The 72,089-nt window shown below is 42.3% G+C and overlaps 1 protein-coding gene across 1 annotated transcript; it reads left to right on the plus strand.

The window, feature by feature from the left end:
- Nucleotides 1-862: 862 nt before the first annotated feature.
- On the plus strand, nucleotides 863-48,703 carry tmem170b (transmembrane protein 170B). The gene is made up of 5 exons (XM_053491351.1): nucleotides 863-1,015; nucleotides 33,180-33,251; nucleotides 33,349-33,520; nucleotides 46,083-46,253; nucleotides 48,152-48,703. Exons 1-5 carry the CDS (start codon nucleotides 863-865, stop codon nucleotides 48,280-48,282), a joined length of 699 nt encoding a protein of 232 aa, XP_053347326.1. The 3' UTR covers nucleotides 48,283-48,703.
- Nucleotides 48,704-72,089: the final 23,386 nt, after the last annotated feature.

Here is a 72,089-nt window from a genome sequence, read left to right on the forward strand (position 1 = left end):
TCTGCTTCCTGATTGCAGATTAGTGTGTGTGTGTTTGCACATGTGTGTGTGTGTGTGTGTGTGTGTGTGTGTGTGTGTGTGTTTGGACTCAACACACTCTGGGCTTCTGTAAAAGACTCTTTCTAATCCACCAGCAGACAGATTTAAATCTCTCTCTCTCTCTCTCTCTCTCTCTCAGTCTCTCAGCCAGACGTCTGAGAGCCAGCACTAAAGAGTAAGCAGCTCTGCATATCTACAGGACCTTCTCTGCGTGTGATTGCACAAGTGTGTTACTAAATCACTGCCTTCTCAGGTGTGTGTTAAAACGTGGCCCTTAAACACCCGTCTCATGTGTTTGCTTCTTATTGAGGTTCCTGAATTCTTATATAAATTGGCAAACTTAACAAAATTTTCCATGTATTCACAAGGCGTATATTTTTTCCAAGGTGTATATTCATCTGCTCGACCTAACATATTGCCACATCTGGTTCACAGTGGGCATGTCTGGTGGTCTCCATATAATCACACGGCAATTAATGTGTAATTAAACTAATAATCTAATCACCAATTTAAAATGTGATCTTATATAACAGGGAAAAATGTAGAATGGTCGATATGTGACGTTTCCTCTAAGTAGATGTTTTTTTCATCATTTATGGAAAAAGTCTCCAGTGCCAGTGCTTTGCAGCAGTCTGTGCCTTATGATGTGGACAACTCGTTAGGACAGTTCCTCAGGGGAGTTTGTTGCAGGTCGGTTATCAAAATCATAAAATATTTAAAAAAAATTTTTTATTGTTTTTGCAGAGTTACGTGTGACTACATCTAGTGTGTGTATGTGTGTACATGCAAAACAAAACGAAAACCGATGGTGATGGTGGTGATAATGGTAATGGAAGAGGGTGATAATAAGGATGATGATGATGATGAGCTAACTGTGGCGCTGCCTGTGAGAGCAACAGAGAAGCCTAACATCCGTGTGTACTGTACGACTAGCGGTGCTAACGGAGGAGACGGATGGCTCCGCGAGTGTGTCGCAGTGCAGATGCACATATGTCTCGGTTATTAAGACGAAGACGTTATTAAACAGGACAAGCTCCCAGATTAACAGTAAAATAATTCTGTACGTTCGCTTAGTTAGCTAACGTTAGTGCGGCGACACACTGCACCGCGAGCCCAGACTCTAGCTATGAGAATACTTCACTAAGGTTTCTCATTCAGATGGAGATGTTACAGATTCAGTTCAGTGTTAATGAGCTAAAATGAACTACCTGACCACTTACTGCTCTGAAGGAAGTGATGTTTCAGACTAGTTACTATCAGCTAGCTGCTTCTGGAGCTCTCTAAAAGCGCTCCTTTAGAACAAAGAATACTGGAAAAAGATTAGCAGCTCAAAAACTCAAAGCAGGCCCAGGGGCACACCACCAACAAAGTCACTGAGGTGTGTGTCCTGTTCTGCTGTTAAACACACTAAACACTCTCCCGGTGCTCTGGAATCTGCAAGCAGGCTGGTGTGTACGACAGGGCAGGTGTGTGTGTACTAGATAGGGTCCATGTGACTGATATCACTGATGTGTTTACAGACATATAACAGAGCACATGGGGCGAAATAAAACATAAAAGGTGAAGATCTGGACCAGGAGAGGACCCAGACTCAGCAGGGGTTTTTATCCGACACCAGATACAGTTTATTATAAATCATTACTGTGGTGGGTGAGGGATCTGCGGAGTCGGTACTGATGTCTAATGAATAAGACACGAGCGAGTCAAACATTCTGCTGTCCAAGTGAGAAGATCCACAGCGGTCCTCAGGATGGCTGTGTGGTTTATCCTCAGCAGGAGTGAGTAATCTTCTGGTGAATGAGGCTTTGAGCAGAACCGGAGCATCAGGATAGATGAGGGAGATCTGCAGCGTAGGCAGTTCATCAGTGTGTGTACAATGAATCGTCCTTCTGCTCTGATGCTGTAAGTCTGTTTAACACTCACTAGGGCAAAAAAGATGGGCTTTGATTTGTTGCATTATTTTCTGCCCATATCTTATATGAGCTTTCCTGAAGAACACTATTATTTCCACATTAAACACCCATCCTAAAGAACAGTCAGAAACGTTAACACCAGCTGTCACACAATGTACAACAGGATCCTGGGTAGGTTTGCGTTAGATGAATGTTCGTTTATTCAGTGAAATCAGAAGAAGAAATCACAGAGCTAAGATGGCTTGTCCACTGATGATTATTATGTCCTAATGCTCCCCTTTTAAGAAATCACACTGGTTAAACTGGTATTATTCAGTTGTGTTAGTGGTATTTATTAGTATGTGTAAAAATAAATACTCTGCAATGGTTGACATTAACTGTGAGATGAAACGTTCAGTTCTACAGTGATCTGTAATTTATTTTCCTTTCCTCTGCTCTACAGATGTAAAAACCATTATGAGTGTTAAACATGCGCCTGCACGGGCCCGGGTTTTACACTGGAATGCATCTGTGCACGAGAGAAAAGCGTTCATGTTGCACAGGGCCCGGTGCCAGGAGCCACACGGATCTGTGGCATTTATACGGGTAGAGTGAAAGACTGAAGGGAGCAGGAGCACATCACGGCAACGCCACACGCTTCACTGTTCAACGTGGAGGTGCAGCTCTAAACAGGGCTGAGAGACGGAGTGTCCGGTCAGCGTGGCATCAGTGCCAGGGCCAGTAGTGTGCATCTGCAGGAGATACAAACAGGAAATGCAATTATAGATTAATCCATAAACAGGATCTAAGACACAGGAAAAAACTGGACACGAACGAGGAACCACAGGAGAATAACAAAACAAAACAACAGCTCTGCTACGACGTCCGTGATTCCTCTCCAGACCCCGCCCAGGCTCCGCCCACTAAACATTATTTTTAGCTGTTTCTGTGTTCCATTAAAATGCCACTGTAGAGTCAGTGTGTAAAGGAAATGTTTCTCCAGGTTCTCTGTTTCTGTGCTTCAGCTTTGGACAGAAGAGAAACAGAGAGAGAGAGAGAGAGAGAGAGAGAGAGAGAGAGACAGGGAGAGACAAAGAGAGAGAGAGAGAGACATAGTGAGACAAAGAGAGAGAGAGAGACAGAGAGAGAAAGACAAAGAGAGTGAGAGAGAGAGAGAGACAGAGAGAGACAAAGAAAGTGAGGAAGAGAGAAAGACAAAGAGAGAGAGAGAGACAAAGAGAGAGGGACAAAGAAAAAGAGAAACAAAGAGAGAGAGAGAGAAAGACAGAGAAAGAAAGACAAAGAGAGAGAGAGAGAAAGACGAAGAGAGAAAGAGACAAAGAGACTGAGGGAGAGAGAGAAAGACAAAGAGAGAGAACGAAGAGAGAGAGAGACAAAAGAGAGAGAGAGAGAGAGAGAGATTTTATAATTCCTGCTCTCGTAGATCGTGTGACTGAAATCGATGCTCCTGCTCTTCACACACTGTACCTGGAGCTGAGGCGTGTGGAGAGTAATAACATGACTGTGTACAGATTAAACTAATACCTTTATATCATAGTTTCAACAAGGTAAGTTTAAAGGTACAGTAGTTAAAGGTAGCAGTGACTTTTTGGCAGCGTCACAGAAGACACGTTTGTTAGAACAGGTATCGTGTTTACAGTTCGTCTATTAATAAATAAAACTAAACACCTGATGCGTTTCTGAAATTTATTTAATTTGTTTAATAGTCTGTACATCGATAAAAACTCACTCATTCCATATTTTTACTTTTCACACATTGGAGGAGCAGAAACCAGTCTCAGAAACATTCCTGTCTGTCTGTCTGTATGTCTGTCTGTCTGTCCAGCCAGATTTTGTCGCAGCATCACACAAAACTGTCTGGACAGAATTTACTGAATCTCCTGCAGTCCTCAGATCTCTGCCTGAAGTTTAATCTGCACCATCAGTGAAATCTAAATGTTAAGTAAAAGTGATGTTATGAACAGTTATGTGTGGGATTTAATAATCTACTTTAAAATAATCTACTAATGCGCTACTGTCTCAATGTAAACAAACACCTGCACCAATAGATATTAATTAGAAAAGATAAAGTAAATATTTTTACTGGGATTAGTTCATATTTTCACTTTGGCTGAAATAACAGCGCTGAAGTGGTATAAGTGAATTTTAACACGCTGGAGTCGTTTTAAGACAAAACTTCATCTTTATCCGATCTACTTTTTCCATTTCTCATCTGTGATTCACTCTCTGATTACCGAACAGGGAGTGTATTTGTCTGACCACAAAAGAAGGACAACTTAGTGTAAACAAGGCGTAAGATACTGAACCTTACAGAATGTGATTTCTGTGTAGTAATAAGTTAGACAGAGAGTTCTGCTGTACAGAAAGACAGACAGACATGTACATGGGCTTCAACCTCAAATAATAATAATAATAATAATAATAATAATATTATCGCTGATTACATTAAAGATTAGCAGATTATTATTATTAGATTAAACATTTTAACTGTTTCTACAAACTCTTTAACTGACAGTGACACATATTAACACTAGTGTGATATATTCTCAAGACAACCCATATTTATATGTTTGGTATGTTTAGTTGTTTTGAACATGGTGTTAGAACCCTAATTTTATTCTCATTAAGATGTTTATTCACGGCATGAGAACATCACATTGCAGTGCCACGACTTCTCAGAGTTCCTTCTCTTCGTGCTCCAGCACTGAATAAACACAGTAAACTTTAAAGAAGATAAAATCCATCAACTCTTCACAAATTTAAATTCAAATTTTATTTGTCACGTACACAGTCATACACAGTACGATATGCGGTGAAATGCTTAGACAACTGCCTGTGACCTTAAAAATGTAAAAACAATTAACAAGAAATAAATAATATAACAAAATATTTAAAATATTTAATTTTTTTAAATAAAAAATATTTAAAAAAACTTATCTATACAATGAGAAAAAATATAAAGAGGAATTTAAATGGAAATAAATGGAAATGTCCAGGAAGTGTGCAAATGTGCATGTGTGTGTAGGTGTCCATGGTCCATAAATGTCCATAATCTGCAATGTGCAAAAGTGCAAATGTGCATGAAAACTCCATATCAGGGCCCGATTTACTAAAATAAATGTATATTTGTCAGTGTGTTGTGCTGAACTTTTGGTTAGTTTGTTAATTTGTTGTGAGGTTTACAAAAAATAACTGCAAACACGTGAGATTAGTTCAGTAAATTTAAGTGTCCATGTTTATGTCCTCTTCCCTGACAAGTGTCTAACCATGTCTGATTATGGAATTAGGTTAAATAATGAATAGTCCCTTTAGAAAATAAATAAAACACTGGATGGAAGCACATGATGCTGTAGACTAATAAATCATACACTATTATTTGTTGTTACTTTTCGCTCTGCTGTGGATGCGTAGTGGCTTCAGGGCTAATGATTTTTCTTTTACACACATTGTGCTACATGCTCTCAAGCTGTAGTGTGTGTGGAAAGACCACATCACACACATCCAAACAACATCCTCGGCCTGGATCGATAGGGGAACACACACACACACACGCACACACACACACACCGCACCAAAATAGCCAAACAGCATCGCAAATCAATTCTGTCTGGACCTCGTCTGCAACAACAACAAAAATCAGACAGACTACCTGCAGGGGGGGAACAGATCATCTCAGAGCACAAACATGAGTCCTGTCTTCACTGCGTGTAGCAGCGAGCAATGATAATATACTGTGATGGGCGCCTCGAGGACGCAGTGCCGGCTGAGTGCAGGAGAAAGACGACGCAGCAGAGATGGAGATGATCCAGAGAAGTCTTACAGCTAGTCTGGTGATTCTGCTCTTCATGCTGGCTGATGGAGTTGAAGTTATACCATCTTCATGGTCCAGGACCATGAAGATGGTATAATTGGATAATTAGTTGAGAGCAGAAAAACTACCCTCGATGTGCAGAACAGGGGTACTATAGGACTGGAAAATTATATTTTAAAGAACAAAACTTTATTTACTTTTACTGATCCCACAGAAAACATGAGAGAAAGATTCTCATTATAAACTTTACGGCTAAGGAAGGATCTTTCTTCTGGAAAAATTCCTACATTATTTTTTGTGGCAGAAGTATGGCTGTGTAGTTAACCACAGATACAGTAGTTCCTATAAGCAAATCCACGCCAAAAGTCTGACCCCCACCGACCCCTGAATCTATAGAAAAAAACCCTGCTATTAGACGAGATTACTTATGGACGGATTTGGTTTTGAGTTATTGAGGTTTGGATTAAAACCGTTTACTTCTCTGTCCATAATAACTTAAGAGCTGAGCTATGATTTTTACATTTCCCCTCATTTTCCCTGCAGTAATGCACCAGAGCGGGGCAGGAGCGCATCTAAAGTGTGTCTTAGATATAGCTGAGATGTTTGTTGGAGTGTGAGCATGCAGGAGGAAGAATCTTTGTCCCTTTAGAGTCCATATAATGTTGGAAAAACATCTGGGCCACGCTGCCGAGCTCCTCTTCTGAAGCCACGGAGAAACAAGACAAGCTGCCGTGCGTAAGAAATCCGGGTCAAAGCCAGAGACCCCCAATCCCACATCCCACATTTCCTGGATGTCGTCCCTGATTTCTGGATTTATGAACGCTTTCGTGCTGCAGTATGGCTAATCAATTCAGCTCAGTAGGACGCTTTGTCTGCAAAACCCCAGTGTGGAAAGATGATCATATTTAACTCGATCCGTACAAGTAATCCCGCTAGCACTTAAACTTTTAAACCACACGTACCGCATCTTTTTACTTATGACCTGCATAAACTTCACAAAATCATATTGAATAAGGAGAATTTATTGTCTTGTTATATAAAACCAGGTAAATCGTTAATTTACACATATTTATGGCCTCTAAGGGTATTGTTTACTTAAAAAAAACATCTTAGAGCTGCCCTATTTTGCCAAAGATTAAACTAATACATTTCCCCTCATGCATTAAATCTCTAGCTGACTCAGGGGTAGGTTTCTCGCCAGCCACGCAGAACGCCCTTGTCTGATTCCGAACACCCAAACCCTAGCCCCCGGATGCAGCGTCAGTCCCAGGCCTGGGTAAGGAAGGGCATCTGGCATAAAACCTGTGTGTGGATCAGATGGTGTCGACCCCTCGACGGGAACAGTGGAAAGAGTAACAACATAAAGTCCTGAGCTGTAGCGTAGAGATGGACCACACCCCCAGGCAGCCGGTAAACACCCACTAAACACTGCCCCTGGATTAAGTGACCCTATGAGGTGCAGCTCTAACCCACGTCCCGTACTCACTCCTGGGTTTATAGTGCATGACTAAATGAATGAGTGTTGAGTATGTGTTCAGTCTCCTTTGTTCCCTTCACACAAACGCAGCAATCTGAGTTAACAAGCTCCTTTCCCACGCATCCCTCTCTCACAAAAAGCAGGTAGAAAGATCACGTGAAGCGTTCAGCCTGGCATGGCCCAGCGTTTGCTTCCCCGGTGATTCCCATAATGGAAGCCTTTATTCTCCTAACTGAATAAAAGTCCAGTGACAGATTGTACGCTGTAACATCACAGCAGCGCAACAGTCATTTCAGAGACACTCACATCAGCACGTATCTGGAGTCCTCTAGCGCTTAGCCTCATTATAAAAGCTGCTGAATCACCTCACACACACCCACACACACACACACACACACACACCAGTGCTGTGTGTTTATGGAAAAATGAACGATAAGCCTATAAAGATGAAAAAGACAAAGACAAACATACAGACAGCTGTTTTCGGGAGCACGAGGTTTGAGGAAGAAATATTGTGAGCGTGAGAGGAGTGTTAGTGAGGTGGCTCAAGATTACACACAAATAATTAGGCTAATCTGAAGCTCTGTGTTTATTATGCAAGAAACAGTATACAAGATGTGATCCAAAGACTTGTGTGTGAATAGAGTGAGGTTAAGTCTTGACAGTGTCCCGTCAATGTGTTCAGCTTTTTAATCTGGTTAGATGTTTGAAACACCTCATTCTCAGATAAAGCTGTTCTGAAAAAGTCTTATTATTAAATAGAGAATGAGAAGAGTTTGTGACGACGTAAGCAAGAAACCTTGAGAGGAACCAGATCTGAGCAGAACTCATCCTCCTCTGAGTGACAGCACATCGTGAGAGCATTAGATCTCTTCTGTATCTGTGAGCTCTGAGGTCAAAAGTGCAGACATGAAATCTGCTTTGTTAAGGTCACACACACACACACGCACACACGAACACACACACACACGCACACACACACACACACACACACACACACACACACACACACACACACACAATGTAGAAGGTAGTCTGACTTAAAGATTCACATGATTCCTATACCTAACGGATTATTAAACACACATTAATCAGATTTCCTGGAGAGCAGCCTCGCTTCACTCGGACTGAGACGTAGACGTGAACCTGGTCTCTTCACATCTCACTATCAATAGGATTTTAAATATGGCTGAGTACTTCAAATCGATCCCAAATTAGAACGAACCCTTTGAATTTCGGTTCTGCTTATTAGTTCCTTAATGCCATATCTGCACGGACGTGCGCGGCTGTCAGCAGGACCTGTTACAGATGACTACAGCATGCACCACTGACACGCCGGTCACCTGTTTAGACACACGCTAGCATGTGTAACCCAGGCGACAACAGTGTGAAAGATAGATCACAGTGAAAGGTTTCACTTCAGCAAAGAAAATGACAACATTTAATGGATGTAAATGGACGGTTGCTCTGGCTGAACGTCTGTCTGGGGCGATAAGGTCTTTCCCCCTGTGCAACGTCCTGCTGAAACTGTTGCTCTAAAAATAAACATACATGACATTCTACAGACAGACTATGGCTTTATAGGAAGTTTAAATAACTGTCATTTAACTCTCAGGACACCAGGTACGTCTACACCTGTCCAAGATAATAAACCAGGGGGATATATTTACAAAATAGTTTGCACCCTTTGGAAACAGATGGATTTCTGCATAATTTAATTATAAAATATGGTGACATCTAAAACAGTTATTCACAACGAACTCTTAATAATGACTCCTCCGCCCTCCTCCACGTAAGCCCTAAAATGCATTCGATCAGGACATGTGTCACAGCTCCATGTACACCTGACCATCACACTCACATGTGGATCAGTAAACCTCAGGTCTTACACACATGGCACACAGTCTCCAGTGCTGAATCATTAGCTTTGTGGCATCTGGTATACCTCACCTTCTGACCTCCTCTGTGCTGGTTATGGCCTTAAAGGTCAGGAATCTGCCCCATTCACATCCAGTGAGATCACTTCCTGACGCACATCCACCTGATTCCCATCAGTAACTTTCTATTTTTATTTAGTTTACTCACTTACACTACAAACTCACCTGAATAGATTACTCTGTCTAACCGTACTACCTTGCACTACTCATGCAGACACTGTAAGTAATGTAATGTAATCAGTTATTATGCCCTATTCATAATTACTGATTACAACTGATAATACTAATTAATATTACACATATTGTATATTGTATATAATAACCTCCCTCATTTCAATTTCAATAAAGTTGCACACATGTACACAATATAACCTTTTCTATCGCAGTATTATAATCCTTCATGGCAATCATCTATAATCATTGCACCCATTGTAGATACTGTAACCCTTCTCGGTGTATTATTTACATATGCATATTATGTTATCATGCTATATATCTTCCTTCATTGCACTCGTTGGCAGGATTCCACATGACAAGCAATTTTTTAAAATAAATTTAAACTTGAAAAACGAACAAGTCTTGGTTTACGAGTACCGAGTATCATGAATCATGCATACGCTTGTTTTGATGCACTTCTAGTTAGATGCTTACTGCATTTCTTAGAGTAAAGTTTGTCTACTGTCTGCCACCCCAGTCCTCATGTTTACCTCTAATTAAAGTGTCTACTGGCTTAACAGTAGTGTAATATCTTACACGCTTAATTATTTTGCACATTAATTGCATTCATTTATGAATCAAATGAGTGAGAGGTGTAGAATAAGAAACAACTGAAGCTGTGGACATTTATAGCCTGCTGTTAGTTAAGTCGATTCGTTATACACTGTATGTACACTATATGTACACTGTATGAATACTGTATGTACACTGTATGAATACTGTATGTACACTCGATATACACTCGATATACACTGTATGTATACTGTTTGTACACTGTATGTACACTCCATATACACCGTATGTACACTGTTTGTACACTGTATATAAACCCAGAACAGTTTTCTGTGGAGATACTAGTCGTTCTTTGCAGCTTCTAACACTAACCTGTCTTTTGTTTGCTTAGAGGAGACTCACAGAATATCATTATGGTGTTAAATTTACACTTTAGTGTAGAATGCTGTCACACACACACACACACACACACACACACACACACACACACACACACACACACACACACACACAGCATTGACATCACTTCCTTTATTCTGTAATCCTCCACTATGTGGTTATAAATGGTAAATGTTGCTAAGCTTCCTGAATCTGTGGCAGTGAAGCTCAGGGGTCACGGCTCTGGGTTCCAGATCAGAAGGTCAGGGGTTTGAGTTGCCACTGGCGGTGGGCTTTAACCTGCGTCATATCAATTCTAACAAGAACTCACACACACACGGACACACTCACATACACAGAGAAAATTCACACACACGGACAAACTCACACATACAGACAAACTCACACACACAGACAAACTCACACACACGGACACACTCACACACACGGACACACTCACACACACGGACACACTCACACACACGGACACACTCACACACACGCATACACACAGACACACGCATACACACAGACACACTGACAGACACGGACAAACTCACACACACGGACACACTGACACACACAGACAAACTCACACACACGGACACACTCACACACACGGACACACTTACACACACGGACACACTCACACACACGCATACACACAGACACACGCATACACACAGACACACTGACAGACACGGACAAACTCACACACACGGACACACTGACACACACAGACAAACTCACACACACGGACACACTCACACACACGGACAAACTCACACACACGGACACACTCACACACACGGACAAACTCACACACACGGACACACTGACACACACAGACAAACTCACACACACGGACACACTCACACACACGGACACACTTACACACACGGACACACTCACACACTCACACACGCATACACACAGACACACTCAAACACACGGACACATTCACACACACGGACACACTTACACACACGCATACACACAGACACACGCATACACACAGACACACTGACAGACACGGACAAACTCACACACACGAACACACGCATACACACAGATACACTCACACACACGGACACACTCACACACACGGACACACTTACACACACGCATACACACAGACACACTGACAGACACGGACAAACTCACACACACGGACACGCTCACACACACGGACACACGCATACACACAGACACACTCACACACATGGACACACACATACACACAGACACGCTCACGCACACAGACACACTCGCAGTGTAAATAGCCTCAAGTTAAAGCTTAAAGTCTGCGCTTTCATTAATCATATCCATTATTTATCTAAACTGTGATAAATAATAAACTATAATTTTCTTGTTAATAAAGCTGCTGATTTTCCCACAGCATTCTGTTAGAGTTTGTTTAATAAAACATACATTGATTCCAGCAGAAGGCCGAGATGATTCAGTCTGACTAAGCAGCAGACGGTTCGTCTACTCTACGCTCCCTATCAGTTGATGATCAGAGAGACAGACTGATTAAATGTCTCCTCTGTCAGACAGCCTGCTCTCGCTCTGTACCTGCGTCTACAACACCGTGTGTAGGCGTACTTCTGGAATCCTGTTTTCAGGCTTTATAGCCTCGGGACTAGGAATTTAATCTCAGGTTTACAATGGCATTGTGTCATGGGAATTCCCGGTGTGGTCTGACTCATAGGATTATGGGAAAGCCAGGATGACAGGGTGATGAAGGGGAAATGGAGGGTGTGGTCTCCTATCCCAGGGGTGTGTTTCTATTACACTTTGTTTTTAATTCTGTATGAAATTAAAATGTTTAGTCACAAGCTTTCACTTTCACTCTGCTTCACAGGAATCATAACACCAATGGCTTAAACTCCCAGAAGCCCTCAGTTAATCAGCGGGGAGCTGATCTCACTCAATGGTTAAAGGAAAACTAGACATATAGCTGTAGACATCAGTGCTATAAACAAAAAGACAGAGCTACACTTATTTGTCTTTAACCTAAAAGACAGGTGAAGCTCAGTGGTTAAGGTGTTGGTCCGCTGATCAGAAGGTCCCAGGTTAACACTCCAACACCAAAACTAAACAGCATTTTAGTATAAACACCTCATACCCACTGTTGAGCACGGCGGTGCAAGGGTGATGATTTGGGCTTGTTCCTGCAGCCAGAGGACCTGGGCACCTCGAATGTTCTAGAGGGAAATGTGAAGCCGTCTGTCCGACAGCTAAACCTTGGTTGAGATTGGGTCATGTAGTTATGTATTGTTATATACATTATATGTCATATATTCTTGTTCATCTGAGGTTGTATTTGCCTAATATTGAAAGCTGCTACAAGGCGTTTTTTTAATGTGATTAAATCTAATCAAACAAATATTTAAAGACAGAGGTGTCAAGTAACGAAATACAAATACTACGTTACCTTACTTAAGTAAAAATTTTGGGTATCCATGCTATACTGGAGTAATTATTTTTCAGCCGACTTTTTACTTCTACATTTTCACGCAATTATCTGTACTTTCTACTCCTTACATTTTAAAAATAGTCTTGTTACTCCTATTTTATTTCAGCTTGTCATTTAAAAAACAAACAAAAAAAACATCTGGATAAATCGCGCCATCCGGATGGAGCGAATTTGATTGTGGTTGAATGAGAAGTATAAACATACCATTCCGACACCCTATTGGTTGGTACGCGATCCATCGCACCTAGACATGACGTCACGTCACACACTTCAGCAAGGACGTTCGAATAAAATAGCATTTTTCGGTTGATAAGGGTGTGATAAGTAGATGAAGATGTCCGTGATAGAGACTCAAGATTCGAAAAAATTATATATATATATAATTATTATTATTTTTTAATCATTCATTCTGACAGCACTAATGTTTATTGTAGACAACCATACAAGGGTAATTGTTACTAAGCTTGCCCTGGGTACACTAATCTTCTTGTAAGTTTAAGTTTTTGCACCATTAAAATACTTATAGGCAACTAGTTTTTATATCTTCTTTTCCATGTTAATGCTCAGTAGTACACATATATGGTTCTTTAATGTATTTGCATTGTACTAAAATCCATTCTTTTTCAATTGCCATATACAGTATCCCAAATCACTACGCCCGTTAAAAAATACAACAAAACAACAACACATTTTTTATTTTTTTTTATGAGGTATTAGTGCAGTATATAGGCCCGTGGCACAGCCTAAGCTTTTATCCTTAATGCTTTTCCCCCCCCTCATGTTACTTTTACGTAAAAAGCTTGAGTTGAAACTAGGGTTTAAAAAGACTTCTTTAGAAGTTGAAGTATCTATACTTCAAGTAAAAAATGTGAATACTTTTGTCACCACTGTTAAAAGATGGGTTTTCAACCACTTTTTAAAAATGTTCACAGTGCCCACAGAACGTATTTCCAGGAGTCAAGCGTTCCACAGCCCTGGAGCTGCAGCTGTAAAAGCACAGTCTTGTGTGAGGGAGTACCAGCAGGTCGTGATCCGGAGATCTCAATGTCTTCCCTGAAGTGTAGGGTGTATACAAATATGTAAATGCGAGAGCCTGGTCACTCAGAGCTCTAAAACTCAACACCAGAATCTTAGACTAACTTCACTATCTTATGGAAAACCAGTGCAGTGCTCTCAAGATATGTATTTGCTGCAGATGTCCTTTTTTTGTGAAGCATTTTGGACCAACTGCAAACGACCCCTAGACTTTTTGCTTAAATAATGGATAATTAACTCATGGGAAATGTCTCCAGTTTAGCGAGTGATGGCACATTGACTTGGTATTTACATGACAGTCTATGAAGAAATCTTAATTACCCCTAGATTACGCAGAAACGGTTTAACAAATGCAAATCACCTTTGCAATACACAGACCACAGGGGCAGAAATAACTTTCTAACTTTTTCTTACTATTAAGCTGCAAGAAATTGTCTGACATTAAATTTATTATGGAAATTAAACAGATGGGTAGGACTGAAAATTAAGGCATCTCATCTCTTATGAGTAAAGGGAATAACTGAATATCATCTGTGTAGAAAGTGATAAGAGACATCTATAAAGTTACTGTCTAATAGGAAGTAAACACAATATAAAACGAACGGGACCCAGGACTGAACATTGAGGAACACCACAGGATATAATTTCAGATACTGATGAAAAATTATTCACAGCAAAACTTGTCATTGAAGAAAACTATTCTAGGGCAGACCCAAAGATGCAGACCCATTTACTAAGTCCCACAACCAGGATATGATGATCTACTGTATCAAATGCTGCATTAAAATCCAGTAGAACTAGCACATAAATGTATGCAGGACCAAGACATCAGTAAGTTGCTTTCCCACTACCTTTCTAAAATCTTAGCTACCAAAGGAAGGTTGGAAATTGGTCTGTAATTTTGAGTCAAAAATGGATTAAGATTGCAGTTTAACAAAAAGTCGTTGTACAACTGACTGTTTAAAAAAAACAGGAACATGGCCAGATGTCAACAAGGAGTTAATTACCGAGAACACACACTGATCCACAGAATCAAACACATAGGAGGTGAAGTACTACATCAAGAAAACAAGAAGAAATGTTTAATTTGCTGACCACCCTGGGGAGATCAGATAGTTCCCCCAGTGACATTCCAGAAGCATTTGCTGGTGTTTGGTGGTGTACAGTGGTGTTTTGTGGTGTTTGGTGGTGTTTGGTGGTGTTCTTTGGTGTTTGGTGGTGTACAGTTCAGTTCAGTAGCCAGCACAGTGGCTCAGTGGTTAGGAAGTGTCTAGTAGTATTCAGTGGTGTTTGGTGGTATTTGGTGGTGTTTGATGGAGTTTTTCTGGTGTTTGGTGGTGTTCAGTGATGTTCAGGGGTGTTCCGCAGGGTTTGATGGCATTTGGTGGTGTTTAGAAATGCTATTTTAATCACAGTAATAATGCAGAACAGTGAGGGTTACCCCCGAAAGAGTCGCAGATTTAAAGCACTCAGAGCTCAGAAACGTTCCCAGTTCACACACCTGGAGCTCAGAGCTGCGTCTCGGTCGATGTCGTCCTCCTGGTACAGAAACACTGAGGTTTAACCGAAAAGGTCTGCATCGATTTTTAGTTGTTTTTCTTTTCTGCAGCCTTGTTAAGTCTCAGGTATCACAATGAGGAGCCCTAAGAGATACGGCAGACAATAAGAGCACGCCCCGGGTCGCGCGCGCACGTGTGTGTGTGTGTGTGTGTGAGACTGGATGGTGTGTATGAGCGCTGCCCTAAAATAGTTTTATTCAGAGCATAAACAGGGCTGTGTTTAATAATACAGGCCTGCTGGCATGATCTGCCATCCTGTGAGGAGAGACCAGTGTGTGTGTGTGTGTGTGTGTGTGTATTTTGTGTGGTTATGTTGGTCTTTTTTCGTCTCCGCTCTCCTCTCAGCTTCTTGCTGCCTCAAGAGAACAGAATGTTCTTTAGATTCTTTTTAAACCCCACGGAGCAGATCTCTGACCGCTCTCTCTCTCTCTCTCTCTCCTTTTCCTTTTCTCTAACTCTCTATCTGTCTCTCTTTAAATTTATTAAAACATACAACAAAGCTGTTTTCTGATACCCAAAGCTTTTGCTATCACGGTAAGGACATTCCATTATACGTCTTGTTTCAGTAAGGATTCCTCTGAGCAGAATCTGAGATTTAATCCCCAACAGGATATAAACCTGCCCAGACAAATGAAGCAGATAACTGAGGTACTCCAAACCTCACCAAAATAATAATAATAATAATAATAATAATAATAAATCCAAAGTCTCCAGAAGCCAGTGGAAACAGAGATGTTTGAGTGCTGGACCTGATGACAAGAGCGAAAAACCGAAGCGAAGTGCAGTGCTGCCAAGGCCCTGGCACTGCTGAGACACCCCTCCTGGGGCACTTCACTGCTGCTCAGGGAGGCAGGATGTACATTACAGGGCGATTTCGAGCGGATAAGCCCCTGAGTGCCATGAGCACTGAAATGCTCCCGTGTAAGTGATCTCTGTGTGGTGGAAATAAAACACACAAAAACACCAGCTCTGTGTTTCACTGTCTGAATCATTATGGCCTGAGGGGCTCAGTGTGTGTGTGTGTGTGTGTGTGTGTGTGTGTGTGTGTTTATACAATCCAACACTGCAACCTTTACGGGGCCCATGGTGTGTATGTGTGTGTGTGTGTGTGTGTGTGTGGTAATGAAACATAATTCAACCTATAACTGACATCCATGCAGTGTGTGTGTGTGTGTGTGTGTGTGTGTGTCTGAGAGAGAGAGAAACAGTTGGAACTGCTGAGGGTACAAGGCTCGTGTTTTTAAACCTTCATGCATAAAATCTGTCAAATCGGTATAAGACAGCGAGTCGCAGTTATGTCATCTTGTACTGTATAACCTGTATTATATAAGACATTATATAACCTATAACACATTATGTAACCTTATTTATCAGGATTTATAGCATTATATTTCTTACCTTTTCTCCTAAAACCCACACTCACCGCTGTTCACCCAAACACACAGCAAGTTTCATAGCAAACATTCCATATTTACTGTTTCAAAACACATACTGAGTTCATTTCCTACACACACACACACACACACAAACACACACACACACACACACACACACACACACACACACACATCGAAGCAATCCCTTTCCTTTATCCTTCAAAACAAAGATTAAAAACAGAAAGAGTATAAGATCTGGGTAAATAAAAAGAAACTGTGTGTGTGTGTGTGTGTGTGTGTGTGTGTTAGTGATGAGAAGTGAGTGTGAGTAACCACGTACCCCTGAGATCCCTTGAAGCTGAGTGGAAAAGCTATTTTTAGGCGCGAGGGAGAGAAGTTAGTTCAGTACTCAGTACGATGGCCTGAATTAAATCCCCCTGTGGAATCCGTGACATGACTGAGCGCTTCTTGAGTTCAGCCATGAAAATAAATCATAACACTGAAATCATGACTGGCTTTCCTGTGTGTCAGTGTCGAGTTTATCACGAGTTTGAGGGTCGCAACGCTGCCAGAACCTGAGACTGAAAAAACACCTCGACACCCTGCAGCTGAAACACGGGATACACCTTACACACTTACAGAACTGAAACGGTCAGAATGTACAGTACACACCGACCCTGTGTGTGTGTGTGCGTGTGTGTGATTCTAACTAAACTTGATTTTTCTAAAGTTTCAATTCTTTAAAGCAACATTTAAAGACCCAGAGGAGAAAAGTAAGTGCACCCTATAATTCAGTAACATGTAGAAACACTTCAGCACTTCATCAGTCTCTGGAGAAATGTTGTTCCACTCTTCTTTCCAACATCACTGCAGTTCATGGAGGTTTGATTGCACTTGTTTATGCACAGATCATTCCACAACATCTCCATGGGGTTGAGGTCTGGAATTTGACCTGATCATTTTCACACCTTCATTTGATCATTTTGTCCCTTTTAGTCTTTCAGCTGTACAGACTGCCTCGTTGTCTCGGTGACTCCATGTTCCCCTGGCTGCAAAACCTGCCAAAATCACCAGCCCTCCAGCACGACGCTTCACAGATGGTACGAGGTGTTTGTGGTGGTATGTTATGTTTGGCTTTCTACATGATGACCAAACATCTCCAGCTTGGTCTCGTCGGTTCACAGAACACTGTTCCAGAACTTCCAAATTATTTTTGGGTTATCTATTTTTCTAGCCGCCTTTCCATGAAAGCTATACTTGTTCCATTTGATTCTGTCTGTCATAATTCTTTCATGAACATAAACATTTATTATGCGTCCTGAGGCCTGAAAGTTACGTAATATACAGTAGTACTTGTGTTTTCATTATGTGACTGATCTGACTTTGGATGGACTTTGCTGAGACTTTAAATAATTTGCTGTCCATTAAATAATTTGTACACACTCCTTTTCTCTGTAGAATGATGAATTCTAAATTATTTGGCCTTATGATCCCTCTCAGTTCGAAATGCATCAACATTTGATTCAATGAGGTCATGACTAATCTGCTTCCTTCTTGGCATGATGTAGTCACACCTTGAATGCTGTAGAACTTTAAGCGCAAATAACAAAGCTGTCATTCATACCTGCCATGATTCTTAGGTTCTTTGAGGCAACACATTTTAGACTTAAAAAGCTGAGAGTGTTTCTGAGCCCAACAATACAAATCAAATTGTATGATTTGCAGTGAAATGCTTATAAGACACGTCATAATAGACCAAAAGGGTCACTCAGCTATCACAGAGTGAGATATTTAGTGCTTTAAAGGGCTGGTCATCTGATCATGTAGTGACAATATACTAACTATTGTTTTATATTGAGGTTTCTCTTTTACTTGATATAAGTTATCTTTCATAACTGAAATGTTAAGGCACACAAGATTAAGCTAAATTTGCTCTTACAAAGGCTCTTGTGCAAAAGCTGCAAAGAGGCAGGATGGTAGGGGTTTGACTATACACAATAGAAACTAAATTAAAATAGTAACTGATACCAACTTTCCTAAGCAGTATATTCAATAAATATAATATTTACACTGTAGTTTAAGTGTCACTGCTTTTGAAGATATGTTCAAACAACAACAGTTGGTTACATAGATACCTGTTATTATAATTATAATTATAATAATAATAATTATTATTATTGTTGTTGTTGTTTATTTTGTTTGCATGCATATGAAAACTGCAATTGTAAAGTTTGCCACTAACTGGGTGCTGTATCTCTGACTAGTAAATAAATTAGCTCCAGGAATCCCTTTCTTTAATTCCAGTTTGATCTGACTTTAAATTGAATTTAATTCGATTTTAAGCAGCCGAAAAAAGTCACGTAAGAGCCTTAAACAGCCTTTCTTACGGTTTTGGCTTCTTACATTACCCTGAAAACATCGTGGCATGACCTCACCCTGCCACCTCTCCTCCAGATTTCTATGATGATGTAGTGAGGAGAGCAAGGTCTCATCTTTCTTTGTTCCCTAAGTGGGTGTGGAGCCTTTCATGAGAATCTCAGACTGTATTTACTTTCCAGCCCCTGAGAGAGTTGAGGTATATATGATACGCAGGTGTGTAGAGCGTGTACGAGCAGGTACTGTATGTATTAACTGGGCTTCCATCCTTTCATCCTTCCACACAATTGAACATGTGCTCAGGCTCAGCTCTCATTAAAGCTCTAAACACTGTGAACACCTGACAATCTGAGCATCAGGAACGGTTACTCACCAAGCGCTGTGCGCAGTGTTCCCTGCAGGCTTTCAGTTCCTGTTTCAGTTTGTTATATGTTGAAAATTTAATCACTCCTGAATAAACTGAATTGATGAACTAATACAGGAGGATGCTCCTTTTTCAGGCGTGTTAGCTGTGCTGACTGTCATCCACATGACGAAAGATTCATTTATAATTTCTGACTTTACACTGACCTTGTATATTTTATAAAAATTACATTTCAAAATAACTGAAGTTGATTTAACTTACGTTACTTGGCAGTCGGAGTAATCAGCCTTCAGTATGCATAATCAAAAATATAATTATTCTGGCAAAAGGAAAGTTGCAAGGGTTCAGAAAGTCAGTCAATGATATCTTGTTTGGTGGAGCTGCTCGTAGAAGAGACAGATCAATGAGAACGTCCGCTGTCCACTGGGCAGGACGTGTGAGGAGAGACGTAGGAGTCCAAGCACAGCATGACTTCATGATGAATTGACTCGATGTCCGTGATCATTTTCTTTACATGCTTGAACTATAGCTTAGTCTGCGCTTGACATGATGACCGGACAAAATCAGGAAGTGTACCAAGGATGTGGAACAGCAATAACCTGAAACCACAAATAAGCTTCCTCTAAACAAATACCAAAAACCCACACATCTCTAAAGGTCTGTGACTGTCCTTGGCTGTTCATTAGTTTGTAATTCATTCATCATAGTTAATGTAAAAATTACCTGTGGTGTGGAGCAGGAAAAAGTCCTCCAGTCCACAATCTTCAATTATTATTATTATTTTGGACGGCATGCATCACTCTGTGAGATACGCTTTTAGTGCAGCTGGAGTGATCTTAGACAAGCGTACTGTAGTCTTTACCTGCGTCTCTCTCTCTCTCTCACACTCACACACACACACACACACAGTTATACATGTTTAAGTATGTATTTTTTGATTGATTGATTTATGCAACTCTCCACCCGCATGTCTCTTATATATCCAGTCTACACCCTGAGCCAGTGTAAATGTTTGGCCTCGGCCGCACCTTATTAATGCAGGGTAACATTCGGGTGTGGCCCACTGCTGCTCCTCTCACAGGAAAACGTGAAAAAGGGTTAATGACTGCTGTCGCACTGCTCATCTCTCACTTTTTTCCTTAAAAGTAAAGCTTAGTTCTGACTGTTTTTTTTTAAATGATTACTTCCTTGATTGACTTCTGTTGAAATATATAAAATAGCACTGGGTACATTAGGCGACCGCTAGCGCCTTCTGGGAAGCATGCCTGTGTGTCACAGCTTATTTAATGCACATTTAGTAATGCAAGTTGTTTTTTTGGGGGAGGGGGGTGGGGCTGGGTCGGGTAGAACTGTTCCCACTAAAGTGTTTACGTGATGCAGTTTTATTCTGAATTGATCATTATTCAGATTAGTATCCTATCAATATGGGCCAACATTTCTAAAAAATGTTTTTAGCACCTTGTTGAATCAATGCCATGTAGAATTAAGGCAGTTCTGAAGGTGACTACACCTACTACTACGACTACTGTAGATCACAGCAGATTTAAGGCCACACACCAATGCACTTCTGGTTCAATTTAGCCTATGCAGGAGGTGATGCTATGTGTGTGTGTGTGAATCTGGTTTCTTTGCTAATATCAGATTAGACTAGCCCTCACTCCAGCAGCTACTGACCAGGCCATAAGTCAGGGTCTAATGGTTAATATTATTTACATGATAAATAATTATTAGGATTAGACAGAAGCAAGTCGGCTTTTATTGTCATTTCAACCATATACGGTTTAGTACACAGTAACACGAAACAACGTTCCTCCAGGAACAAGGTGCTACACAGAAACAGAAACAGTCCTATACAGAAAGAGAGAAAATAAAGTGCATGTGCAAATGTGCAAACAAGAGCGACACTGACAGAGTGTTGACAACACGACACGTTTCAACACTCTGTGGTAATGAGTTGAGGTTGTGGAATAAGAAACAGTCAACATTTCCTGGTAGATAGCAGCAAAGATAGAAAAGAGAAGAGTTTTTTGTGCAAATAACAAATAACCGTAGCTCTTATTAGCCTCATCTATTCAATGCCAGTCCTGAAGGCATCTGTTCACCCAGAGGAACCCACGTACCAGCCACCATGATGCCAGGGAATGATGGGTGGTGTGTGATCTCGGACTCGAGTGCACTTTCACAATGACCCTCGCCCTGAGGAATGCGACAGCTCACACATTATGATGTGTTCAGGACTTATGTATGAGAAGGTCTTTTATTACTATTTTCAGCTTCAGTGCCATTTTTTTGCTAAATGATATCTCACTTACTCATCATCTAAACCTTTTTATCCTGTTTACAGGGTCATGGGGGGTGTGGAGCCTATCACAGGAGACTTAGGGCACGATGCGAGGTACACCTACCTGTAGGATGGAGTGCCAATCCATCACAGGGCACACACACACTACACGCAATTTTGGAACGACAATTAGCCAAACCTGCATGTCTTTGGTTTGTGAGAGGAAACCCACCAAGCACAGGGACAACGTGCAAACTCCATGTACACAGACTTGGGGTTGGGAATTGAACCCAGGAGACATTATCCACACATGGAGAAAACCTGGAACAGTGATGAACCTTCTCAGGAGTGAGCGGCCGAACAAAATTTCTCCAAGAGAACAACGACACGTCATCGAGGAGCTTATAAAAAAAACAACAGAACTTTATCTAAAGACCTGCAGGCCTCACTCGCCTCAGTTAAACTCAGTGTTCATGATTCAACAATAAGTAAGAGACTGGGGGACAAAAATGGCATCAATGAGAGAGTTCCCAGGTGAAAGATACTGTTAATAAAAACGCAGAGGCTCGTCTCACTTTTACCAAAAAATCATCTTGATTATCCCCTAAGACTTTTGGGCAAATATTCTGTAGACTGATGAGACGATTTTGGAAGGTGTGTGTCCTGTTACTAACACAGTGTTTCATAAAAGGACATCATACGAACAGTCACACATGGTGGTGGTATTGTGATGGTTAGGGTTAGGGATAGGGTTAGTCATCCAGCTTCAGGACCTAGACGACTCGCCATAAAAAAAATGAAACCATAAATTCTAAGCTCTATCAGAAAATCCTGAAGGAGAATGTCCGGCCAACAGGTCGTGACCTCAGGCTCAAGCTCACTTGGGTTATACAGGAGCACTGCGATTCAAAATACACCATAAACTACACCACTAAATAGCTAAAAAAAAATTATAATAATAATTAAGGTTTTGGAGTGGTCTAGTCAAAGTCCAGACTAAAATCTGATTGAGATGGTGTGGTGTGACCATAAACAGGCCTTTCATGCCCAAAATCCCTTCAATGTGGCTAAATTTAAACAAGACTGCAACAAAGAGCGGGCCAAAATTTCTCCACAGCGAAATTAAAGACTCAGTGTCAGTGATCACAAACTCTTGATTGCAGTTATTGCCGCCAAGGGTTTGGGGACAATTACTTTTTTACACAGGGCCAAGCAGGTTAACAGCTTTAAAATTTAAAAGTTAATAAAATTGTCATTTAATAAATGCATTTTGTATTTACTCGGTTAAATATAAAAATTTGTTTGATTATCTCAATAATTTAAGTGTAACAAATATGCAAAAAAAAGATAAAATAAAAAACAGGACAGCACAAATTACCCAAACGTCAGTGCTGGCCACGATACAAAGGCACCAGATCAGGCAGCGCACCACAGCCCAGTGTACATGCCCAAGGCCCCCGACTCGCCGTCCCACAATCTACAGTACACAAAGGATCTGCTGCCAGTGACCTCGTGCCAGACAAGACGGGTCAAACCTGTCCCGGTGGCACATGGGGAATTCAAAACCTAGGCGGTTTAGGCTAGGCTGTTAATGGGTTTAATGTTATGGGAGTGCATTCACTGGCAGTCTCCACCAGGGGCTAGCACTCAGTACTCTCACTGCTGAGACCCGCATTCACTTTAAAAAACATGTTTCAGTTAATAAATAAACACAATTTATATTGTGGTTTTGAAGTTGTATTTGCAGACTTGTGGCAGGTTCCGCGTTATCCCTATCACATGTAGTGAACACTGGGCAAATGTCATTCTATCAAATTAACTTTAACTTTTAAAAACCTAACACTAAGATCTGTAAAATTCCTGCTGGGTGGAGTGCCCTGAAAGCTGAAAGTGTTCAAACAACATACAGATAAATCCATAGAGGGCGCGCTCCATTCAGACAGACCTGCTGTTACAGCATCGTTACAGTCTTTACCTCACTTCACCTTCACTTCACTTTTCATCTCATCCTTTGAGGTCTTTATTTCCCAGCTGGAGGAGGACAGGAAGATGAAAGAGCAGCAAAACCAGCATAAAGAGAAAGAATAAAGAGGAGTTAAAGTGAACAGGAGAGGAGATAGAGGAGACTGCTTTGATGGATCATTGAGTGGATTTTTAAGGTTTATATTTCTTTCAGAAACACGTTGGTCTAGATTACATTCATCTGCTCCACCTGCTGATACTGACACCAGCTTTAGTCCTTCAGTCCTTTAGTTAGTCCTAATCTCACCTCCATCTCTATACACTACCTGGAACAGATCCTCACCCTGCATGTTAACACTGCTCACTGTTAAAACTCCTTACAGGAACAACACAAACCACAGCACAGACGACACAACACACATCACACACATACACACTTAAAGCATACTCTGATTTTTAGTTAAAAGTCCCTTAATGGGTATTTCTCGTGAGTTTCTCTCTCTCTCTCTCTCTCTCTCACACACACACACACACACGCACGCACACACGCACACACACACACACGCACACACACACACGCAGTCACCAGGTAACAGGACCAGGCCTGGCTTGGCTCAAGCCTTCTGTCACTCTAATCAGCACAGACGAAACGTAATCACAGGCTCCTGTTTCATCTCCTCTGGTACGTAATGCTGAGAGAAGCCCCGCCTCCCTGGCTGTGTGTACGTGGGTGTCAGGAGCGCTTGTTTGATGTGGCTGTCATTTTCCCTTCCTGTCCCAGCTGAAGACGATCCAAAGCCCATCTCTGTGCCGTGAGTCAGCAGGCTGTGGTCCTTCTACCATATCATTAGAGGAGCAGAGAACTCTTCACCAGAGAACAGTGCACACACACACACACACACACACACACTACAATTAACAGAACTGGATTTAAATTTAACCAGTAATCAACCCGTGTTGTTCATCAGGGACGATCTGATCATTCTGATTCACACACATTCACATCTCATACACACTTCAATATTTTTCCTTTGATTCTGTAAAGCTGCTTTGCAACATTAACCATTAATAAAAGCGCTCCACTGAGAGCCCAATCACAGTAACTATAACATCTGTCTCCAGGGATCGGATCACAAGCAGTAGATACAGATGTGAACAAATGCAGCTCATATCACCTTTACATCAGGTGTGTGAGATCAGCAATGTGTCCCGATCCCTGACTGTTCTGTATGTGTGGACATCACATGAGGCCCTCCAGTGGCTCTCTGCAGTACAGTTAGTAACCCCGCCCTTTTCCGGGCGCAGGGTCACATGTTACACGGCACCAAAGGAGTACTCAAGGGCCCAATGGTGGCAACTTGACGGTGCTGGGGCTCAAACCACTGACCTTCTGATCAGTAACTCAGAGCCTTAACACACTGAGACATCGCCTCCCCATCAGTTTAATTAGTTTTCTTATGCATAAACCTACACACACACACACACCCACACACACACACACACACACACACACACACACACACACACACACACACACACACACACACAAACATTTTGTATCAGGTAACAAAATTCCCGTTTAAACACTCATATAAACTGTTTCTGAATAAATCCATTCAAATCCAGGTTCATAAATGAGGCCATAAACCAGACCATGAAATTAACGCCCATAAAACCTGCCCCAGTGTGAAACCTGCCCCAGTGTGTCTGAAGTCACCCTGGGCAGGTAAATCCCATTTTATTTGTATTGTTCCATCCTCTATGACGTTACCTTTGCGTGATTACTGATCGTAATGATTGAAAACATGATTATTTAGAAGAGAGGAGTAAAATTCTTAACAGCTGCAACCTGACGTTAAATTAGGAAATTACAGCAGCTGTGTGTGTGTGTGTGTGTGTGTGTGTGTGTGTGTGTGTGTGTGAGGTCATGCTGGACTGGTTGTGTGGACTCTCCTCCTGATGATTGTGATCACGCGTGGTCTGTGGGAACAGGTATATTTCTCCCAGTCCACGTGTGATCAGACAACCTGAGACAGATGAAGTTCCCTCAGAGTCTGGACAATGTGAGTTAAAGCAGGTTGGTGAAGACACACACACACGCACACACAAACACACACGCACGCACACACACGTTGTTCTACAGAAAGAGTAGATAAAAACATCCTACAACTGATTATATCCACTATTTAAAGCTCTAATGTCCGACATCAGTGTAACTTCAGAAGAGCATCTGTTCCCATGTGCAGTTGGAGCGCTCCGTCTGATCTTCTGTCCTGGAGCTCAAAGCATGGCGGTACGCCTCTGAAGCCCAAATGATGGCATTTAAACCTGGCTCTGTCTCCGACACGTGGAAAATGAGAGCAGCATGCAGAATGAGACAGGGATTGGGTTTGTGTGGTTCCGGTGAGTTCCGTTCCCCTGAGTCACACCAAAGCTTCGCTGGTTCCCGTAACACCGCTTTGGGTTACAGACATGACATATAGTACTGGGAGGGTTGTGTTATGAGTCACTACAGAGCAGTTATTATTCTGTGTGTGTGTGTGTGTGTGTGTGTGTGTTAAAGGTCCACACACAGAGGTGTAGTAGAGTTGATTACTTGGAGTGAAGAGTGAATGAAACTCTACTCTATTCAGATATGAGGATCATAAAGGTGAAGGAAATTTAAACCTGAGTCACATTGCAGGTACACACACACATACACACACACCTCAAGCACCATTCATTCCCCATATTTACATTTAGTCATTTGGCAGACATTCTTATTCAGAGTGACTTACATTTTTATCTCACTATACATCTAAGCAGTTAAGGGTCTTGCTCAAGGGCCCAACAGTGGCAACTTGGTGGTTGTGGGGTTTGAACCTGGGATCTTCCAAACCGTAGTCCAATGACACACATAACCAGCATAACCCTCAGCATATTAAACCCCAGTAGAATGTTTCCGGACTGGTCAGTGATCTAATCCCCTCGACATTTATATCCTACATTGTTGTTATTAATGTACTTCAGATGAACATGGGGTGATATTCAGATGCCTTACTGTACATGTGATCCAGACTTGTTATGGGACAGATGGCATCCTTTACAACAGCATCCCCTTGTGGATAAAAAACATCTCACACACTATTAACATACTGTACTGTACACGTCCATGCCTTTTTTTATTAAAGTTATTAATACATTTTGTTTTTATTCGTCTGATTTCAGTGCAGTAGCTCTAATTTATCTTTCCACAGTGCTGTAATATGTGTAGTTAAACTTTACACAATCGTATAGTGTGTGTGTGTGTGTGTGTGTGTGTGTGTGTGTGTGTGTGTGTGTGTGTGTGTCAGACAGCAGTAGGAGTGATAATGAAACTACGTACTGTATACAACAATTCCAGTGAAAATGATAACACAGTTGAGAACGAGGCGTTTCCCTTCACTGTGTGTGTGTGTGTGTGCTCAGAGTGTACACACAAATAAAAATACAGTGTGTGTGTGTGTGTGTCATATCCAGGAATATGTCATTAGAAGGAATTTAGGAAATAGTGAAGTCACGGTCTCCATTCTGCAGGCGGCTCCGTGACCTCGCTCTTATGCCTTGGCATTTAATTAGTTTTAAATCACACTTTCATTTTCTACACACATTTGGCCTATTTGTCTAGAATAAAAACCTCTCAGACACTCCTAATTAAGATGAATATGGTGCCCCCTGTAGGTGTGGATGGCAGGCCTAATGTGAGCAAATGAAATGTGTAAATACTGATTTTTAAGATTTTTGCAGGGTGTTTTGGTAAAGAAAGGATAAAAAGCTAAGAAATATTTATATTTAATCTTAAAATCATATGTGTGATAGTTTAACTTCATTCTGTCGCCTCACTGTGCGAAGCTCAGATTCATTTAGTGTTATTTTGTGGTTTGTCCAAACGCTGCATTATTTATGTGTAAATCATTTGAAGATTTTTAAGAAGGTTGAACATCCGCATCATAACCATCGACTCGATTGGCTTTAGGCTTTATGATCAGAAACTTTTATATTAAGATTACTCTGTGTGTGTATTCTAATATTTTTTGAGATACTGGAATTTTTTGAAAGCCATAATCATCTAAATTAAACAAACACACACAGGGGAATCACCAGAGAGCGGACAGTCCGATATCACGATACCCCGTGCTGATTCAGTTTGTATTGTGATTCTACAGTCGTGGCTAAAAGTTTTGAGAATTACATAAATATTGGAAATTGGAAAAGTTGCTGCTTAAGTTTTTATAACAGCAATTTGCATATACTCCAGAATGTTATGAAGAGTAATCAGATGAATTGCATAGTCCTTCTTTGCCATGAAAATTAACCTAATCCCAAAAAAAACTTTCCACTGCATTTCATTGCTGCCATTAAATGACCTGCTGAGATAATTTCAGTAATCGTCTTGTTAACTCAGGTGAGAATGTTGACGAGCCCAAGGCTGGAGATCATTATGTCAGGCTGATTAGGTTAGAATGGCAGACTTGACATGTTAAAAAGAGGGTAAAGCTTGAAATCATTGTTCTTCCATTGTTAAACATGGTGACCTGCAAAGAAACGTGTGCAGCCATCATTGCATTGCATAAAAATGGCTTCACAGGCAAGGATATTGTGGCTACTAAGATTGCACCTAAATCAAAGATTTATAGGATCATCAAGAACAAGGAAAGAGGTTAAATTTTTGTTAAGAACGCTTTAGGGTGTCCAAGAAAGTCCAGCAAGCGCCAGGATCGTCTCCTAAAGAGGATTCAGCTGCGGGATCGGAGTGCCACCAGTGCAGAGCTTGCTCAGGAATGGCAGCAGGCAGGTGTGAGCGCATCTGCACGCACAGTGAGGCAAAGACTTTTGGAAGATGGTCTGGTGTCAAGAAGGGCAGCAAAGAAGACACTTCTCTCCAAAAAAAAAAAAACCCCACCAGGGACAGATTGATCTTCTGCAGAAAGTATGGTGAATGGAATGATGAGGACTGGGTAAAAGTCGTATTCTCCGATGAAGCCTCTTTCCGATTGTTTGGGGCATCTGGAAAAAGGCTTGTCCGGAGAAGAAAAGGTGAGCGCTACTATCAGTCCTGTGTCATGCCAATAGTAAAGCATCCTGAGACCATGTGTGGGGTTGTTTCTCATCCAAGGGAGTGGGCTCACTCACAATTTTACGCCAAAACACAGCCATGAATAAAGAATGGTACCAAAACACCCTCAAACAGTAACTTCTTCCAACAATCCAACAACAGTTTGGTGTAGAACAATGCATTTTCCAGCACGATGGAGCACCGTGCCATAAGGCAAAAGTGATAAACTAAGTTGCTCAGGGACCCAAACTTTGAAATTTTGGGTCCATGGCCTGGAAACTCCCAGATCTTAATCCCATTGAGAACTTGTGGTCAATCCTCAAGGGGCGGGTGGACAAACAAAAACCCACTAATTCTGACAAACTCCAAGAAGTGATTATGAAAGAATAGGTTGCTATCAGTCAGGATTTGGCCCAGAAGTTGATTGAGAGCATGCCCAGTCGAATTGCAGAGGTCCTGAAAAAGAAGGGCCAACACTGCAAATACTGACTCTTTGCATAAATGTCATGTAATTGTCGATAAAAGCCTTTGAAACTTCTGAAGTGCTTGTAATTTTATTTCAGTACATCACAGAAACAACTGAAACAAAGATCTACAGTGGTGTGAAAAACTATTTGCCCCCGGCCTGATTTCTTATTCTTTTGCATGTTTGTCACACTTAAATGTTTCTGATTATCAAACACATTTAACTATTAGTCAAAGATAACACAAGTAAACACAAAATGCAGTTTTTAAATGATGGTTTTTATTATTTAGGAAGAAAAAAAATCCAAACCTACATGCCCTGTGTGAAAAAGTAATTGCCCCTGAACCTAATAACTGGTTGGGCCACCCTTAGCAGCAATAACTGCAATCAAGCGTTTGCGATAACTTGCAACGAGTCTTTTACGGCACTTTGGAGGAATTTTGGCCCACTCATCTTTGCAGAATTGTTGTGGTTTTCTAGCATGAACCGCCTTTTTAAGGTCATGCCACAACATCTCAATAGGATTCAGGTCAGGACTTTGACTAGGCCACTCCAAAGTCTTCATTTTGTTTTTCTTCAGCCATTCAGAGGTGGATTTGCTGGTGTGTTTTGGGTCATTGTCCTGCTGCAGCACCCAAGATTGCTTCAGCTTGGCATCCAACAGATGGCCGGACATTCTCCTTCAGGATTTTTTGGCAGACAGTAGAATTCATGGTTCCATCTATCACAGCAAGCCTTCCAGGTCCTGAAGCAGCAAAACAGCCCCAGACCATCACACTACTACCACCATCTTTTACTGTTAGTATGATGTTCTTTTTCTGAAATGCTGTGTTCCTTTTACGCCAGATGTAACGGGACACGCACCTTCCAAAAAGTTCAACTTTTGTCTCGTCGGTCCACAAGGTATTTTCCCAAAAGTCTGGGCAATCATTGAGATGTTTTTTAGCAAAATGGAGACGAACCTTAATGTTCTTTTTGCTTAAAAGTGGTTTGCGCCTTGGAAATCTGCCATGCAGGCCGTTTTTGCCCAGTCTCTTTCTTATGGTGGAGTCGTGAACACTGACCTTAATTGAGGCAAGTGAGGCCTGCAGTTCTTTAGATGTTGTCCTGGGGTCTTTTGTGGCCTCTCGGATGAGTTGTCTCTGCGCTCTTGGGGTAATTTTGCTCGGCCGGCCACTCCTAGGTTCACCACTGTTCCATGTTTTTGCCATTTGTGGATAATGGCTCTCACTGTGGTTCGCTGGAGTCCCAAAGCTTTAAAAATGGCTTTATAACCTTTACCAGACTGATAGATCTCAATTACTTTTGTTCTCATTTGTTCCTGAATTTCTTTGGATCTTGGCATGATGTCTAGCTTTTGAGGTGCTTTTGGTCTACTTCTCTGTGTCAGGTAGCTCCTATTTAAGTGATTTCTTGATTGAAACAGGTGTGGCAGTAATCAGGCCTGGGGGTGACTACAGAAATTGAACTCAGGTGTGATAAACCACAGTTAAGTTATTTTTTAACAAGGGGGGCAATCACTTTTTCACACAGGGCCATGTAGATTTGGAGTTTTTTTTCCTCCCTTAATAACGTAAACCTTCATTTAAAAACTGCATTTTGTGTCCAATTATGTTATCTTTGACAAATAGTTAACGGTTTTTGATGAGCAGAAATATTTAAGTGTGACAAACATGCAAAAGAATAAGAAATTAGTTTTTCACACCACTGTAAAAGAAGTTTAGCAGCAAACTTTGTGTAAACTAATATTTGTTTCATTCTCAAAACTTTTGGCCACGACTGTATAAGTATCATAATTTTGAAAAATGTTGTTAATTCTCTCTATATATTGAACATAATTGCAATTCTAAGCATCCTCAGTAAAAAATTCGCTCCTACCACACAGGATGCTGTGCTGCCTGCCATTGTGTAAATAGTTTAAAGCACCACCTGTAGGATAATAGAGGAACTGCAACATTTTCACCTCAAATGCAAACATAAAGTTTATTAATAATTAAAAAAAAAATAATAATAATAATAACTAGAGAGGTACATTTCCTGAAGAAAATGTGAGTGGTGCTTGCCGTGGCGAAACTCTGACCCTCCATATCTCTACGACAATGGGATCTTGATAGCAACATGCTAATATAGCTAGCATCAAGCTAGCACCATGCTAATCAGCTAAACATCATGCTAATTACACTAGCATGATGCTAGGACCATTCTATACATGTGATTAGCGAAAAGTTAGCGTAATGCTAGCGACATGCTAATAGCGTTAGCATCATGCTAGCGATGTGCTGATGAAATTAGCATAAAGTTAGAAACATGCTAATTTTGTTAGCATCATGCTAGCAAAATGCTAATCGCGTTAGCATCATGCTAACACCATGCTAATGAGGGTGCTAGGGGGCGTGGCTCATGAGCATGATGATAAATGCAAAAGAGTGTCTCTACGACAGTCAGATCCACAGTTAAATCAATGTTAAGTCTGTAGGTGGTTAATTGCCCCCTGCGGGGGCAATTAACCGCCCACCCCTTATAAAAGTCATAGCACCCCATTCCCGTATAAGCCGCACGATTTGACACCTCACTCATGGGTCTATGACAAACGGTGCGGGACTAGTTACGCGCCAAACTTTTGTACGGAAGAATTTTGCAAGATAACAATAGTGATGCTTTGCAAGCACCACTAATAATTGTAGGGTCAGTGTGGAGATACATGAAATGCCACACAAAGTATACATATACATATATATATAAATATACATGATACATAACTGAGTTGATTTTTCCCCATCTCTAACAATTAGCCTAATCTGCATGTCTTTGGACTGTGGAAGGAAACCCGAATACCTGGAGGAAACCTACCATGCAGAGAACATGCAACCTAAAACACACACATAGACCCCAGGGCGGGAGCCGAATCTGGAACCAGGAGGTACAAGACCACTCGGGTGTATGTATGTGTTAGTGTGTTTAAATAGGGGTCGGGGTACAGTAGCTCAGTGATAAAGGCATTGGACTACGGTTTGGAAGATCCCAAATTCAAATCCCATGACCACCATGTTACCGCTGTTGGGCCCTTGAGCACGGCGCTTAAGCCTCAACTGCTCAGATGTATAATGAGATTAAAACATGTAAGTCACTCTGGGTAAGGGTCTATGTCTGAATGTAGAAAGTGAGTTTTTTTTTTTTTTGAATTAAAAGAAATCTATTTTTAAATGAATTTATACGTTTGTGGTTTGTACAGCATCTCCTGTGCACAGTACCGGGGAAGAATTTCAGTTTAAATTCATTTAAGAATTGTGTGTACTAATACACACACATACTAATGTGTTTTCTGATCTAGATTTTAATCCTCGTGTAATGGCACATTTAGAAAAGAAAAAAAGAGCAGAACTGGTCTGTCCATGTATTATACACTGAGGGAGACATTGATGGGACACAACATAACTCATGGTCTATATTAAACTGTAAGACAGATCATCACTCTTACTATAAATGAAGTGACTCATGTAATGGACTGTCCTGATGTCCTGTCCTGCAGTGTGCTGGAGCATGTGGAGTTTGGGTGGACACAGTGATGGAGACTGTGATGGGACAGGACAGAGGGGGTGATGGGACAAAATTTCAATTAGAGTATTACATCCAGATTTTAGTAAAGCTGCTTCACTGTCTGATGTTAAAGCGCTGGATGTTCTCAGGATTGGTGTGTGTGTGTGTGTGTGTGTGTGTGTCTTACATCACCGTATTAGGATTTTTTTTTTATTTACTGGTGAGTTTGATACCGAGTTTAATGAGTTTAATCTTTAACCCAGTGTTCTGATGTTCGGATCCACCTCTTGTGATCCCGTTATTGATTTACTCTTTTTATTTGATCTTCAATCCTAACGGCTCTGCCTGCACGTGCACTGCGCCTTTAAGCGCGCGGATGTGCGCAGACGGAGGAGACGGAGCGCGCGCTGCGCAGACATCATGGCCCCCGCGCCGCCGCCGGTCCTCTGTCTCGCTCTGTCTCGCTCTGTCTCTCCTCTCTGCCGCCATGAGCCTCACCGCCGGTGTCTCTCCGCCAGCTCGCAGCAGGTCCTCTCCGGTATCAGAGGGGGGTAGAGGTGCCCATGCCAGCCCCGTGTCTCCGCCCACAGCACCGGCCAGCCGTTAGACAGACAGGGCGCGAGCGGCGGCGGAGCGATGAGCGCGGACTCCTCTATTAATCTGTCCGTGCAGCGCGTGCTCAGTCTGTGGGTCCAGGGCACCGAGCCCACACTGCAGCACTTCACAGGTACAGGACACTCAGACCACTGCATGCGCTCCACCCCCACCATCGCTCCATGCGCTCCATCCCTCCCTCCGGTCTCCTCTCCGCGCGTGCAGGGAGTGCCGGTTAATGAAGTGCCGCGCGCCCATTTTTAATGAAATGTTATCTCCCCAAATCTCCCCCTGCATGCCGCTTCCCTAGGGATGTCTCCTCCTCTGTGTCTTCTCTATGTCTCCTCCTCTGTGTCTTGTCATGCTGAATGTCTCCTGCTCACTGTCTCCTGCATGTCTCACCCTTAATGTCTTCTCCTGCATGCCACTTCCTGTTGCATATCTCCTTCCCTATGTTTCCTCCTCAATGTCTCCTCCTGCTGCATGTCTCTCTGCAAAAACATGTGCTATATTTGTTCACAGTAGCCTTTGTACAGTAAGGTGTTCTTGTAAGTGTGTGTGTGTGTGTGTGTGTGATTTTGGCCCAGTGCTAACCACATGGTGATTAATGAACATTTGCATGGTTGAGTGAATGCTTGCGGTGCTGCAGGACAACACTGAACACAGGAGGTTCAGTGCCTGTGGAAGTGTGTCGCTTTCCCTCAGTCCTGCACTAAGCTACACATCAGGGTCGCCAGATCCGTTCCATTATTTTGGGCCTTTAAGGTTCAAACTTAAGTATGTACTGTAGTAATAAATAAAACACAGTAAAGTTCTAATCAAAGGTGGCCACAAAAACCTATAACGTTGCTGTAGAGTTAAAAGTTGCTTTAGTTTAATCACTTTTAAAAGACTTACTATTAACTAGGAACCATCTCTGTATGATAATAATAATAATAATAATAATAATAATAATTTTGGTCAAACTTTGACAGGTATGGGCTAGATTGTTGTTTTGTAACCTTTGTAAAATGTGTAACTCTCATATACTCTAGGTTCATTACATAAAAAAATGAAAATCCATTAGAATATTTCCAAAGATCAATCAAAAATAGATTTACCATACATTTTATGGGTTATACGGTTATTTTAATTTAAGTACTTAATACTTGGTTGGGGCTTATTAAGCATGAATTACTGCATTAGTGAGGCATGGCATGGAGGGTGTTGATGATCATCTTGACAACTGAACTAGACTGAAAAATACACAATATTTATACACAGTATAAACAGTAATTTACTTAAACTCCATTTAAATATTCTAATATTTTGAGATACTGGATTTTTCTCAGATATTGGCCCCGCCCTGTGCATGTTTATGGTCTTCTGCCCGTTTTTTTTGTCAGACATGAGTGAAACTGAGTAGAGTTTGATGCAGCGTCTCCTGATGTGAACAGCTGGAGTCCAGCTTCCACACTCACTCTTCTGGGGAAAGCTGGAACACGTGAGATGTATTCCTCTGTGCATGCAGTGCAGTCCTAGTAGCTGCGCAGTTCTGTTGGAGTATCTCTGTGGACAGTTCCTTATATAGTATACGTTATGTATATTGCATGGGACAGGATATGAGTCAGAGTGGAGAGAGCCGAACCACAAAACACGTTACAGTGGAGCTTTGGATTGTGAGTAACTCGGTCTGCAAGTGTTTTGCAAGATAAGTAAAATTTAAAAATACATTTTAACTTAATAAACGAATGAGGTCTTGATGTTCGAATAGTACGCATGCACTTTGTCTGCCAAGCATCATGTAATCACACCTGGTTCTTCTCTCTCTCGCGGTGTGGGATTGTGGGTAATCGTCTCCCATGCGTGGTCTCAGTGCACATGCATCACTTGTATAGTCAACATCGGTGCGCACATGTACTGTTTACTATAACACTGGGACCATGTGTGTGTGCGTACATACTGTTCTTTAGTAACTGTACTGCAACAACGACCTGCGGGAAGAAAAAGGTTAAAAAGGCTGTAGCAGTGCGAGAGATCAATCTGTTTAGAGGAGAGGTTCCGGTAGTATGTGTGTGTGTGTGTGTGTGTGTGCGCGCAATTGTGTAAATCCCCCCCATCGTCTCACTCATGCAAGCTACGATTTAAAGGTAAAGTGCAGGTTAGTTAGTTTTATTTTTACTTTATATTTTGTACTAATTATTTTTATATTAATATTTTGGGTTGTGGAACAAATCATCTGAGTTACAAGCACACTTTTAAAACAAATTTAACTGTAACTGAGGATCACACACGCTTGTAAACAGTGTAGGGGGAAATGTACCTGAACCGCTGCTCCTGCTCTGGAGTACACCTCTCTTGCGTGATGTATCACATGGTGGGCGTGGTCATCTGTAGCTGTCTAATTGGCTAATAAATGTTTACCAGCTATGTGTCTACTCCAAAAATATAGTCTAGATATTGCTCAGTCAAAACAACAAAATGCAGCAGCTTGTAGTTTAGTCACGTTCACATACACCCTCCATCAACAGTATAAATAATTTACTGTATTTTTATCTTCAGTAGAATATTTTATTTTTCCATTGTTGTACTAGTGAGTGATTGACAGACAGCTTTAACACACTCAACTGCAAAAAAAATCATGTAGGTAGAATGTCTTAAATGTGAGTAAAGTCAACTGATAGTTTGATATTTTTGTTTGTTTTAAAGCAAGTCCAAGATTAGTTTGAATATTTATAGATATTTTACTTATTCTAGGTGTTATAATTAATATAATAAAAAAATATATATATATACATATATATATATATTTTATAGAAATGCACATAATGAGTCAAACAGGGACGTTCCCATTACACAGCACAATGCGACACCCGAGCCACAGTACAGTACTGCTGTCGGTCTCGTGATCAGTGAAGCAACACAGAAGTCAGATAGAGCCGTATAATTCCAAGGGGATGAAATGATTAATACAGAGTTTTAGATTTACACCGACACAAACACCACTACAGGCCAATTAATGAACTGTGATAAAACACTGCAGTAATTTCATGCAAAGGTCAGAGTCTTACCGCGGTAAAAACAAGTGCCATAATTCATAGGGTTTTAACTAAAGCATCCTGCTACATTACAGCACTACATCCACTCACGCTCACTTAACTTATGACCTGAGGATTAAATAGCAAAGCACTGAGCTTCGAAAAAGTGATTCAAAAGTACAAAGAAGGAGGAAGAAAGATTTCAGGAATAATCACTGATTTAATAACATCATAGTTAGGGATTTTCATAATTATTATAAATTATTTTATGTTAAAATTAACTATATAAACATGGTCTCTATTTTAATGGTGTGTTGACGTCTGATCACATCCATAACATTACTTTATTGAGAATAATTTAATCCAAAAAACAAACAAACATTCAAGTTCATTCGAGTCTCTTTCGTTTAGCTGTTTTTAAAATTCACACAGTTTGTAGAAAAGCTTTACTCTCATAAAACGTTCTCAGTTTAATGTCTATTCCATAACAATAATAAAGTGCTGTATACAGTACATCCAGAAAGTATTCACAGCGCATCACTTTTTTCACAGCTTTATTCTAAAATGGATTAAAAAAAAAAAAATTCCCTCAGAAAACACACACAACACCCCATAATGACAACATGAAAAAAGTTTGAGAAAACACTAGGACTCTCAGACCATTAAAAAACAAAATTCGCAGGTTTGATGAGACTCTCTGGCCACTGTGCTCATTGGGACCTTCGAAGCAGCAGAAATTTTTCTGTAACCTTCCCCAGATTTGTGCCTCGAGACAATCCTGTCTCTGAGGTCTACAGACCTTATACCACTATAGCACTGTTATTTCAGCCAAAGTGAAAATATGAACTAATCCCAGTAAAAATATTCACTTTATCTTTTCTAATTAATATCTATTGGTGCAGGTGTTTGTTTACACTGAGACAGTAGCGCATTAGTAGATTATTTTAAAGTAGATTATTAAATCCCACACATAACTGTTTATAACATCACTTTTACTCACCATTTAGATTTCACTGATGGTGCAGATTAAACTTCAGGCAGAGATCTGAGGACTGCAGGAGATTCAGTCAATTCTGTCCAGACAGTTCTGGACAGACAGACAGATAGACAGACAGGCCCTCCAGTGTAGGAATTAACCCTTTTTTGTGCTTACTGTAAAATAGAAATGCTTTCTGACATTATTATCTATAGGATTTCCTCAACAACAAATTACTCCAAATTTACATTACAAACGCCACGCCCTGACCCTTCTTATGGTTTTATCCTGAGTTATTTCTCTAAATGTTCATCATATTGTTTCTGTTGTTCCGCTGACTGAGAGTCTCTCGATGTTGTTGAGGAATTAATGGAGTGATTTGTCTGTATTTTCTTTGCTGAACTCCTACGCTAATGTAGCATGTCAGGAGAGTGAAGAGGATAAAATAACACACACACACACACACACACACACACACACACACACACACTTACATCAAGCATGGCTTTGTTGACTGTGACTCACACTAACACTCCAGAATAATAATAAAACACATTTGTAATGTCCATTTAATAAAGCCTTTATTAAAACAAGAGGAATTAATTTATCAAGCTTAAAGCTAGGATGATGTTTATGTAACCCTAAACTTATGTGTGTGATTTCACCCAACGGTGCTGTTTAAACATACCAAGATTAATCCAAACTTACTGCGTCTCTAAATGTAGAGTCAGATATTAATTAAAAGAGAGATTTTCGTTAATTCAATTCAATTCAATTTTATTTGTATAGCACGTTTACCAATTGGCATTGTCCGAAAACAGCTTTACACAATCAAAAGAATTATTTAAGTTTGTATGGAATTTGAATGTGTATAAATCAAAATGGTCAGATAGTCCCTGGTGAGCAAGCCGAGGGCGACAGTGGCAAGGAAAAACTCCCTGAGATGGTAATAGGAAGAAACCTTGAGAGGAACCAGACTCAACAGGGAACCCATCCTCATTTGGGTGAAACAGAAAACAGGAATTGATCTGCATTTATACAGTGTGTTAGTTGGCAGGCAGTTCAGCTATAACAGTTGATAGTAATTGATGTTAATATGGAGTCCAGTTAGTTATTGAAAACTCAGGTAGACTTGTATGAAGTTCCAGTCCTGAACTATCGAACGGTCAAGTCTCAGAGAAACAGTTGCCAACACCAGTCGAGGCCAGAACCGTCTTCTAGGTAGAAAGAACCATCCCCAGACACCAGACGCATCCCAAAGAGACACACGGGGCATCCATGTGACAAGATCTCCAACCAGTAGCGGGGCACCAGGATGGGTCAGACAGGTCCGGAGGGCAGAGGGAGTCTGGATCACTGGCAACTCGGGAACGACATGTGTAGCTCGACAGAGAGAGGGAAGGAGAGAGAGGAAAGAGGAGAGATACCAGTTAGGTCTGGTCACAGTCATATAATGTATAAGGTGAATGTATATTTAGTGTAGAGTGCAAGCAGAGACCCGGCAGGACTAACTATAACAGCATAACTAAAAAGGGAGAACCAGAAGGAAACACAGACATGAGGGCTTCCTGAGATGTAAAGCAACCAATCACCTCACCGTCAACAAACCTGAGTGATCAATAAGAGTGGGGAGAACCGCATCTAAACATACCAGTTCACCATAATACTCTACGTCCATGAGTCCCCCAGATCTGCTCCTTTACCTATAGCAAATCTATTTATAAAAACGCTTGGCTAAATAAATAGGTTTTTAGCCTGGACTTAAACACTGAGACTGTGTCTGAATCCCGAACACTATTTGGAAGACTATACCATAATTTTGGGGCTTTGTAAGAAAAAGCTCTGCCCCCAGCTGTAGTTTTCATAATATGTGGTACTGACAAGCAGCCTGCATCCTTTGATCGAAGTAGGCGTGGCGGATCGTGAGACACTAGCGGTTCGCACAGATTCTGCGGCACGAGACCATTTAATGCTTTATATGTCAAGAGTAGTATTTTAAAATCAATGTGAAATTTCACAGGGAGCCAATGAAGTGAAGATAAGATAGGTGTGATGTGCTCGTATCTTCTGGTTCTAGTGAGGACTCTCGCTGCTGCATTCTGGACTAGCTGAAGCTTATTTATGCATCTAGTTAAACAAACAACCAGTAAGGCATTACAATAGTCCAACCTAGAGGTGATAAAAGCATGAACTAGTTTTTCTGCATCGTTTAGTGACAGTATATTTATTATCTTGGCAATATTTCTAAGGTGAAAGAATGCTATCCTGGTAACATTATTTACATGAGCTTCAAATGAAAGGCTGAAATTTATAATCACACCGAGGTCTTTTACTGTTGCACTCGAAGGAACAGAAAGGCCATCTAAAGTTACAGAGTGATCTAGAATCTTACTTCCAGCTGTATGCAGTCCTATGAATAGGTAACTTAACTTAATTCTGTTCTCCATATTCATTTATCAAGTTCATGTTTATTTGTCATGTGCATGTCAACACAGGGCTAACAATACAATGAAATGTTTAGGACGAGAAGAGCCAGTCAACTTGTATGTGTGTATATGTGAGTGAGTGTGTGTGTGTGTGTGTGTGTGTGTACATGCATAAGTGTGTTTATTATTTCACATACTGTACATTAAAATATACATGATTTACATTAAGATTGTATTGCACAATGTTCATAAATAAATTGAAGGTGTCACTGTGCAGTCTTTCCTTTAAAGGGGTCATACGGGCCTACATGCACTTTTTTAAGCTGTTTGGACTAAACTGTGTGTTAGGAGAGTGTGTACACAACCACTCTACGATGATAAAGAGCCGCCCAGTGGTTTTCTTTTCATTTATTACAATAACATGCCCCTTCTGAAATCAGGCCAATCGCAAATGCCTATCGATGTGACGCCACACCACAAGAGGACGCTCCTACACTAGTTGATTGACACTGGTGTTTTAGCAAAGACCCGCCCCGAGTGAGAAGAAGCTGTCGGCCATTGTTTTTTCGCCGCTGGAGCAAAATGAAGCCTAAGCGAGTGTTGTGTACAGTTGTTGGGTGTAAAAGCGAACACAGCGGTGTTCATTCACTACCGACATCTGAGCTGCTGAGGACGCAGTGACTGAATTTAGTTTTTAGTTTTAGCGTCCCCGCCGATTTACCTAAATGCGTTCATGTTTGCACTAATCATTTTTCACCAGACTGCTTTAAAAAAAGGCGGGTCAATATAAAGCAGGTTTTACTAGGAAGCTGCTCCTAAAAAATGGATCTGTACTAACGCTTCGTGTTTCTGCTTCATCTTCACCAGGCTCAGTGAGTAATTTATTTTTCTATGAATCTTTGCAGATTGCCTTTTCTAATAATCACGATGAATGCGGAGTGTAAGTTAACTTATACTCTCATAGAACATGGTTATGGCCTCTTCTCTATGTACATCCGTCTCTATATAATCCCTAATCGCCCGTTTATAATAAACAATGCATTAAGGTGATTGTCTAGTTGCAAACTGTGTACGTAGTCGGAAAACTATATTATGCTTACCTTTGTTACGTTAGATGGTTTATAACGATGTCTGTCGAAGATTAAGAAGTCATGTAAACACATCAGTAAACACATCGCGTCCGTATCTCTCTCAGTAAGCTTCTCCGCTTTTGTTGTTGTTGCTCGCGGCAGCGCAACAGCCCGTTAATTCATGCCCATGCAGTGATGAGAAAGACAAATCGAGTCGATGCATGTTCGTTCTTTTAATTTCTGCATTGTCAGGCGATATTACAAACCCGGGTGGGTTCCGTACTCAAATCAGACCAAAAACTACTTAAGAAAACAGGCTCAGGCTCTATATTCTAGCATTTTTCAGTTTGAACTGCATTACCCACAAAGCCCGCACTGGACTGCATTGCCCGCACTGGACTACACTTCCGTGGCTATACCCCACGTGTTTTGTGAAGACACGCCCCACAGAACTGGGGGGCGGGCTCAGCAGAGATTATAAGCATTTAAAGGAGCATGTACTGAAACAGGTTGCTGGGAACAAAGCTAGTTTTTAACAGTTAAAAGTAGTGTTTTCTTTACACAACCATTGAGAATTTTTTATTAAATATATTACAAACTTTTCATTAGGACCCTAAAGATCATATTAACATTTATTGAAAAGTGGGTGAGAGTGGTATGTGTGTATAAGGCGATAGCATCAGTACCACAGTCTAAAGTATCAGATAATAAAAGCTGTGTAAAATAAATGTTTGTTGTTGTGATTACACAGTGGAGGTTAAAGAGCTTTGACTGTTTACTAGCAGCGTGATCAGAGAGATATGAGATTCTGGCAATGGCATTTCCTGTTTTGTTTCGTTTTTTGTATATCAAATTCTCCTCCTTCTGCTTTTTTCCTTTCATACATCACATTTATTCCCTTGAACGAGACCAGTTTTACAGAGGTTGTAACGCTCAGTACACTGCTCAGGCATCACAGCAGACCCGGAGCAGGTGTGTGTGCCTTCACACAGTATTTAAATGGTAAATCTTTAAGTTTGTGTTCTAGATGAACTCATTAAAGCTGATAGTCAAACACTAACTTTGTTAAACCCCACATTTGCCCCAGATGGTTATAACTCCAGCACACACCCAGGAAATTAACAGATCAGCAGTTAATTATGTACTATATTTGTTAAAGAACACTTATTACATGTATTACGGATAATTTAATATATCTACACCATAAATGTTACAATATAGTTAATTTATATTTATGCTGCTGCATTCTGGACTAACTGAACTTGAGCTTGTTTTTGCACCTAGTTAAACAACCAGACAGTAAGGCGATAGTCCAACCTAGAGGTGATAAAAGCATGAACTAGTCTTTCTGCATCGTTTAGCGACAATATATTTTTTATTTTGGCAATATTTCTGAGGTGAAAGAATGCTATCCTGGTAATATTATCTATTGTACATTCAGTTTCAAATAAAAGACCATCATCATACAGGATGAAATAAAAAGGCCATTCTAGCTGCATGTACTTTCAGCTTAGTACCAGTACTTCTGTCTGGTCAGGATTAAGCAGAGGAAAATTAATTAGCCAGTCTCTTATGTCCTTCACACACTGCTCAGCTTTATTAAGTTGGTGTCCTTTATCTGGCTTCACTGAGACATATAACTGCGTGTCATCAGCATAACAGTGGAGGCTAATACCATGCTTATGAATTATTATATTATATTATTATTATAATTAAAAAAAGCACGTAGGGAGAAAATAGCAGTGGACCTAAAACTGAACCCTGTGGAACACCAAACATTAGTACATGTAGAAACGTCACAGTTTAGATCTACAAACTGGTTTATTTATCTAAAAACCTATTTTCCAAATAATAGCTTTTGTTTAATATATCACAGTTTTATCCATCCATCCCTCCATCCATCTTCAACAGCTTATCCAAAGTCAGGTCGTGGGGGTAGCAGTTCCAGCAGGGAACCCCAAACTTTCCTTTCCCCAGCCACCTCAGCTTACCCTGACTTGGGGAATCCCAAGGTGTTCTCAGGCCAGTGTGGAGATATTTCTCCATATAGTTCTTGGTCTGCCCCGTGGTCTTCTTCCAGCCTCCATAGGGATTCGTCCTGGGGACATCCTTACTAGATGCCCAAACCATCTCTACTGACTCATTTCCACACAAAGGAGTAGCGGCTCTACTCTGAGTTTCTAATGCGTGACTGAGCTTCTCATTTTACCTCTAAGCTAAAAGCCAGCTACCCTTCTGAGAAAACACATTTTGGCCGCTTGTATTCGCGATCTTGTCCTTTCGGTCATGACCCAACATTCATGACCAAAGGTGAGGGTTGGAATGAAGATCGACCAGTAGATTGAGAGCTTTGCCTTTTGGCTTAACTCTGTTTTTGTCTCAACAGTGTTTAAAAAAACAACTCTTCCCAGTTGTGTTGGACTAATGGCACTTAGTTATTAACCTAGTTAACCCAGTGTAAGTATGTATCCAATGATGTAAACATTAAAGCACTTTTTGTAAGTCGCTCTGGATAAGAGCGTCTGCCCAATGCCTAAATGTAAATGTAAATGTATTATGCAATACCGCCCCCACTGCTCCGATTCCCTGGCCAACCTTACGTTCCAATGTTCCATTACTCGTAAACAAGACCCCGAGGTACTTAAACTTCTTCACTTGAGGTAACGACTCACTCCCTACTTGGAGTAGACCATCCATCAGTTTCCTGCTAAGAAACCATGGCCAAAGATTTTGAAATGCTGATCTTCATCCCTGCTGTTTCACGCTCTACTGCAAACCGATCCAGCAAGCACTGCAGGTCACAGACTGATGATAACATCAGGACCACATCATCTGCAAAAAGCAGCAATGCAATCCTTAGCCCACCAAACAGGATACCCTTTTCTCCATGTGCCTTGATATCCTGTCCATGAAAATCACAAACAGGATTGGTGACAGGGCACAGCCCTGGCGGAGGCCAACACCCACTGGAAACAAGTCTGACTTACTGCCGAAAATCCAACCACAGCTCTTTGGGCGTAAAAGGGATTGGATGGCTCTGAGAAGTGACCCCCTCACCCCATACTCCCGCAGTACCTCCCACAAAAAAATCTAAATCTACAAAGCACATGTAGACTGGATGGGCATATTTCCATGCCTCCAGGATTCCTGCAAGAGTAAAAAGCTGGTCCGCTGTTCCAGGACCAGGATGGAATCTACATTGTTCCTCTTCAATCTGTGGTTTAACAATCGTCCGAACCCTCCTTTCCAGCACCTTAGAGTACACTTTCCCAGGGAGGCTGAGTAGTGTAGTGTCCCTATAGTTGGCACACACCCTCTGGTCCCCCTTTTTGAAAAGCTTCATCATTCAGCTCTCAGTGGATTTGACATTTTAAATTCAGTTTATATGTTTGGTGCCATTGTTGTTGTTGTTGTTGTTTATTTGCTCATCATAAGTGAACTGATGGGTTTGATAATGTACATACTTATGGAACCTGATGGCTTCACCAGTTCCTGTCTTGTTGTCAGCTGAACATTTCAGGCTGGAGTTTGTTCTTCACTGGGGGTTAATTTGTGCCAGTTGCATTTTTAGGGTCTATGTGCTCTCCAGATGTTTATATACATGTACAGATGTGTGTATATGTGCTTGTGGTTCATCTGTTGTGTGAAAAATGCTCAAGTGGAAGAACCAGACTTGTGAAGGTCCACAAACAAAAGCATCTTTAATTGATTATTTATATTATGATGTGAACAGATTAGATGGCCTAATTGCCTGGGTAAAGGACCAAAAAAAAACTGTGTAAAATAAAAACTGGTGTGTTATCTCGCATGTCACATGACTCTGTTGTTGCTGCGCTGGTCCGTGTCGTGTACACTGCAGCTTGTCTGATGCAAATGTAAGTTCTAACAACTACAGCGGCGCTTTAATCCCAATGGAGATCCCAGGGACAAACTGTGAGAGAAACTGACGAGACACATTTCTGTGTGTGTGTGTGTGTGTGTGTGTTCTACATGCGAACAGATGCATGGCTGTCTGTGTGATGCATGGCTGTCTGTCCATTCCTGGCATGTGTGTATAATCATGTTGTAATATTTGGGTTCCTGAGCTGGAATTAATATAACTTTTTTATGTTTTAATATTTAATGTTAATGAGGAACAGAGCTGTGCGTGACCGGTGTAGATGTTGTATATAAGTCTCTTACAGAGGAGAACGGTGTGTAGTGATTTGTGTTGTTTTGTTATTCTCCTACTCTAAATGAACAGTATAGGTATGTCTTGTTGTCCGTGCTTGTCTCTTGTCCTTCTGTGCCATGCCGCTGATGCGTGGTTTTCCTGCGCCTGCTTTTGTATCAGCTGAAGGGCAGAGACTCCGCCTGCACTAATCTGGTGTAACTCAGACCTTAGGGATGTGAGTCGGGGCTGTGTGGTACACTGAAGCTGGCAATACAGCTGAGGCATTGTGACGCTTCACCCTCCTGATACTGTCCAGACTGTGTGTCCTGTTTATTGTCTTCACTGGGCTTTGTGATAGAAAATGTTTAATTGAATTTAATTATAAATAAAAACTAAAAACAACTGGTGAATAATAATAATAATAATAATTATCTATATAATTATATAATAATAATAATTATAAATATAATTATTACTTTTTAGTGTAATTTTCACCATTATTACTCCAAACTTGCTGGAGGTTCCAGTCTTTTTTTACCGGTTGTCTAATTTTGCTGTGAAGCTTATAAGAAAATTTTGATATAGATATAGATTTTGAAATAATTCAATAATATACTGTCATTTTATTATATAACTTGTTTACTTTGTTACTGTAGTAAACTAGTTTCGGAAACCCACACGTCCAGCTCTGATAGAGTATCTTCAGGGAGCTCAATGTGATGTTTAGGATAAGATTGCTGTGAGTGTCTAGTTTTATGATCCATCCAGTGAAGAGCTGCTGATGTTCTCACTCGCCTACAGCAAGAGTCAGGTCTAAACCATCGCGTGTCTCACGTGTTGTGTATTCAGAACTGTGTTTGGTGCTTAGCTTTAGGTGTGTGTGTGTGTGTGTGTGTGTGTGTGTGTGTGCTCACAGCTCCTGGTCCTGCATGAGTTTCAACAGAAGCATGTCTCTTTCAGACAGAGAGAACTCGCCCTGAGAAATCATCCTGTAGGTTCTACAGAAACTGTGGTTAAAAACATTACAACTGTGTGTGTGTGTGTGTGTTGCAGAGATGTGGTACTGGGTCTTCCTCTGGTCTCTCTTCTCCTCTCTGTTTGTGCACGGTGTGGTGGGGCTGCTCATGTGTGTGACGCTGCAGAGGCACAAGCGTGGTCGCCTCATCACCCTGGTGCTGATCAGCGCTGGCTTTATCGCCTCCACCATCGGGGGCGTCCTCACCAGTGAGTACTCGTCCCCCCCCCCCCCCCTTCACCCACCCCTCTGTCTCTCTTTTATTTTTGTCACTCCTCAGTCACTCAGTTAACATCAGACGGGTCAGCACCGGGTCTGGTCGGGTCACATCGGGTTGGGTCGGGTCACATCGGGTTGGGTCACATCAGGTCACATCGGGTCGGGTCACATCAGGTTGGGTCAGGTCACGTCCTTATCTGTTGTTTTAAGCCTGTTATTTTTGTCTCTTGGCCTACAGTGTGCAACTTTTTCTAACTTTTTTTTAACTCTCTCTCTCTCTGTCTGTCTGTCTCTGTCCCTCTCTGTCGCTCTCTCCGTTTCACATTTCTTTGTTTCTGTAGTTCTGTTATCTCTTGTTTTTCTCTCACACAAAAGCTTTGCTGGTAAACTCACATTTTAATTACAGCGATCACATTTGTAGCCTGTATTTCTTTATTTCTCTCTCGCTCTCTCTCTCTCTTTCACTCACTCACTCACTCACTCACTCACACACACACACACACACACACACACTCACAGGAACGTGTTGATTAGGGTAAAGTATTGCTCATAATAAATCAGACACAGGTTGAAATACCAGAACAGGAAATATAATAAATGTAATAATTAACATGAATGATGTAAAAACAGGACTGTTCTGTGAGCTGAGTGTCTGCAGGCTGGGACATAGAGAGAGTGAGAGAGAGAGAGTGAGAGAGATCAGAGGAGAATGACTCCACAGGAAGTCTATCGTAGCTCTGAGCATCTCAGACAGACGCTACTACGGTACTACATAATCTCCGTGGAATTCCCCTGCAGGTCTAAACCCTGAGCTGATCAGGATTTAGTCTTAACACTACCAGAGGATTATTGATGGAGGATTCCCCTGTTAGTTTGTCTTTACCTTTAACTAATCCTATTAATATTTAAGAATTGAAATGAAAACACTCCATGGTGTTCATGGCTTAGATACAAAACCACTGGTTAATGTGTGTGTGTGTGTGTGTGTGTGTGTGTGTGTGTGTGTGTGTGTGTGTGTGTGAGATTCACACTCCAGATAAGATCATAACTGTTATGCTAAAACACTTGCCATACTTCCCAGCAGAGCATGTCACATGATCACATTATTTATCTCATTAGCACTTAAGTCACAGTGTGTACAGCACTCACTCTCCAGCTTCTCTCCCGGCCACTGAAATCTGTTTATGTTCATGTTGTTTCTGTGTACAGCGGTACCTCTGCATACAAGTTTAATTTATCCCAGAGGAGAGTTCTTATGGTAAATTGTTGTATTGTAAAACACATTGTCCACATAGGAAATAATGTAAATACAGATAATCCGTTCCAGCCATTACAAAATATGACCAATATTACCAATTTCCAACACTATAATCATATTTTTGCATCTAAAAACAATCAAAACATTTAGAAAAATGAAAATGACAAGAAAATGAATGAAAATATAAAATAAATAGACATTAAACCTCACTTAACCTTGATTTCTGATTCCTCTGGGCACCGGCTGCTTGAAAAACCAAACTGGAAGCGGCTCCCTTTTTTTCTTGCTACCGTCCTGGATAACATTCTTGCGAGCCGCGGTGCTACATCTTCACTAGATCTTACACAAAATGCAAATATATGTAAAATCGTTTTGCTTGGCTTTCCACTGACATAAACAAGTGTTGAGCGGCTCCCGCGCGTACGTGCAATGTTAAACAAAATTCGTTTGTATGCAGAGGTAATGCTGTACTTAAAATTTTAGGAAAACATTTTGATCTAGAGATTTAACTTCGATAGAGTCTGAGATGTGACATGGATTCTGGCAGGGATTAGTCAGTCAGGTGTTCTTGATTTTTTATTGTATTCTGACCCTTAACATCCTTCTCTGATCGTGTCCTGCGGATCTCAGGTGCCGTGGTGGCCTGGGTGTACCGCGTGGCAGGGAAGGACATGGCTCCTCTGGAGGCTCTGGTGTTCGGGATGGGCCAGACCACTCTCACCGTCCTCATCTCCTTCTCCCGCGTCCTAGCCACGCTCTGACCGGACGAGAGGTTCAATGACTTTCAGGTCCAGCTGGTGGAAGAGGGGGGCCTAGGCACAACCCGTGGATCTCTGGGTTCTGGAGGTGATCAGGTTATCTGCACGGTAGTGCAGGCCACAACACACACTGGAGCTTTAAATGTCTGCAGTGACCAAATGGACCTCCATCCAAGCCTTGAACAGGCAGCGCTCAGAAAATCAGCTGGTTTGAAGATTAAAGACTGCAGCCGCGTCACAGGAAAGCACTTACAGAGAGCGTCCTCCTGTGTTTGTTTTTCTGTTGCACTTCTGGAAAGTGTTTTCTATCCGTCCTGTTTTGCAGGGTTTGTCCAGCGCTCAGACTCCGCTCACGCCAGAGGTCACGTCAGAGGTCACGTCAGAAGTCACGCCATACCTCAGCTACATTTACAATGTTAAACTAACTGAAGATACTCCCTGTGTTTGTGTGATGTTCCACAGTACGTACAGTGTGCCGTGTTCAGACTTTACGCTTTACACTTTCTGAATCTTTAACAGGTGAATCTGTACAGGGTTTTGGGACGACGCTGTGGTCTTCTACAAACTCACCACACTTCACTAAAAGACTCCGAATTAATTCGAATATTTACTAAAATAATTAACTGATCAATTATCAAAATATTTAATTATTTATTATGAACAAAGAAAAAGTTCTCCCATTTGTGGCCCAACTAACATGAAAATGATTTGGGCCCAAGCACTATAGGACAGGACCCTCTTGTTAAGGTTTATTATTTTCACAAAGTTTCCCTGTTTTAAAAAAAAAAAGTGCTGTTGTGTGTTTGTCCACCATTTCCTGAGGGATTAGACCTCAGCAGTTCTGCATATCCCATGATGCTTTGTTGCATGTAGATGGTCTTTCATTTTTGTACCCCAAGCCTTAACCACGCTTGGTCTATAGGGGGCAGTGTGACTGCGGGGCGCTGCTACATAACTGCTTCCTGTAGACAAACGCGCGCCTTTCAGACACAGAATAATGTAAACTCTCTCACACACACATACACACATACACCTGAAGGTCGTTCATTTCTTTGATCCCTGAAGTGGCTCTTTCTTCTTGTAGTGCTTTTTCAATGCAACTTTAATAACCTTGAAACCTGCGCAGGTGAATTTGCCTTCATCGTGTTCAGGGCGTTGTGTCCTCGGGCCGTCGCAGAGAGCAGGGATGAGATCAGAGTTGGCAGAAATGATGAACCTGGCATGCTGGGGGAAAATACAAATAAAGAGACTCAGAAAATAAAGAGAGTCTGGGTGAAAGTTTGTCTCTGTCTCCTTGGGGGCGTCAGATGATGAGGCAGTTTTCAGGTGTCTCGCTCCACGTGGGCCATACATCTAACACCACGCTTCAACCTCGTTGCAGTGAAAACCTCATTATTACACACGTGCACGTGTCCCCAGCAGCATTCAGGTTCACATTCTGCTTACTCTCACATTTCACTGCATGAAGAGTTGCGTCGTCTTTTTTATTAAATTCTGTCTCATGTGAAAAGTCTCCTGAGGGCAAAGCCAGTCTTGAGCTCTGAAACAGCACAGACCTGGATGTGACGAAGTTTTCAGTTCTAATCCCAGCCGCCCCGCACACTCGCACTGTAATCACGTCCCTGTACCGTCCAGGGTTTCATCTGTTACAGGACGCACTAGTCACTCAGACCTAGCTTTATCATTGCAGCTTTATAAGTTTAATATTTTCTGTACAGTTTGTATTATTTATATATGTATAGTTTTAGATTGTGCCATTATTTACAGCGCCACCTTGCTGCTATTTATGCAGGAACTTGCAGCAGTTCCTGTTTTTTCCAGATATGTCTTTAATTTATTGGTATATTTATTTCATTAATTTAATATTATTTTTCAATGCTATTTACTAGGTTTTGGAGAAAGGGTTAAAAGAAGTGCAGATCATTTTATTGAGTAGTTCAGTGCTGTAACGGCTGCACACGTCATTTTGAATGCACTGCAATGGAAAAATCACAAACACCACAAGATCCTTTTCTATTGGAGCTGCGTTCCTTTTCTATTGGAGCTAATCATTACAGTAATGCAGCTCGAGAAACACAGAATACACTTCCTACCAGTTTCAAAATAAAAACAGAAATAAAGTAATGAATGTCCCAGATTCACAGCTAGTCATGATTATTCAGTTCTTTGTTTTTGCTGAATTACTGTAAGTCCCAACATATGGACAAGTTCCATTCCGAGAGCCCGTTCATAAGGTCAACAGGGTACTAGGTCTAGGTACTTGGGTACTAAGACAATTGGTTACACACAGTATATTACAGTATTACAGTGTATGTATAAATATATATCTTCATCATTATTGCACGGCGCTTCTTAGCAGTACCGACTGATGCTGCTTTTACGCTCACTTCTGGACATCCTGGGATGCATACGTGACGATGTACGCCGGACACGTAATATAACTTCCTTGATAAAACACGTGTGAACACTTGTTTGGGCTTGCTTGTACTGTATTCGCTGACTGTTCAGCTTCAGGCTGTGCACTGATTCTCCCACGGCGTTATGTCTCTAAGCTCTGTATAGAGAATTATACAGAATTTTGTTTCCGTTTCCCCATTTGATTGATTTTATGAAAGAATGTACAGATTCTACACTATTATGAAAAGTGTTTTTTTTATATACATTATTTGTCAGTGTGCCAGTAACAGATCTGTCCACTAGAGAGCGCCAGTGGGACGTTAATAGAGAACAAGACTTTGATGCTGAGGCAGAGAGAGAGAGAGAGAGAGAGAGAGAGAGAGTTGATGTCTGATGTCAGTGTGTGGAGTTGGTGTAACAGGGTGTGTAACAGGTTTAATATTACACACACTGACCAGTGACAAGTGACTCAATTACCATAAAAGAATGCGCTTCACTGATCATTACACAGATTCTGTAATTTGATATAAAATCAACTTTACACACTTATTTTTTCAAACCTGATTAATCAGCTGACCATGTTTTGTGTCCAGTTATTTCCTCGTGTAACACCTTTTCTGTACGTACATGCCTGTTACCACGAAGCTGCCATCGTTAACCCCTCAACAGGAATTGTAAGTTGTAAGTTGACCTTTTTTTTTTTTTTTAGCTGAACCCCTTCTGTGTGTGTTTAACCCTCAGTGTCCCGAGCCTCTGAGACGCTCTCACCCCCAGCCCTCGCCCGTCAGGTCCGCTCGCTCCATCCATTCGTGTCTCTTGTAAATCGTTGTTCCAGTCTGATCTACACAACAACACAAGTGTCTTTAAGCTCTGTGACAAACGCAGAAAGCAAATAAGAAAGGATTTGGGACAATCCTGCTCAGCCTACCCTGTAGATTAGAAGTGACACGTGTAGATAGTGTACCATACGGTGCTTTTTTACATTTTGTATCAGCAGAAAGCTGGGGTTTATAACTTGCCTATTATTTTACAGTAGCTCTTCTGTAAATAATCTGCTGACATGAAAAATAAACCATTTTGTAATTGAACATAACCAACGTTAATCTCCTGTGGTCATTTACATACACGAGCTGTTTCATCTGATCTTATGGAATTGATTCCTTTTGGAAAATGAGAGGCTAAGCACAGTTTAAACTGTAAAAGTTAATTATTGATGATTTCTATCGAAGTGTGTATTCAGTAATTCAGGTTTATGGGGTTCCTAAAGATGCAATAAACACACCATAGCCAGGGTGGCCAGAGAGTTAACCCTAACCCTAACCCATATACTCGCCCTATGGGGTTGCCACAGTTTAACATATTATTTCATGCCAACTTTCAGCTCATGCAGCTACAGAGTTTTGCCTGTAGACCTAGTGACATCTGATTGAGCATCGCACTGAGACAACTAAGGAGTCTCACTGTCTGGGTGTTGATAAAGTAAAGCATAAAATATTATGATGTCACTAATGGAAAGTCTGCAAACTCCAGCTAACAGGATTTAATTGAATTCAATTTTATTTGTATAGCGCGTTTAACAATTGTCATTGTCGCAAAGCAGCTTTACACACTCAAAAGAATTATTGAAGTTTGTAAGAAATGTGAATGTGTGTGAATCAGAATGATCAGATCGGCCCTGGTGAGCAAGCTGAGGGCGACGGTGCTGAGGTCAAAACTCCCTGAGATGGTAATAGGAAGAAACATTGAGAGGAACCAGACTGAACAGGAAACCCATACTCATCTGGGTGATAACGGATAGGAGGGATTGATCTGCACTCACACTGTGTGTTAGGAGGCTGGAAGTTCAGTATCACAGGAGATGTGGAGAAGTTTGTTATTGGAGGCTCAGGTAGACTGGAGGAAACTCCAGTCCCAAACTATCTGCAGTCACGACTCTTCAGAGACAGGATGTGAATGTAAGGTTTAAGGTTTATCGTCCATCAGCTGAATCAGATCACGTGTGAAATAAACCACAAACCCTTCTTGGTGGGCCACAGGGGTACTATGGCTATCCTGAGTGTAACTAAACTGCCGCCCAAACCCCTCCCCACCCAGATCCAAAGCGCACTGTTCCACTGCTGGTCTGCTGGATTTGTCTGATTTTGAAATCCTTTAGTGTTCAAGTTTATGCTCTGGAACACACTGAGTCCCGGTACACAGCACGTCTGCTATCAGTTACACAAAACACACACGGATCCCTGACTAAGCCGGGTTTAACACCAACAGGCCTGCAAAGTGTTTTATTTGTGTGATTAGTCCTGTTTAGTTTTGAACTCTACCTTTATAGTCTTCATCTTTTATTCTGTATATCGTTAAATATACAGTATGGTAAAAACTTTTACCTCACCTATTAGACGAGACTGACATTAACACGATGCCTAACCATGGCTTCCCCTTCAGGCGCAGGGACTCTCAGGATCACAGTCCCCCCACCACCCCCAGAACGGCAGCTGTTTATACAGATTCCAGCTTAATGCAGTAAAACTTGTGTGTTGTAGGACACATCATTAGGACAGTTTATTCACGAGCGTGAAGACAGACGTGTGGATCACAGACCAACTTAAGACACCATTAGGGTCAGGGGTAGCTCAATGGTTAAGGCATTGGACTACGGTTTGGAAGATCCCAGGTTCAAACCCCACAACCACCAAGTTGCCACTGTTGGGCCCTTGAGCAAGGCCCTTAACCCTCAACTGCTCAGATGTGTAATGAGATAATAATGTAAGTCGCTCTGGATAAGAGTGTCTGCCAAATGCCTAAATGTAATGTAACATTAAACTATGAGTTAAAAATGGTACATTCAATTTATTCAGCTCAGACACTCAGGCTGTTTTGACTCTCTTGGTCTAATCACAGCATTAGATTTAAAAGCCCTGACTATAAACAGATTAACGTCTCCTGCACTGGTGCGTCTGCTCCGCCTCTCGAACCTTAGAGTCTCTTTGTCGTAAAGACTGATCGTTAGTCTAAACACCGGCCTCTGGAGATTAAAATGGATCACTTCAATAGGTGTGTGTGTGTGTGTGTGTGTGTGTGTGTGAAGGTTTTTAGTGAATCCTTTGACCCTTGCCATCAACAGAAGACAAATAAACAAACAAATAGCAGTTTTCAAAACATTATTTTAATCAAATTCCAAAGCAGACACCCTGGTGACCTTCTGTCTAATTAATATTATATATTTTATTACGTAATTAAATGCTCATTTTGGAACAGTAGTGTTTTGGAGACCTATACACACCAGTCTCCCCTGCATGTTCAAGCTCGTGTGTATCAGTAGGTTTAAAGGTTTAACCTTATTGTACTGAAGTTGGTTTAAATTGTAACTCGCCTCTGTGTTTTTATTCCACTTGCACCATTATTGTAGTTTGTTTTGTATTATATTTTTGCTTGGTTTAATTTGTACCTTTACATGGTATATTTTAAAGAATTTACTCACTCACTCATCGTCTTTACTGCTTTATCCTGTATTCAGGGTTGTGGGGGCAAAGCCTATCTCAGGAGACTTGGGGCATGAGGCGGGGTACACCCTGGACAGGGTGCCAATCCATCACAGGGCACACACATATACACACACTCACACACTCCGGGCAATTTGAAAACACCAATTAATCTTATCTAGATGTCTGTGGGACTGTTAGAGGAAACTGGAGTACACGGAGGAAACCCATCAAGTACAGGGAGAACATGCAAACTCCACGCACACACAGAGACTGAAATCGATCCTGGCCGGGAATCGAACCCAGACCCTGGAGGTGCAAAGTGACAGTGCTAACCACTACACCACCTAAATGAATTTAGTTGGTTCTATTTTCTATTTTATATTATAAACATTTAAATACACATAAGTCCAGGTGGAAAGAAAAAATTTTAAGGTATAACAAACACATGTACAAATACCTGAATCCAAATGTTTTAATCCGGGGAACACACATTTAGGACAAAGGCACAAATAAACCTCCAGTGAGGAACAAACTTTAATCTGAAAATTTCAGGAAACCCTTTTTCTGTGTCGTGTACGTCCTGATTCGTACATCATTACTGACGTCCGAGTGCATTAAGATTAGGGTGTGTAAGTGCTTGTTGAGGAAGTTCTGCATTTAAATCATCATCACCTCCATCATCCAGCTACATCAAGGTCTGATCGAACAAATAGCTCACCATCCTGCCCTGAAAATACACCAGGCCACGGGTCTGTTCTACCAACATGATCATCTGTACTGAGGTGAGAATCAACTCTCACTAGATTTAAACAGATTTAACCAAAAGATCAACAATTTTGGGATTGGAGCCGTAGAATTAGTTTCTTTTCATTAATTGTTATTTTTATACTAACTAAGCGTATGGTCTGTAATATCAGTGTGCACAGGCTACAGGTAATGAGACGTCTACTATGGGGCGGTTTCCACTGGGTTCTGATGGAGAGCTCCTGGGGCACATGGGTTTGATTAAGTGGAGAATACACGTGGCTCCATTGTCTTATGGTTTCCTCATTCGAGTAAAGCAGCACCAGCAGCCAAAGTGACATTCTTTAACCTGGAAAAAAGAAATAAAGACAACAAACAATACATACCAGGATGTTTAAGGTTTAATCTTTGGATTACTGACGTCATTCAGAGCGCCTTCTGTCCGACAGATCAGGTGAACGCTGAGTTGGTGCGCTCCATGACGATGCGGAATTTTTAGGATTATTTTTAGGATTACTTATGAAGTGGACCCAGCCTTTAGCTTCCATTGTTTTAGCTTCTGAGTGTCTTTATTCAGAACAATGCCTGACGCTCACCCGCCTGCTCTGGCGCCTGCCGAGGTGTCGCGCCTTTTGTTCTGCTGGAAGACACGAGAAGTCATTATCTAATTTATAATAGAGGTCTACAATTGTTAATTGTGAACCGCCCTGTGTCCAGGCTGATGGAGGCGGTATAATGCACACGTCACTACTGACCGTCTGCATACCTCCTCCTCCACCTCTTCTTCTCCTCCTCCATCCTATTCTTTTTCCTTTTCTGCTTTACGGTGGTGGGAATCCAATAAGTTGTATTACCTCCATCCATTTATTTTTGTCTCATCTTGTGCATCTCTTTATTCCCTGGAATTCAGCTCCACACTGACACGACTGACATCACATGCCATGATGTTCAAATCACATGACACCTGTTATAGAACAAACCAATTTTGAATGAAATAAACAGAAATATGACTGGCATAAATCCTTTATGCTTATTTTCACCTGAGCACATGCCGAACATACATTACAGATCAATTATGTATAATTTATGAGTCATGACATGTTTAGAGACTTGGGGGAAAAAAAGAGACAAAACACGTCATGTTTTCTACCATCAGGAATCCACTTCCTGTTTTAATGCTTATCACATTAGCCTGTATAATGACACAGTTACAGTTACAGTAAAGTTACTTCTGTTATATTTTAAGCACTGTAGGGCTCAGTAATGTAACCTCGTAGCCCATGTACCCGTCACTACACGGTGCTGTGTTTTATACAGACACGCTGGGTCAGAAATATGGACAGCTTACAGAACGATGTGTTTGCTCGATCTGTTTTAAACTACAGGAGTTGGATTGTGCTTTTGATAACCAATGGAGAGCAAGATCATTTATCTTTGTGTAAAGAGGCATGCATCGTGCCAAGAATGACAGTTTAACCAATTTAAATGGACAATTTAGCCAAATAACCAACTTACAGTTTAAATAAAAATATATTTTCTGTAGATATTACTGTAAATAGGACAGCGTATGCACTTCAGGTTGCATTTCAATTGCCTTTGTACATGTGCTTGCACAATGACAATAAAGTTAAATCTAATCTAATCTAATCTTCTCATGCCAAACTAAACTGTTGGAGAGGGAGAGGCAGAAATTTCTCACTAGCATCCACCAGGGGGCACTCATTTCCCTCCAAAGAGAAGATCATCCAGAGATCCAAACCAAGTGAAATAGGAATGGATTTAGAGAAATAAACGCATTATTAAGAAACAGAGACTGGATGTGAGTAACACTGGTGAGTGTGTGAGAGCGCGGTGTTTTGTGGTAGATGTGGTAATAGAACCCAGTGGTCTCCAGGTCATAGTGGCCAGTTTAGCTCAGTACGGAACTCAGAACTCCACCGGGTTCTGACTGACTGACCCTGTGTTGACGTTCCACTGAAGATCTTGGTCACAGTGAGTGAGAGACGTTACCCATGATCCCTGGACAAGCTGACCCAACTGACGCTACAGCTGGACCCATGCAGCTCCCACTGAAATCTGTCCTCCTGAGGCCATACACCTTCATCCACAGCCTCCGGGGGAGCGAGACATTTAGCACTGTTCATTCTGAACTGTGTAATGTTGAGTCAGAGTCTCTCTCTCTCTCTCTCTCTCTCTCTGTCTCTCTATTTTAAGAAGCTGTATTTGAGCGCACATATTCCTTATAAAACCTCAGAAACCTGCCATGTCTCCCGCGGTAGCTTCTGTTCTAAGGGGAAACACGGCTGCGTCCTACATATCAGTCAAATTCTGTGTTTATGTAATGATTGTCTTGTTTTGGGTCAGGATTCATTATAGAACCATCTTGTGTTTTGCAGTTCAGTGGAAATATACTTGAAAGGGCGACCAGCATGTGAGGATTACGACGCTCCCACAGGGCTGCGGTTCTCCTGAGGTTCCTCCATAAATAAAGCTGAGTAAATAAAATGTGGATTTTTTCCACACTGTAGTTGCCCTTTTGGGACAGAAGGCCCTGGGTACAGAACACTTTTAGTTTATTATGTGCAGAATGACACATTCAGCTGTTTAATAGTATTTAGATGTAAACCTATTTAGATATAAAACTCACAGTTTAGGATTCAGTGAGCAGTTTAGTGAAGGTTTTCCCCCATGCCTGAGACAAATCACTGGCAGCAACAGATAACTAATGTTAAACCACCACAAAAATACTAACAACTAAATAATAATAAAAAATAATTGTTTTGTGGACAATCTTGCTGAGGGTACCCACATTAACTTTAAATAATAATAATAATAATAATAATAATAATAATGATAGGTGGCATAGTGGTGTAGCACTATTGCCTTGCACCTCCAGGGTCCGGGTTCGATTCCCAGCCCGGTTCTGTGTGCATGGAGTTTGCATGTACTGTAGGTTGGGTTGATTGGCGTCCTCAGATTGTCTGTATTCCAGGGTTTAACCCCGCCTCTTGTCCTAAGCCTCCTGGGATAGGCTCCGCCCCCACGACCCTGAATACAGGATAAAGCGGTAATGATGATGAGTGAGTGAGTGAAACAATGATGAGCATGATGGATTTGCTAAAAACATTAAGGTTGAGAGGTTAATAGAAACCTTCTCTGTGTCAATCACTACCACAGACCTCTAAATACTGAGTTAAAGAAAATATTTTAAATGATTTTATTAAAGTTGGAAGAAGGTTAACATTATTTTAGTTCTACAGTTGATTGGGTAACATTTCACTCCTGTGCCACCAGAGGGCGCCTCCTCCTCAGTTCTCGCAAGTGATTCCCTGTTGCAGCACTTTACTGTATAAATCACACAGTCCTGTAGACTCACCTTGCTCTGATGAAATGTCTGAACTGGTTGTTGGCCTGCACACGCTCTCTCACTATTTCTCTCTTCCCGTGTGTGTGTGTGTGTGTGTGTGTGTGTGTGTGTGTGTGTGTGTGTGTGTGTGTGTGTGTGTGAGCGTTCCTTGCCTTCCTGCAGGATTAGGGTTGCCGTTTAGATTCTGGAACTGTTGATATGGTTATGTACAGCTCTGATATCACTGTAATATCTCTGTCTGTAAGATCCTGTTTATTCTCAATCAGGTTTAAATCTGTATTAATAAAGGAAAGGTTTTTTCTGTACATTGGGTCAGACCTTGCACCTTCAGTTATAACTTTATATATTGTGGCGTTTTTATCGCCTGAAAGGATGGTGGAGAGACGAGCGAGCTTATCTTGCTGCCCAATGCAAATGGCTGGGAGTATTTTATTTAAGCACACAATCTCACAACACGAACACATGAGACGGCTTAAAAGAAGAACACCCTATCACACACACCCTGGCTGAAGCCACTAAACCAAACACCCTTCCCCAACACGGTGAACACATAAACAGTCCCTCCCGCAGAGCATGATGGTTGTTACCCGAAACCCCGCCCACGCCACATTGCCCCCACCCGAGCTGTGACCGTCCCCGGTCACCATGGCGAACTCAGTCTAGCAGGCGTGACGGTGGGCGGCGCTGGCGTTGTGAACGCCGGAGTCTTTTTGCGGGGGAAGGCGGGGCACAGCCCTCTTCCTGAGGCGGACCGGCCTCCACAGAGCTCGATGTTTTGCTGACGTGGGGCTGGTAGGGAGCGAGCCGGTCCCGGTGGAGCACGACCAATCGCGACCGCCCCGTCAACCGCACCCGGTAGACCACATCAGAGAGCTGTGCGACGACCGTGCAGGGGCCCACCCAGTGCGACATAAGCTTAGGTGAGAGCCCCCTTTTCCTTCCGGGGGAATACACCCAAACCTGCTCCCCAGTAGCAAAGTCGCGCCCCCGGCTGTGGGTATCGTACACGCGGCGCTGCTTAACCCCGGCGTCCGCCAAGTGTCTACGCGCCAATTCGTGGACACGAAACAGTTTGTCTTTCAATGAATAAAAATAGTCCAAACCTGGTTTCGTGGGTAAATCCACTTGAGGCGGGGGCCCGAACACCAGATCCACAGGCGTGCGCAACTCGCGACCGAACATTAACGCAGCTGGCGTCAGTTGCGAGGACTCCTGCACCGCTGTGCGATACGCCCAAAGCACGAGAGGCAAATGCTCGTCCCAATCTTTTTGCCGGTTGCTGGTAAGCACGGCGAGTTGGGTGGTGAGTGTTCGGTTGAACCGCTCCACGAGGCCGTCACTTTGTGGATGCAGGGGCGTGGTGCGGGTCTTTTTCACCCCGAGGCGCTCGCACACCGCCGCAAACACCTCCGCCTCGAAGTTACGCCCCTGATCACTGTGCAACTGCTCCGGGGAGCCGAATCGGCTGAACACCTCATCCACCAGCACTCGAGCCGTGGTGGAAGCGCTCTGATCCGGAACAGCGAACGCCTCCGGCCACTTGGTGAAGTAATCCATGGCCACCAGCACATAACGGTTCCCGCGATCAGAGATGGGAAATGGCCCCAGAATGTCCACGCCCATACGTTCCATGGGCGCCCCCACCCGAAAGTCTTGCAAGGGTGCTCGCGAGCGCTGGGTAGGGCCCTTCTTTGCCGTGCAGACATCGCATCTGTGAACAAAAAGTTCGCTGTCAGTATGACAACCCGGCCAGTAGAACCGAGCACGCAACCGCCGCAGTGTCTTAGTTACCCCAAAGTGTCCCGAACCCGCGTGCCCATGAACCATCCCCAGCACACATGCCCGCAAAGTCCGCGGCACCAGCAGCTGAAAAGATTCGCCAGCGCCACACGGCCGTTCCCACTGGTGGTAGAGTAAGCCCCCCCGCAACGCTAGTCGGTGAAACTGCGAGTGGAGAGCTTTTTCTTCGGGTCCCAGGTGGGCGATTACGGCATAATCCGGTCTCTGGCCCGCGTTAACCCAACTTAATACCCGCTGCAATGCCGGGTCCTTCTCCTGCTCGACCATTAGCTGATCGCAGTCCATCTGTGGCACAGGCGAAACGACCACCGGCGATGGTGTAGGTGCCGCAGTGACTCGGCTGCACGCCGGCTCGGACGGCCGATTACCGACGGGGGCTTCGGAAGACTGCGCAGGGAGAATGTTCTGATTCACGGGGGTCGGGGTGTGTTCGATGTCGTGACCACCCACACGCTCTTCAACCCGCTCGCAGTGTCGACAACGCTCCTTGCTGCACGGCCGGCGGGATAACGCATCGGCGTTAGCGTGCAATTTTCCCGCTCGGTGCTGAACGGTAAAATGATAGTCCTGCAACCGTTCGAGCCAACGCGCTAACTGCCCCTCGGGCTCTTTAAAACTGAGCAGCCACACCAGCGAAGCGTGGTCGGTCCGCAGCAAGAAGGATTGCCCGTATAAATACGCCGCGTGACGCAGTAATTCTTTTCCGGCCCAGACAACGCGCGGCTGAAGTACGCGACAACACGCTCTTTGCCCCCGGCAACCTGAGACAGGACGGCCCCCAGCCCTACATCGCTCGCGTCCGTGTCGAGAATAAACGTACGAGCTATATCAGGATATTCGAGAACGGGCGACGTAACCAGAGCTTCCCGTAACCGTGTGAACGCACGCGCGTGCTCCCTGTCCCAGCGAAACGGCTGGTTCTTTCTCGTGAGCGCGTGCAGCGGGCTGGCGATCGTAGCAAAATCCCTCACGAACCGGCGATAGTACGACGCTAACCCGAGAAAGGTGCGCAGCTGCGACACATTTGACGGCTCAGGCCAATTCTGTACCGCGGCAATTTTGGCTGGATCGGTGGCAATCCCTTGAGCGCTAATGACGTGTCCCAGAAAGACAGTTTCTTGCCGCAACAACTGGCACTTCTTGGGATTGAGCCGCAAATTCGCCCGCCGGATAGCTAGAAACACCTCCCGTAGGTTAGCTAGCGCGACCGCAAAATCCTTGCCGTGCACCAATAAATCGTCTAAGTAGACGACACAACGGCTGCGAGGGATCTCTGCCAATACTCTCTCCATCAACCGTTCGAACGTAGCGGGAGCGTTGCAGAGGCCGAACGGCATGCGCCGAAATTGCCATAGACCTTGTCCGATCGAAAACGCGGTTTTGGGTCGTGCTTCCGGGGCGAGCTCTACTTGCCAATACCCGCTACGCAGATCCAACGAGCTAAACCACGCCGAGCCCGCAACGTGTTCCAGCGCATCATCTATTCGCGGTAACGGATAAGAATCCTTGCGCGTCACCTCGTTTAACCGCCGGTAGTCCACACAAAACCGCCACGATTCGTCCTTTTTACGCACCAGTACAACGGGTGAAGACCACGGTCCGGATGCTGGCTCTATAACGCCCGAGTCGGCCATCTCACGCAGCTGCTGCTCGGCTATAGCTCGTTTAGCTAACGGGAGGCGTCTCGGATGTAACCGAACAGGAGCGGCGTTACCCGTATCGATATGGTGCTGCACCAAATCGGTATGCGTGCACTCGCGCTCATCCACTGCGAAAATATCGGCGAACTCGTGCAAAAGGGACTTCACGGCGTCGGACTGCGTCTGATTTAGCCCTACACTGCTACGCCGCATCAGCTCGGCCATTATTCTCGCTCGGACAGCTACCGGATGTTTACATGGCGCGTCCACCGGAAGTTCCGCCCCGCTGGTGCGTGCTACTAACTCGTCCGGCCGCGCTTTGGGCACTAGCAACCTAGCTAAACCGAAACTACCACGCAGAGTCCCGTCTGCGAGATTCAGTACCGCACCCCACCTTTCCAAAATGTCTAATCCCAAGATACAATCATCCTCGATATCCGCCACAAAGAATGGGTGAAAAAGAATGATTGCACCTACTTGTATTCGCACTGTGCGACAGGCCCGTATCCTCAAATAACTTCCCGACACGGTGCGAATGTTCACGGCCGGGTCCGGCAGCACACGACCGCGCTCTCCGCGCTTCAACAATCCCCCGCGCAGCAACGAAACTGTAGAGCCGGTGTCCACGAGCGCCCGCAGCGAAACGTCGTCCAGGCCGCAGTCCACGTAGACCCCCGCGCGATTTCCGACACGTCCCAACCGGAAGTTAAATCCGGCAGTTGGGGGAACAAAGATGGCTGTGGGAGGCGGTTTCCCCTCGGCGCCCCCCGAAGCTAGTTTAACGGCTGCTGGGGTACGCTGTCCTCCGGCCGGAGAACGTTGCAGCGGTATCCTTGGCCTCGGCGTTGTCGCGGAAACTAGCCGGCCGGGTCGAGGCCTAGCCGCGACGGGTAGCCCTGTCCCCGGCTAGGTTCACCTCCCCAGCGGCCGCGAGCCACCGAAGATCGCTCGGCTCTCTCGCCGTGGTGTTCTCCCAAGATGGGCTCGGCGCGCTCAGCCTCGCGCAGCGCCTCGGACAGCGACGCCGGTGCCGCTAACCGGAGGTGCTCGCGAAGGCGGTACGGCCGGATTCCCCGAAGAAACGCGCGACGAGCTAGCTCTTCCTGCTGGCCGTGTCCGAAATCCGGGTAGCCCTGGCGCGCGAGAGATCGCAGGTCCATGGCGAACGCCCCTAGTGGCTCAGAGGCGCTCCGCACGCGGGTTGCCAGCTCCTCGCCCGCGGCCTCGTTACGGTCTCCTGCGCCGAAACGGAAACCCGGAGCTCAGCCCGGAGATCTTGCAACGCCCGCAGCGCGTCACCCTCCAACGAGAGGGCCACCCGGACGGCTGTTTCTGCCGGGGACCAGCCCGCGAATTTGGCGGCTAGCTCTACCTGGGCGATGAACGCGTGGGGATCGCCGGCGCCGTTGTAGGCCGGCAGGCGCAGCTGTAGGTCGCTTCGCTGGCGGACGGGGCACGGAGCTGTAGCTTGCTCCGGTGTCAGCGCCACATCACTGGAGGACTCCTCCCCGAGGTCCAATACCGGAACCTGGAACGCGCCGCTCCGCTCCGGTCGCCGCTCTTTGCCCGCACTAGCCCCATCAGGGAGGGTTTTCTTTCTCCGCAGCTGCTCCGCTACTCGGCGGCCCATTTGGATCCTCCGGATTTCCTCCGGGGTGCGCTCCAACTCGCGACTCTCCATAATCCCACTTCTGACACCAATGTGGCGTTTTTATCGCCTGAAAGGATGGTGGAGAGACGAGCGAGCTTATCTTGCTGCCCAATGCAAATGGCTGGGAGTATTTTATTTAAGCACACAATCTCACAACACGAACACATGAGACGGCTTAAAAGAAGAACACCCTATCACACACACCCTGGCTGAAGCCACTAAACCAAACACCCTTCCCCAACACGGTGAACACATAAACAGTCCCTCCCGCAGAGCATGATGGTTGTTACCCGAAACCCCGCCCACGCCACAATATGATACACTGGAAGACCAGAAACCAGTCTCAGAAAATTTTGTCTGTCTGTAAGTCTGTATGTCTGTCCAGACAGATTTTGTCACAGCATCGTACAAAACTTTCTGGACAGAATTCCAGAATTTTATTTACAGTCCTTAGATCTCTGCCTGAAGTTTAATCTGCCCCATAAGTGAAATCTAAATGTTGAGTAAAAATTATGTTATGAATAGTTTAAATTCAAATTCAAATTTTATTCGTCACATACTGTACACAGTCATACACAAGACATTATGCAGTGAAATGCTTATACGACCGCCTGTGACTGTAAAAAAATTAAAAACAATTAACAAGAAAAAAGAAATAAGAAAGAGAAATAAATAGCTGAACTATAAGAAAGTAGAACAAAATGTAAAAAAATTCAAAAATATATAAGAAATATAAAAACCTATGTGTACTAGACAAAATAAATTTAAATGCAAATAAAAAGTGGAAATAAATAAAAATTAATCAGTCCAAAAGTGTGCAAATGTGTGTACAAATGTCCATGATTGTCCGGTTTACAGTGTACTGGGGTATGTGCACAGATGAATAATGTTCATAAGTGTCCATTTCTGTGTTGCAAAAACGCAGAGATGATTAGTCTTGTGTGTTAATCTGTTTAAGAGACCATATCGCCTGTGGGAAGAAGCTCCTCCTCAGTCTCTCCGTGTTGGTCTTCAGGGAGCGGAATCGCTTTCCTGACCTCAACAGAGAGAACAGTCCATTGCTGGGGTGGCTGAGGTCCTCCATGATCTTCCTGACCTTGGTCCAGCACCGCTTGCTGTAGATCGAGTGCAGGTCAGGGAGCTCAGTGCAGATGATGTGCTCAGCTGATCGCACCACCCTCTGTAGAGCTCGTCTGTCCTGCATGGTGCTGTTCCCGAACCAGGTCAAGATGTTTCCCGTCAGGATGCTCTCTATGGTGCAGGAGTAAAAGTTCCTGAGTACCTTGGAGGGTAGTCTAAAGTCTCTCAAGCATTTGAGGTGGTAGAGACGCTGTCGGGCCTTTTTCACCACGGTGTTGATGTGACAGGACCATGACAGGTCCTGTGTGATGTGAACACAGAGGTATCGGAAGCTGTTCACTCTCTCGACTGGGCTCTCGTTGATGATGGGGGTCTGGTAGTTCCTCTCCTGCTTTGTACTAAAGTCCACTATCAGCTCCTTTGTCTTGCTGACATTCTGGAGGAGATTGTTTCTCTGGCATTAGTTCTCCAGATTTCCAACCTCCTCCAGGTAGGCCGCCTCGTTGTTGTCAGAGATCAGGCCCACCACGACAGTGTCGTCAGCAAACTTAATGATGGTGGTGGAGTTCATAGTGGCTACGCAATCATAGGGAGGCTCAAAACACAACTCTGGGGGGCTCCAGTGCTGAGAGTGAGGGAGGCTGAGACATGTCCACCCATCCTTACTGCCTGTTAGGAAGTTGGAGATCCAATGAGATGAGATGAGTCCCAGGTGCTTCAGCTTGGTGGTGAGTGTGAAGGGAATTATGGTATTAAATGCTGAGCTGTAGTCGATGAAGAGCATTTTAACATAATTCCCCTTCCAAATGTCCAGGTGAGTGAGTAATGTGTAAAGGAGATGAGAGATTGCATTGTTTGTGAAGCGGTTCAGGCGGTATGCAAACTGTGGTGGGTGGAGTGTGTCCAGTAGTGAAGAAATGATGAAGTCTTTGACCAGTCGCTTAAAACACTTCATTACTAGAGAGGTGAGGGCTACAGGGCAATAATTATTGAGGGAAGCAGGATGGGGTCTCTTCGGACTCTTTGAAGCATGTGGAAATCAGAGACTGAGATAAGGAGAGGTTGAATCTCTGTGAACCCAGGTGCTTGCTGGTCTGCGCAGGCTCTGAGGACTCAAAAGTAACCCAAGACGTTCTGCTGTAGACAGACAGACATGTCTCGGGTTACTTTGCTGTAACCCTGTTCCCTGAAAAGGCGGGAACGAGATGCTGCGTGAAAACGCTATGGGAACATCTTTTCATGTTGCCAGTTGTGATATCACTGATTACATTGAACATTAGCAGATTGGATCAGCATTTAGCTTTAACCTTTTAACTGTTTCTACACATTCATTTTAATTCCATCAATAAAAATAATAATGAAAAATATTGGTTGAGGCCCTTTTTTCCTGTGACTGAGATGAGACGATGACAAGATGTCATCGATATTCAATTCAATTTAATTCTATTTTATTTGTATAGCGCTTTTAACAATTATCGTTGTCGCAAAGCAGCTTTACACAATCAAAAGAATTATTTAAGTTTGTATGGAATGTGAATTTGTATGAATCAAAATGGGCAACAGTGGCAAGGAAAAACTCCCTGAGATGGTAATAGGAAGAAACCTTAAGAGGAACCAGACTCAACCATGAAACCAACCTCATTTGGGTGAAACAGAGAGCAGGAATTGATTTGCATTCATAGTGTGTGTTAGGTGGCAGCCAGTTCAGCATAACAGTTGATGGTAATATGGAGTCCGTCTCGGGTTACTTTGCTGTAACCCTGTTCCCTGAAAAAGCGGGAATGAGATGCTGCGTGAAAACGCTATGGGAACATCTTTCTGTGTTGCCGGTTGTGAAGCATGTGTGTATCAAACACGTCAAATCTTGGCATATATACTGTAACCTCGGTCAGATGGCGTCATCTAATGAAGTGCTCCTGCAGGTTATAAATAGGAGTGAACCGAAACATTCCTCAGATCTTTTTGTCTTACCCTAGTTAAAAATATGTTTTTTTTTTGTAGTTTTGGCTAGACAAATTAATTAATAATAATCTTACTGCTAAAATGTTAAATTTTTATTGACTAAAACTAGACTGAAATGTCTAGACTTTTAGGCGACTAAAACTTGACTAAACAAAAATAGAGTGAGATTGAGTGAATATGACAAAAACTAAAAGGGACATTTATCCCAGAACTAAGATTAAGACTAAAATTGAAAATAGCTGACAGAATGAACACTACAACAAACCCATTAACCAATGGCACGTACTAACACTAGTTGGTTAATAAATCTTCTGCATGTGGATTCCAGTAACACCTCTGAGTCTGATGGGTCACGCTGAGCCTCAAGTAGTGTGTTCTGTACAGCGAGAATATTTACTGGAGGGCTGAAGTTTCTGTGCAAGAGAAACTTTAATTTACTTATTTTATTGCTCTGGTTTACATTAGTTTCAAGTCAATTTTATTGAAATATTTTACCAACAGACATTTTCGTAAATGAAATAACAATTCCTGTCCTGAGGGAAAAAACTACCTGAAAGAAACGGGGCCCTAAGGGGAACCTCGTCCACATCTGGGTGACAGCAGACAGAGTGATCATAAATAAGTCTCTTTTTGAATCAGTAAGTGTCTTCAGTGTGAGATAAGTCTCTAGAAGAACTTTAGTGAAACAGTATATGGAATTCCTAATATTTAATTTTTGTCTTTGATCTTTTTAGTCCAAAGAACACACAATAGTTTAATGTGGAATTCTAACTTTGAGCCGTAAAGGTTTTATTTTATTAACATAGTGTTTAAATATACAAATATACAAATGCGTGCCACATGCATACTCAATTTATGCACAAAATTAATGCGTATGGTTAAACTAAACACAAACTAAGTTAGCATGAAAGAATGCATGTGACATTGTGAATGCTCTTATCTCATGGAGTTTTCATTGACATTACTAAGACTGGAATGTACATTTATGGGGTCGTCATAGAGACTCGAGTCTTGTGGAGTCTGAAAAGTCTAAATCTCAGCACATGATGTTCTCTGGAGGAAAGTCAAGTCCCAAGATGCCTTGGATTTCTTTAACATCTGCACAGACTTTCTGCTTAAATGTCAAAGAATGATGATCCAAACATCTTATATATAAAGTGCTGTGATTCCTAAAGTCCCATGGTTTAGGTGTAAGTTCTCTCAAATTCAAACATGATCTTATATTTATTATTTTCTTCCACTCCAGTTCACTTTGGTAGACAATTAAAATTATTATTTTTTTGTCAAAGTTAGAGATCAAAAGATGAATATGAGATGATGAATCAGAATATAAATTTTCACTATAATTATTGTGTTGCCCCAGTAAGTCCCATTAGACTGACGGTTTAAAAAGGTGAAACTGTGAGCTCAGAAAAGACAGAACTCATCATACCACAGACCATCCTAAAAAGGTAAGAGCTGGTGTACTAATAACCAGACATGGAACAGCTTAGGCAAGGAGAACTACAGGACTGGAGATACAAACACAACACTGTGAGAACTATGAACGACCTTCACAAGATAGGGGTGAAGGTCTCACACTCCACAGTCTGAAAAAGACTTTATAAAAATATAGAGACCACAGCACATGGTGTAAACCTTCCAACAGCAGGAAGAGTCAGAAGGACAGACTAAACAAGTACTCCGTATATACAAGATACAAGCTGTTAGGTGAAGCACGGTGGAGGTAGCACCATGGTTTGGGCTCACATGGCTGCTTCTGGAATGTTCTCATTAATCTTTTATTGATGATGGAGCAGCAGAGTGAAATCAGAATCTACAGAACCATTCTGTCTAAGACCTTACAAAAAAAATGCTTTAAGTCTACAGAGTACATTTACTCATCTAAAAATTGCTCCAAAGGTGCCATGCTAAGTTCTTCAGGACATCTATAGAAAGTTACTTTCTAAGAAATGTACAAAAACATCCAATAACACTAACAAATTAGTTGAGATAGTTAGACATCATGTGATTAATTAATTAACTGCCCTATCGTCTGTGTGTAAAGCTTGTTCTAATAAACCTTTCTTAAAGGAGCTCTGATCTAATCCCAGGGTTTGTATACACATCTCTCCTCTGTTCTTTTATTTGTCTTTAAATAATTTATCCTGCCAGGAATCTCAGTTGTTTCCCCAACCTTTTTGGACGGCACTACATTCAGGTCACTGTTCTGAAAGTTTGAGGTCTTTCACTGCCACAATGGAGAACTTTAATCAGGCCTTAACAGATCTCTCTGTCTGGACCCGGCTTTCCTGCCTGGTATTTAGGCTGCTTCATTAACAAGAACCAGCAGCATTCCTGCGCCAGTTTGGACTTGAGACGCAGCGCTCAGTCCCCTCCACTCACCCTGTAGAACAATCTGTCTGAGTTCAGGGCATACCAGGCAGGAACCGCTGTTTTCTTTTGGCCGTCATAAAAGAGAAAAAATAAAAGAAGTCTGGGAACATTGTTGGCTGAAAGGAACCACAGTTATATAAATGTAAATGTACATTGTTTTTAAAAGGCCATAATCTTTTCTAAACATATGCAGGGGCATGCAGTAATGGGAATTCATTCAGTATAATTAATTGACCGCATGGTATTTAAAGTGACCCTTTCTTGTGGCAGAACCATTAGAAGTCTCAGTTGACCCTTCCTGGGTGCTCGCATGTATTTCTGCCTGTATGAAACTGCATGAACCACTGTTCAATGCTCATTACAAAATCTCTTTCTGCTTGTCAGTACAGTGACGTCACTTGTCACTCACCTGTGAGTAACGGAGACATCTCCCTACTCTAACTCATCCGCACTCAATCGAGTAGTTTCTCTCATTTTTAATTTTGTATGTATGTGTGTTTTTTTCAGCTTTATCTCTTTTCAGTTCAGGAGTCTGTTATCATTTGCTGGTGATATTAGTTGGAGCTAAAGATAATAGCAGTGTTATGGTTCTGGTGCAACTGGGGAAATATTTACACCACATTTCCTCAAAGCCTTATTGTTGGCAGTATCGGGGGATTAAAACAAAGTGCAATGTGGATGACTCATCTTAATTCTCCAACCTAGTCTGGGTATACACACACACACACACACACACACACACACACACACACACACACACACACAGACACACACACACACACACACATTGTGAGGCGCATATAGTTTTCACAGTCAGGAGTTATTACATAAACTAGGCCGTGGGCTGTGGGATATGCTGGTATGCTAATTCATCAGTGTAGGATTCAGTTGAACAGCGATGTGTCACAAGTCCCGAGTTCTACCCCTCTACCCTACATCACTGCCTCCATCTGTGTGTCGTTTTCAATTTCGTGAAAAAAAATCTCCAAGAATTCATTCTTTTTTATAGCAGTATTTTATATGAGTATAAATAAATGATACAATAATCCTTAAAACAGATTTTTTTCAAAATAATACAGTTATAATGGAGATCCATTTAAATAAATGATACTGCTACCTGTGTCACCCAGTGAGACGCTAAAATTCTATGTACTGTACAAACTTTACACTCACATTATAACATCCTAACCCTTTGCCCCTGTCCAGTCTCTGAGTTACTCAATTACTTTAAAGTTAGATTATAGCTGCACAGTGCACATCCACAGGACGTGAGCAGCATGAAAGGATTAAACAAGCATCAACCAGACAGAACTGTCTGTACACACCATAAGTGATGTAGACCATTATACAGTGAAACTTTGGATTACAAGCATAATTCATTCCGCAAATGGGCTCGTATATCAAAACACTCATAAATCAAAGCAAAAGATAAGAAATAATGGAGACTCAAATTATTCGTTTTACAGCCCCAATAATAAATACATAAAAATAATTTTTATAAAGTAAAAATAAAACAAATTAACCTGCACTTTACCTTTGAAAAGAATTGCGACAGAGCAGTGTTTCTGTGTAAAGCAGAGAGAAAGAGAGTGTGTGTGTGTGTGTGTGTGTGTGTGTGTTTGTATCTGTGAAGGAGAAAGGATAGGTCTGACACAAAGAGCAGGCTGATACAGAGGGAGTAAATTTTAAATAAAAAAGAGGGCCAGGGGTAGCTCAGTGGTTAAGGCATTGGACTACGGTTCGGAAGATCCCAGGCTCAAACCCTGAAACCACGAAGTTGCCACTGTTGGGCCCTTGAGCATGGCCCCTAACCATCAACTGCTTAGATGTGTAATGAGATAAAAAAATGTAAGTCGCTCTGGATAAGAGCGTCTGCCAAATGCCCAAATGTAAATTAATCTTTAACGTTGCTAATGAGACTTGCTTTTGCTTTACACGCACGCTGTACACACATGCATACAAACACAAAATAAAATATGTTTTACACACACACGCGGTCACAGTGTTATGGTAAACAGTATACGCAATTTAACAATTCTCTTGGTCCAGTGACACACTGACCCCCTGATCTCTAAATCTGGCCTGTGGTTATTAAAGGTTGTGTACAGACCATAAGCTTTTCTACCAGGAAAGCAGGAGCCCTCGGTCCCGTTCTCCACAAATTCACACGTCTCTATCAGCTGCAGAGGAAATACACTTCCAAAAATGGCACCAGAATAACAGAAGATATAAGCAGATACTGGACACACCTACATATGTCATTGCTATTTCTGCATTAGGCATGCAGAGTAAATTTTACAAGCAACATTATTAAACTGCTTTGTATTCTAAATTATTGTAATATATTATAGAGTGTCAGTGCAAAATAACAGTGTGTCATACACAGAACAAAGACCTTTTCTTGTGCACATACAAAAGTGAAATCTTCAGTCAGACATTATCCGGGACAGAGTGGGGAAGGGAAGGTTTTTCCGGTGCTCCAGTGTAACATGCACTTCAAATGCTGCTTCTTCCTGACTGTGTCACAATGCACAGGATGATATACTGCATGTCACAAAGCTGTGTTATGAGTTTAAATCTTAGTTAATGGACGTCTATTTACTCAGTTGTTGAAATTCCCAATTTGGTTGGGGATGGAGGGTTGGGGACAGGAGCACTTTTTTTTTCACGTGTGCCTCAGCTTGGATTTTGGGTTAACATTTGTCGCTTTAATTATAAAAAAGCCATTCTTTCTTATAATGATCATTCTAAATTATTTCACTGCCAACTAAAGCAGATTCTGGTGCACATGCCATATTAGAAGAGGTATAGCGATGCACATTATTAATTATGTATTTTTGAATGAGGCATATCAATATATAATCATGCCATATACTGTGAATTAAATCTATATAAAATATGAAAAGGCTAAAAGAAATGATAATATAGATAATATCCAGGACACCCGCAGCAATAATCCTATATGCACTGTGTGTAATTTAAAGTCTTTAACTGGTAGTTTTTATGTCACTGGTGTCTGGTAGTCATTTCGATAAGCTTATGCAATTTAACCACATTCATCAGAGCTCTTTCACAATTTGAGCCCGAGGGAGCCTGGCATTGTCATTGTCATCTTGGCTGTGCCATCAGGGAAAAAAAAATCCATGGATGGAAAAACCTGGTGATTCAGTACATTCAGGTCGACCTCTGATTTAATTTTATTGCCACAGAACGTTGATGAGTCTAGATCTGAGCAACTGAAGCAACCCCAGATTATAACACTGTCTCCAGACGCTTGTACAGTGCCAACACTATGCATGATGGGAGCATCGCTT

Source organism: Clarias gariepinus, chromosome 3 (genome assembly GCF_024256425.1).
Source record: "Clarias gariepinus isolate MV-2021 ecotype Netherlands chromosome 3, CGAR_prim_01v2, whole genome shotgun sequence".
In the NCBI taxonomy this organism is placed as follows: Eukaryota; Metazoa; Chordata; class Actinopteri; order Siluriformes; family Clariidae; genus Clarias; species Clarias gariepinus.

Excerpts from the sequence above, each read along its gene's own strand:
- tmem170b (XM_053491351.1), top strand. The coding sequence starts at position 863 with ATGGTAATGGAAGAGGGTGATAATAAGGATGATGATGATGATGAGCTA. Across the intron at positions 1,016-33,179 it reads GGCTCCGCGAGTGTGTCGCA|ACGGAGGAGACGGAGCGCGC; the intron begins GTGCAGATGCAC and ends GGATGTGCGCAG. Across the intron at positions 33,521-46,082 it reads CACACTGCAGCACTTCACAG|AGATGTGGTACTGGGTCTTC; the intron begins GTACAGGACACT and ends TGTGTGTTGCAG.